Source organism: Mastigoproctus giganteus, chromosome 8 (genome assembly GCF_048544385.1).
Source record: "Mastigoproctus giganteus isolate SK-2022 chromosome 8, ASM4854438v1, whole genome shotgun sequence".
Classification (NCBI taxonomy): Eukaryota; Metazoa; Arthropoda; class Arachnida; order Uropygi; family Thelyphonidae; genus Mastigoproctus; species Mastigoproctus giganteus.
The window spans coordinates 30263786-30324733 of NC_143582.1; the positions used below are offsets into that span (position 1 = coordinate 30263786).

General features: G+C 36.8%; 1 protein-coding gene across 1 annotated transcript; it reads left to right on the top strand.

Moving 5' to 3' along the window:
* The first annotated feature begins 18556 nt into the window (after positions 1-18556).
* On the top strand, positions 18557-53869 carry LOC150081403 (cathepsin B-like). Its single transcript, XM_090379278.1, has 9 exons — positions 18557-18604; positions 20103-20245; positions 29688-29891; positions 29977-30092; positions 35204-35433; positions 42010-42126; positions 43634-43762; positions 52179-52281; positions 53814-53869. The coding sequence occupies exons 2-8, from the start codon at positions 20117-20119 to the stop codon at positions 52253-52255; spliced, it is 1002 nt and encodes a 333-aa protein (XP_090235404.1). The 5' UTR covers positions 18557-18604; positions 20103-20116; the 3' UTR covers positions 52256-52281; positions 53814-53869.
* The last annotated feature ends 7079 nt before the right edge of the window (positions 53870-60948 follow it).

A 60948-nucleotide genomic window follows, 5' to 3' on the forward strand; every position in this document is an offset into this window, starting at 1 on the left:
ACATTTTGTTCCTTTTGTATGGATGAAATATGCAGAATTGTGTAATTATACCTTAAGAATATAGTCCAGTTTTAAATTTATAAACATTACTCATAATGTCAATTAAAGCTAATTTTTGAAACAATGTTAAAAATCAAAATGAATGTTGAGTCCACCACTTTCTTATACTGCAGGCCTGGCCAACCCAAATCATTCTCCGGGCCCTTAACAAACTACAAATTTTCCAAGGGCTGCACATAAAATAAAACAATATTTAAAAAAAAAAAATCAAATGCCATAAAAATTTATTTTATTCGTCCATTTTTATTATACAGGGTGGCGACTGAAGGGTTTGAAAAAATCATAACTTGTTCATTTTCAATCTTTTTTTATTTTATTTTTTTACAGGTTATAGAGGATCCCTTAGAGATTAAAATGGCTACGTATGATGTCTGGTAACGAGTAAAACTCATTTGAGTTTTTCTATTCCAGTGAAAGGTCAATTGGCGCCTCCATAGCCAGGTGGGAAGGAGCAACAGTGCATAGCACGCGCTTCTTGATTACACCGGGGTTCGAGCCCATCACCAAATATGGAGGATGCGGAAAGGTCAGGGAATGACCACCGCATATCCCGGAGCAATATGTCCTTAGTTGCTAATGCTACTAAAAACCAAATAACAAATGAAAGATCAATTATTGAAACTCAGAGAAAATACCGGCAACATTTTAAAGTAAGAGTATTTCCTAGCGATAACATGATTCGGAACCTAATCGCTCGGTTTGAAAGAACTGGATCAGTCGGTGATCTTCCTGGAAGAGGTCCTGTGTGCACTGATGCAGCGGTGGAAGCTGTATGACAGAGTGTCCTTGAGGACCCATCTGCCTCTACTCGTCGCTCTGCTCAACTATGCATCGCCAGAACATTGCTTCAGAAGATTCTGAAACTGGATTTAAAAATGTTTCCATACAAGATCCAAATGGTCCAAGCTTTACTACCCCAAGATACTCAGTAGCGCCTGCAGTAAGCCATTCGATTTCAACACCTAGCCATAGATAACTTTTTGAACAACTTGATAATGAGTGATGTGGCCCATTTTCATTTAACATCAATAAACAAAACTGCAGATTTCGGGGTACTGAGAATCCCAGGGAATTACATCAGCATCAATTACATCCCCAAAAATGCACTGTTTGGTGCGTGTTATGGCTGAAAGAGTTATCGGCCCCTATTTCTTTAAAAATAAGGATGGTCAGCCAGAAAGAATCAACGGGGCCCTGTATAGGACAATGCTTGAAAATTTTTTACGCCCAGCAGTCGAAGATAATGGTTCCAACATGATGGAGCTACTGTGCGCACTGCCAGGGCAACGATGGACCTCCGAGAAATTTTCAGTGAATAAATAATTTCAAAAAATGCTGAATTTGTTTGGCCTCCGTGTTCGCCTGATCTGATTACTCTGGACTTCTTTTTGTGGGGCTACTTGATAGAACGGGTTTACATAAATAAACCTCGAACAATTCAAGAACTTTAAGAACATTCGAGCTGAAATCCGACATTTACGACCTGAAACTTTGTGTATACGGTCATGTAAAATGCTGTGAAAAGAGCCTGTATTTGTGAGCAGAAAAATGGTGGTCATTTGAGGGATGTTGTTTTTCACACACAATTCTAAAAAAAATCCATTAATTATATTTCCAAATAAAAAATTTAAAAAACGTATTTGTAAAAGTTATTTTTGTTTTATATCTTTCAGTGGCCACCCTTTATATCTACATCGATGAGATATTTGCTTTTCTTTGCGATCACTCGCATTTTTTTAAAATCTACTTCAATATCAATATTGGTAGTTGCACATCTTAATTGATTTATTGAAGCTTGAGATTTATTTTAATAAATTTCATTTTTGAAAAGAAAGTTTCACAAACGTGGATTCGAAGGTGTTCAATTTTTTGTGCAAAAAATCTTAATTTGGGATACTTTTTCTGTCACATACGTGTTGTAAAAGTTGGTTTTTGATGTGGTATGAATATGTTTTAATTCATTGTTGCCCTGTAAATCAATTCTATCTGCAGGGTTTCCAGTTCGAAGAAGGGAATGAGTGATGGGATTAGAAAAGTACAGCTGGTCTAGTATTATACACCGATGAGCCAAAACATGACCACCTACCGAATATAATGTTGGTCCTTCACATGCAGCCAAAACAGTTCGTACCTGGCAAAATATGGATGCTGCAAGATTTCTAAATGTGTCTTATGGTATCTGGTACCAACATGTAACCGGCAGGCCCTTTAGCTTCTGTAAGGTCCATGGTTGAGATGCCGCAGATCGGCGTTGCTGTTCCAACACAAACCACATGCTCAATAGGATTGATGTCTGGGGAATTTGGAGGCCAGGGCAATACCTGGAAATCTTTCTCGTGTTCCGTGAACCAGTCTTGAACAATCTAGGTGGTGTGGCATGGCGCATTATCCTGCTGAAAGGCGACACCGCCAGAGGTGGAAGACTTGCCATGAAAAGGTATACCTGGTCAGTAATGATGTTTAGGTAGGTAATAGACATCAGAGTGCCCGGCCCAGGATGTCCCAGCAGAACATTGCCCAAAGCATGACACTGCCACCACCGGCTTGTTTTCGGCCCATGGTGCATCCAGGCACCTTCACTTCCCCGGGTAAACGACACATAGATACCCAGCTGTCCACATGGTGCAACAGGAAGCATGATTCATCGACCAGACGACCTTCCAATCACTCAAGTTCCAGTTTTGATGCCCGTGTGCCCATTTTAGGCGCTGTCGTCGGTAGACTGGTTAGCATGGGCACTCAGAGCAGCCCGGCTACGCAGCCCCATTTTCACCATGGTTCAATGTACTGTGTGTTGTGACACATTACTCCCATCACCAGCATTCCGATTACTGGCAAGTTTCACCAGTCACCCTTCTGTTGCCACATACCATCTGGGAGAGCCTTCGCTCATCTTGAGCATTGATGAGTCATGGTCCAACACCTTGCTGGCAGTTCGTGGATTTCCCCTCCTCAGACCACTTTCAGTAGGTACTAACCACGGCTGACTGTGAGCATCCCACGAACCGTGCCGTTTCAGATATGTTCTGACCCAATTGTCTGGCTATTACAATTTGGCCTTTGTCAAACTCGCGTAAGTCTGCTGCCTTTCCTTTCCTATCTGAAGAACAAGAGTAACAATGATTAATGGAGCTCAGTATCGGGTGTTTTTTATACCATGTCCCGACCCGTGCACGCGCTGTAGTTCACCTGCAGTTGCTTCAATTTGCATAACGACTCATTGGTCATAATGTTTTGGCTCATCGGTGTATTTATTGTGGCTAGTGCAGCTGGTAGTGATGTAGTCAGTAGTATAAAACTCATCTGTCAGGCTGTGGGTTGGCCAGGCCTGTTATACTGTGAGGGTGCTGCTACCGAGAACTGGAACTATGGTGGGACAAGTGGGGTGTCAGCCCCAGGTGCAGCATTTTAAGGTTCCATTCGACCAGTTATATTTAAAATTGCTTCATTTTTTATTTAATTAGTCAGACCTGTGTTTAACAAACTTTATAGTGAATTTTTTAAATTCCTTTTGGTTTAAAAGTTTCTGTAGAAAAAATTTCCATATAACGAGTGGATTAAAAGAGACAAGTTTGTATGCTTTGTTTCCATCTCTGGCCTTTAGGCAATTTAAGCAATTAGAAAGCGTAAGTTAATGGTTAAAGGAATTGCCATTCCAAAATGTATGCAACCACCTATAAAAATATTATTAGAAGAAATACTGCATTATCTTTGTATGTGCTACTTATGATTCCAGAAATTTTTGAGTGAAAATAATTATAAATTCGGGATTTTTCAAATTTCGAAAGTAACAGAGAAACTCCAATTACAAACTTCTAAAAAGTATGGCCCGTTTTGTGACATCACACCTCAGATATTTTTTGTTTGTCTTCCAGATATTTCAAACATGATTTTTCAAATATTCAACAGATATTTGAAAAATCGTGTTTTATCAGTTCTGCAGGATATAAAACTGTAACCCTTTTACAACTCCAATTCGTCCATGAGTATTGTAATAGAATCATATCCAAATATAGAAATAGCACTATGGATTTTTCTTACCTTGCCTGTAACAGTCGCTTCTTGTGAAAGGTCCTTCAAAGCGAGAAAAATTCAATTAAAATAATACACCTTTATTGCATATTTTTATTTTACGTTATAATGTTAAAAGTACTGTAAATCGCAATATTTTGTTTCTATGATTTTATACTAGGGACTCACATCTGGTGAGTATGGGCTTGGCAAACCCAGGGTCCTGAGCTGGATATCATCATTCTTCTCTTTCTTGGTGATTCTTTTCTACTTCTCTCTCTCTCTCTCTCTCTCTCTCTCTCTCTCTCTCTCTCTCTGGGTAACTCGGGAATTTTTTTTGGCTGGTGCAGCATAAGCCTCAGGCTTCCTTGCAACACATGGCTAATAATAACAATAATAATAAACTATCTGTTTTTTTTTTTTTTTTTTAATTTATTTGTAGTTAATATATAATTAAACTCTGTAGATATAAACGAATATTTGTGAGTTTCTTTTTCTTTGATACAGTGTATTTTTGTTTTGTTATATTCATTATATTATTTAAATTATTTATTAATAAATATATGCAAATCGTAGACCGTTGCAATAATAATTTTTATAAATTCATAAAGATTATGGAGGCGTAGCAAGGGGGGTGCAGAGGAGGAATTTCCCCCGAGCTTCAGGGGCACAAACAGAAGGAATTATCTCTCACAATCAGGGGCACCAGGAAGACAAGTTGCCCCAGTCGTAGGCGCCTCCGTGGGCAGGAGCAGCAGTGCGTAGCACCACGCTTCTTGATTAGACTGGGGTTCGAGCCCGTGACCACCAAATACGGAGAATGCGGAAAGGTCAGGGAATGACCACCGCATATCCCCGGAGCAATATGGCCTTAGTTGCTAATGCTCTTAAAAACCAAATAACAACAGCTCCGGCCGTCGATGACCCTAGCTACGCTACTGAAAGATTGACTACCTTGTTATAATGGGGGCGTACTTATAACACTTTTGCCTCAGGCGCAGGATTGCTTAGTTCCGACTCTGCCGCTACCTTCCATGCTATATGGAAAAGTCCTTTGTCCAAATTCTGTCAAGATTGAGACAGGAAGATTTTTATGGGCTTCTTAATCACCATTACCAAGTTAATTGATATTGAATTGCATGGTTTCTTCCTAACCCTATCAGAAGCTCAGGTTTTCCATTGAGTGAAGAAGCAAAGTGATCTTAAAACACGTCATTTACAGGTAGAATGCAATTATTTCTCACATCCTTTTGCATATAAATACAGAAACAAAAAAGACAGCCTTTCCTTTTACTCTTAATTTTCTTCAATACCTCCTACAGATTCTGAGAACTATGCTCCTTTAATAACTATCAAACTGGTTTTACAAAGGCCTGTGATCCCTGAGCACCAGATAAATATGCACCACTAGAGAGGCAGCATGCCAACATGTAATGGATGAGCAATGTACAGACTATGAAGTTAATTGTTCAATTAGCCATCAAAATTGCATGTGGAGATTATCATGTTAAAAATAGTTTCAAATAGAAACTGCTATTTTTATTATTTTTGCTTGTAGTGAGGTTTGTTACACATGTACCTATCGGAAATCCAGCAATGCAAAAGAACTGTTGCCGACCGGGCTAGCCGGGTGGGTAAAGTGCCTGCCTGGCAACCCAAAGGTCGCGGGTTCGATTCCCGCCTCGGGCTTGGATCAAATTACTGCAAAAACCTTGGGAGGTGCATTATGGCCACAGAGCCTATGTGCCAACAACTACCAAAAAAAAAAAAAAAAAAAAGAACTGTTCAAAGTAGGCACATTGCCTAAATGAGTGATTGAAATTTTGACACAGCATAAGGTCAAATCGACCGAAAAATATATACAATTACAGACACAATATGTGACGTCTCATGGCCATAGCCGCGTTGCAATTCAAGCACAAACTGCAAGTAAAAAATCGTTTGTGATTACTAGTAAATTTGTGCGTTTGGAAAATGCACTAACTCTTGAACCGAGTATCCGATAAAATGATTTATGCTGCCCAAAGAAACCGAATTTTGAAATTATTTTTGTTTTATTTATTTTTATTTTATTATCGTTATTTTTTTTTTACTTAAGTTCGAAATGTGGATGATTGGAATTCTGCCAACTACATAGCGGAAGAACAACCATACCGCACGCTGGGGGAGATGAAGGGAGATCTCAGCAAAACCTCGCATTGTGTGCTTCGTAGAAAGCATTTAATTGTAATTGCATTCGCAAAGAGTTGTGTAAATCTTTAAAAATAAAATAAATCAATGAGGTGTTGCCTTAATTTGTCCCATTTGTTAAAAAAGAAAGAAAAAAGGTTCCAACGGGATGAATTAAGCAAACGTTTGCGTCAGAAATGAGTAAATATCTAATCTCTGGTTTACTAAAGAATTTATGGGGTTCCAAAAACTGCAGCTCACATTTCTAGCCCAATTCAAAATGCATTGAGTAATTATTTTTTTTAGAAGAGAGAGAGATTACATTAGCATTAGCATTAGTAGAGGCATTTGATGCAAGAAAGCAAGCTTATGCAGCATCAGCCCAAAAAAAAAAAAAAAAAAAAACCACTTCCACTTCACCCCTCTGTTCGTTCAAAATACCTGTCCAGCTGAATTACGATTTATATTTTTTAATGAACTCATAAAATAAAAGAAAACCGAGAAAATATCTTGTTATCATGTTAAAATATACAATATTAATTTCAGCAAAGAAAAAAAAAAAAAAAAATTCCTGTACAGTACTTCATAATCAGCTTCCAATCTATTGTCCCCATACTTCTGCCTATCTCCTCCAGTCTTCAACCTCTAAATGTTCCACGCATTTTTTTTTTTTTTTTATGTCCTAGCCACTGAAATCTCCAGAAACTAGGTGTCAGGGCCTGCCACATTGCTAAATATAAATCTACTGGGTACCCTGCCCTGCCTCCACGGGGCAAGTGTGGGCAACGGGGATCCCACTAGGGGCCCAACGGCTAAATGGTCAGAGGTACAACATACCATGACATTACACAACAGGACACTGCCCAATATACTTTTTGTAAATCTCTGGCTTTCAAAGACATCTGTGCTACACCTACAATCCCCATCTCCGTGCATACAACACGGAGATGGGGATAACCCCTAGTGCCATTAGACATCAAATACTTTACACTTTACTTTTATAACCTCAAGACATTTTTTAAGGTTAAAACTCATTAATAAGGAAAAATATGGGTTTAATCTCTCTCCCTCTTAAGCGAGCTCCATTTAAATGTTTTTAGGCACTTTTGCTAATACATGGGCACCTGTTAACTTCAACTTGTCCATTCGTTCACGTGTAACAACTATACGCCAATTTTATATTTGGCAGTGGTGTACTATAAATTCTGACACCCTCCCCATAGACTGTCGAATGGAGTCGTGTGACCTTTATCAAATGATTCAGAGTATCCTCCGATCCTTGGACCTCCCTGGCAGTGGTGGAACTGGTGGTATATAGATTCGCAACTGGTATTTGTCCCTTGTAGAAACAATTATGGATTCATTCCAAAACCAACCAAATGGAAAGCGAAAATTTTTAGGCACGTAAGCATATATGCATAATGCATCTATTGTCTTCACCATGTCCGTTCGCAAGTAACAACTCGACTCCCAGAAGACAGATTTTCATGAATTTCATATTTAGGCATTTTAAAAGGGTTTGTTGAGCCATCCCATTAAAATCGGACCAGTAGGAATCCAACAATCATTATTTCTTCATCCGTTCGTCTGCTTGTAAAGACACCCAAGGAATGGATTTTTATGAAATTTTATAATTGGGCCTTTTAGAAATATTTGTCGATCTATTCCATATTTCATTAAAATTGAATCAATAGAAATCCAGAAATTAAATTAATTAATTAATTTTTTTTTTTTTTTTTTTCATACATATCACACAAGGTACACGGTTGTTAAAATTAAAGTATCCCTATGTAGAGGGCTCTGGAGCGAGTTCTAAGGCTCGTATTGAAGAGAAATTTGGACAACAGGTACAATAAAGAATGCGCTCGCCATTTATTGGGAAAAAAAATTAGTTACAAAATTTGTCACTATATGGCGCTGTGGCAATACAAATCACTTGAACACCGCTACAATTGTTCAATGTGACCTCCATTTTGGGCAATCATTCGAACAACAGCATTTTCTACAGCAGAACGTAACATGTCAACTGGAATAGCCAGCACATGATGTCTAATGCTGTCCTTCAGATCTGCCAGAGTTTGACATCCTTCCTGATACACCTGGTTCTTAAAAAAACTCCACGACCAGAAGTCGCATGGGGTGTGGTCCGGTGATTGGGGTGGCCAAGATCCTGGAAACAACGGCTGATGACCCGTTTGTCTGTAAAGTGTTGCCTTAGCAATCTTTGGACACAACGGTGGATGTGGGGTGGCGCACCATCTTGCATGAATATGGTATCCTGAAGGCACTCACGACGTTGCAGCTCTGGTATTGCGAAATTTGCCAACATTTCATAATATCGCTGTCCGGTGACGGAACAGGTGCGGGGTCCAGTCGGTGTTACCTGTTCAAAAAAATATGGCCCAATCATGAATGTAGGCGTAAATCCATGTGGACCACACTGTCACTTTTGGAGAATGCTTAGATAACTCGAGGGTTTTCTGTTGCCCAAATTCGACAACTGTGCGTTATTCACTTGTCCATTTAAGCAGAAGTGGGCTTCATCACTCCAAAGGATGTTTCATTGGCGCCAGAAACAAGTGCGTACATGAAACGAATAGTATCTGCATCACAATGCTTTAGCTGCTGTAGCATGTGCATCTTGTATGGAAAGTACCGCAACACCTGACCCATTACTAGCTTTACAGTGGAATACGGCATGTCGACTTCACGAGAAACAGCTGGCACACTTGCGCTACCACATGGAGATTGACTTGATAAATCCACGACAGCCATAGCCACATCTTCAAGACGAGAGAAGGCCACTCGTTTTCGACCTCTATCTGGCTGAACACCAAGATGTCCTATCGCTTCAAATTTCGCAATCGTTATGCGGACAGCGCAAACAGTCATAGGCCTTTTGCGCTTCTGACGCCGGAATTCTCCGATAGCTGCATTGTTGTTGTTCTGATAGCACAGCTTCACTAATAGCGCCATGTCCTGCAACGTTGTTGGCATTGCTGCTGTAGTGCAGGTAAACATCTACTGTATGATTTTGAAGAGACTGTTTTGCTTTTATACAGTACAGTAGAGCTGAGTAGTAGCGCTGTGGCAATAACTTACGATCATGTAGTTACTGTATGCAAATAACTTACGTTATTTGCATACAGTAACTTTTTTTTTTTTTTTTTTTTTTTTTTCAATAAATGGCGAGCGCATTCTTTATTGTACGTGTTATCCAAATTTCTCTTCAGTACGAGCCTTAGAACTCGCTCCAGAGCCCTCTACATAGGGATACTTTAATTTTAACAACCGTATACTTTATATTGTAGCCGGATATTTTTGTTGCTGTGCGTTGGTTGGAGGAATAAATAAGCAATATAGCGAGTGCTCAGAAAGGAAATTCTCGGTTCGCACATAAAAAATCGTTGCTTTTATATTATAAATCATAATATAAATTTTAGTTATTAATAGTAACTGAAATTAAATGCGCTGCATACATTAACTAACTTGTTTAAGCAAATAAGTTTTAAAAAGCAGGAGGGAATTAAAGGAATGTGCTGGAGTATACTGGAAGGGGGGTCGCATGAGCCCCTTTTTGAACTTTTGGGGATTATCCGAGCCCTTTGATATTTGATAAAATAACCGTACGTTTATGCCTAGAGAAAGATAACAGACTGATATTTACATAAAATCACAGAATATTTACATCAGTGCATCATGAATAGGAATCTTTATTGTATATATGAATTGTACAAATACATTGAGTAGTCACTTTATTAAGCATAAAGAAAGGGGATAAAATGAGGACGCTAAACAAAAATAGTTACATAATACTGTATTTTGTTTATATACAAGAGAACGTCTTGTCAAAAACTACTCAGCTAGATAAAGTAAAAAATTATAACACCTCCTACTGCCTCACATACGCTGCAATGGCCAAAAGTACATTTTGTACTTAAAATTATAGATAAGGAAAATTTAGGTTTTGTATACGCAAAGCATTAACTCTGTTTTGGTTAATCATTGCAGCTTGTTTGCTTTTAGAGTGTCTGCATCAGAAATTGAAGATAAAAACTTATATTTATTTGAAAATCAGTGAGCTTATTTTAGCCTTTTATACATCACATTATCTACTGATTGTTTAGGCCTACTTTTTTGGGCTAATTTCTTTTATCTTTCTTTTTTTACTTTGGACTATCATGCGCAGATGGATGTTTTTCTTTTTGTTTTGTAATAATTTCGAAAACCACAATATAGCGGCTATCAGGTGACTTTGGGATCATCTGACAGTTTGCCGAGTTCTTTGACAAGTTAGTTATCGCTTGGTTAGAGGAATAAAATATTGCTTCACGATTATCAAATAGGAAAATACAAAGGTAACTTTTTATCAATTGGGAGGATAATGATATGCCTTTAGGATTCCATGTTGCCGGCCGTGTCACTTGTGTGTGGATGTGATATAAATTTTATAATTATATTAAGTACGAGGATAAATCAAAAAAGTTAAACCAGTTTGTATTAAAACAAGCACCTCATATCAGAACACCCTCTCAAGATCAGCATACCTAGTGTGTTGTTAGGCAACTCTAAACGTGTGTCACTAGTTGTCTGCACTCAGTCTACTTTTTATACAGTCGAAGTGTAATCGTGTCGTCTTCACTTCCGGTAGTACCATTAGTGAACAACATGCTGTGATCAGATTTTATGTCAAAAGCGGTTAAACACTCCTAGATTCAGAGAAAAGAGTATTATAATAAGGTGAAAAGCAAAAGTCGGCTCAAGATCACTAACCCCATAGTAAGAGTGTTGAGTGGGTAGGCCTAGTGAATAATTGTAAACCGTTATTGTTTTTCTCTTATAGTCAAAAGAAGTCTGCGCGAATAGCACAGTGGTAACGCCACCGCTCTCCCCACACCGGGTGGAAAAGGCCTGGGTTCGAATCCCATCGATGACGCGGGGAACTTTAATGGGCTTTTTTTCACTCCGTGGCTGAGTTAGTCGGTCTCAGGCATAGATAGCGAGTTCCCCCCCCCCAGAAACTAGGATTTTTTCGTACAGCAAAACAGGCAAATCGACCAGAGATCACACGCAATTTACGCACCTAATACACATGGGTACATGCAATAACTTACTGGGTGACCCTAATACAAATGTATAATAGTTTGGGTTGTGGCATAGGCGTGAGGACAGGGCAGTTAATACAAGAATTAATTGCATTTACGAAAAATAATTACCTATTTCTCAACCACCAGAACCACATTCTGGTGTCATCACAGAACCACATATATAAATTTGCCAGTCTAAACAAAATATCCACGCATGGACCCTAGACAAAATATCCATACCGGCCATCTAAAGAGCTAATCTGAGGTGTTGGGGAGGCTTTTTCAAATAATTATAACCGAAATGGTTTCAAATAACAATAATAATACTCGAAATGAAAATAGTATGCGACAATTTCCAATGACGCTCGAAATATTAATATTGGCTATTTTTATTTTTAAAAAATTACGAAATGGCTGTCGCATTTGCTATGTTCTGAAGCATATGCTCAAACATGACGAATTTAAAAGCATTGTAATTAATAGAATAGAACCTGGAACAGAAGTATCGCTGGCCCACCAAATTACGGGCGCTATGCAATTCTGTAACTTGTCAACGCATAAATACAGTCCACCGCACAGCGGGCAGAATCCGCATGGTAACTTCTCCAATTTTTTCATTTCTGTAATTACCATTAATCAACGTTTAGAGCTCTTCAGCCGACCGGGCTAGCCGAGTGGGTAAAGTACCTGCCCGGCAACCCAAAGGTCGCGGGTTCGATTCCCGCCTCGGGCTTGGATCAAAGTACTGCAAAAACCTTGGGAGGTACAATATGGCCACAGAAGCCGATGCGCCAACAACTACCAAATCAAAAAAAAAAAAAAAAAAAAAGAGCTCTTCAAATAAAAGGGTAGAAGGCGCAGGCGTGTACGAAACAACGGTGCTCAACACAGAAAGGGTTTTCCTAGATTTTTTAAATTTTGAGTGCAAGACGATTGACGTGGGAAATTAACAGTTAGTTAGATTACATTGAATTAAAATAGCAATTTAATTTCCAATTTTTCAAGGAAACAATTAATTTATTGTCTCTTTAACATTCAACCCCGCATCCTCCACTCTTTGTTCTGACTACATTTCTAAAACCATTTTCAGATAAGCATTAGCATTAATAGAGGCACATGATGTAAGAAATCAGATTTATACAGCATCAGCCAAAAAAAAAAAAAAAAAAAAAAGACACCTCCCATTTCACTGATCCATTCCTTCCAAATGGACATGTGTTTTTGTAAAGGGCGACACCTAGAACATCTGTTCAACTCCGCCTCGTATCTCTGTGAAGAACAGTACCAAAAATGAGAAGGGCCAGAAATGAGTAGTGTATGTTTGCGTGTATTATGTGTGTGTTCTGTTGTTGTGTCTGGCCGCTTGGCTACCGAGAAGCAATCATCTGGAGAGATGATTCTGGATACTCGTCCACACCACGGGAAGGAGGGCCAGTCCCAGTAATGCACGCACTGTCTCAAAAGAGACTCTGACCCACATGATGTTGCCAGCAGGTAGGTCAGGATCCTCTGGGGGCCCATTCCAGAGTGGCAGACAAAAAAAAAAAAAAAAACCACCCGTGGTGTAGGGTGGTTTTTTTATGGGGAAAAAAATAAATAAATAAAAAAAAACCTGTGGTGCAGGTTATGGGAAAAATAGTAATAATAAATAAATTAATTAATTAATTAAAATAAATAAATAAAAAATAAAAAATTAAAATAAAATAAAACAAATAAATAAAATAAAATAAATTTTGAGAAAAAAAAAAACCCCAGGTCTCTTTCCCTCTTCACTACCCTGAGTGTAACACTACCAAGTTGATACATTTTCTGGGGTTACTGCTACCCGTACGCAGTACTTTGCATTTGTCAATGTTAAATTTCAGTTTCCACTTCTCAGCCCATCTACCCAACTTTTCCAGATCCTGTCGTAGCAGCAGCATACTGTCATTACTGTTATTAACAAGTTTCCCAACCTTTGTATCATCTAAGAACTTTGTCATTAAGCTTGATATACCATCATCAATATCATTGATAAATATACAAAACAACAATGGGCCCAACACCGAACCCTGTGGGATTCCACTAATAACATTAGTCCACGTAGAGCAATGTCCATTGATTACTACTCTCTGTCTTCTCCCACTTAACTATCCTCTTATCCATTGTATCAACTTGCCTTTAATGCCATACTGCTTCAATTTGTACAGTAGTCTTCCATGTGCAATAGTTTTAAAAGATTTCCTGAAATCCAAATATATGATTTCAAATTTATTTTTTGTGACCACATCATAGTATCCAATCAAATTGGTCACACACGACCTCCCCTTGACAAACCCATGCTGTGTCTGCTATCCTGTCTAGATGATTCTGCAATGCTTCTTTAACCAGTGATTCCATTATTTTCCATGGAACAGAAGTCAAACTAACAGGTCTGTAATTACTCGTGTCCCCTTTAAATATTGTCGATATTGTTGCTCTCGTGGAGTATATTAGCACACCGGACATTAGCATTAGCATTAGCATTAGTAGAGGCATTTGATGCAAGAAAGCAATCTTATGCAGCATCAGCCAAAAAAAAAAAAAAAACCCACTTCCACTTCACCCCTCTGTTCGTTCAAAATACCTGTCCAGCTGAGCATTAAACTTATTTAGGCTATCAACCTCCACCACAAGGGATGGAAGTCTGTTCCACCAACCAACCAACCACCCGCTGGCTAAAGGCAAATTTCCGCACGTCTATCCTACATCTGTCTTTCCTCAATTTAAATTTATGCCCTCTCAGGTGATTTTTCTGAGCTAGAGGAAGAATCCCATCAGCATTGAGCATGCTTAAACCATTCAAGGCTTTATACACCTCTATCAGATCACCTCGCTGGTGCCTAGTCTCCAGACACTGTAATTTGCAAAACTTAAGCCTTTCTTCGTAAGAGCACCCCTTTGTTCCATTCACTAATCTTGTTGCCCTTCTCTGTACTCGTTCCAGCAGCTCTACATCCTTCTTGAAATGAGGCCTCCAGACCTGTATACAGTACTCTAGGTGTGGCCTGACCATTATACAATGGAATAATCACCTCCTTATCCTTGCTGGAAAAATTCCTGTATATCATTGACAATACACCATGAGCTACGCTTGCAGCCCGTCTGCACTACTCAGAGAACTTCATATCTGCCTGCACAACCACCCCCAAGTTCTTTTCATTCTCTACCACTGTCAGTGTAGTACCAGAGAGTTGATACGTTGCTCTGGGGTTGCTGTTTCCCATGTGTAGTACTTTACATTTGTCAATGTTAAACTTCATTTGCCACCTCTCAGCCCATCTGCTCAACCCTTCCAGATCCTGTTGCAGCAGCATAGTGTCAGTAGTGTCCTTGACAACCCTGCCAACCTTTGTATCGTCTGCAAACTTGGACATTAAGCTTGATATACCATCATCAATATCATTTATAAATACAGAAAACAATAATGGACCCAACACTGAGCCCTGAGGGACTCCACTAATAACATTAGTCCACGATGAGCAGTGTCCATTGATTACCACTCTCTGTCTTCTCCCCCTCAACCACCCCTTTATCCATAGCAGCAATTTGCCTCCAATGTCACACTGCTCGAATTTGTGTAGCAGTCTTCCATGTGCAACAGTATCAAAAGCCTTTCTAAGATCCAAGTATATAATATCAAAGCTATTCCCTGCATCCAGTTCTTTTGTGACTGCATCATAGTATCCAATCAAGTTTAGCATTAGCATTAGCATTAGTAGAGGCATTTGATGCAAGAAAGCAAGCTTATGCAGCATCAGCCAAAAAAAAAAAAAAAAAAAAACCCACTTCCACTTCACCCCTCTGTTCGTTCAAAATACCTGTCCAGCTGAGCCTTAAACTTATTTAGGCTATCAACCTCCACCACAAGGGATGGCAGTCTGTTCCACCAACCAACCACCCGCTGGCTAAAGGCAAATTTCCACACGTCTATCCTACATCTGTCTTTCCTCAATTTGAATTTATGCCCTCTCAGGTGATTTTTCTGAGCTAGAGGAAGAATCCCATCAGCATTGAGCATGCTTAAACCATTCAAGGCTTTATACAATTCTATCAGATCACCTCGCTGGTGCCTAGTCTCCAGACACTGTAATTTGCAAAACTTAAGCCTTTCCTCGTAAGAGCACCCCTTTGTTCCATTCACTAATCTTGTTGCCCTTCTCTGTACTCGTTCCAGCAGCTCTACATCCTTCTTGAAATGAGGCCTCCAGACCTGTATACAGTACTCTAGGTGTGGCCTGACCATTGCCTTATACAATGGAATAATCACCTCCTTATCCCTGCTGGAAAAATTCCTGTATATCATTGACAATACTCCATGAGCTACTCTTGCAGCCCGTCTGCACTGCTCAGAGAACTTCATATCTGCCTGCACAATCACCCCCAAGTCCCTTTCATTCTCTACCACTGTCAGTGTAGTACCACAGAGTTGATACGTTGCCCTGGGGTTGCTGTTTCCCATGTGTAGTACTTTACATTTGTCAATGTTAAACTTCATTTGCCACCTCTCAGCCCATCTGCTCAACCTTTCCAGATCCTGTTGCAGCAGCATAGTGTCAGTAGTGTCCTTGACAACCCTGCCAACCTTTGTATCATCTGCAAACTTGGACATTAAGCTTGATATACCATCATCAATATCATTTATAAATACAGAAAACAATAATGGACCCAACACTGAGCCCTGAGGGACTCCACTAATAACATTAGTCCACGATGAGCAGTGTCCATTGATTACCACTCTCTGTCTTCTCCCACTCAACCACCCCTTTATCCATAGCAGCAATTTGCCTCCAATGTCACACTGCTCCAATTTGTGTAGCAGTCTTCCATGTGCAACAGTATCAAAAGCCTTTCTAAGATCCAAGTATATAATATCAAAGTTATTCCCTGCATCCAGTTCTTTTGTGACTGCATCATAGTATCCAATAAAGTTGGTCAGGCAAGACTTCCCCTTAACAAAACCATGCTGTGTCTGAGCTATAACTGAAGTCTTGTCTAAATGATCCTGCAGTGCTTCTTTAACCAGTGCCTCCATTAATTTTCCTGGAACAGAAGTTAAGCTCACAGGTCTATAATTACTTGTGTCAGCCTTTGATCCTCCTTTGTGAATTGGGGTCACATTTGCACATTCCAGTCTATGGGTACCTCCCCTGAGTCCAAGGAAGCTCTCATAATTATGGCTAAGGGTTTGCTTACTTCCTTTGCTGCCTCCTTTAATATAACTGGATAGATCCCATCCACCCCGGGTGCCTTTCTTGTGTTTATCTTCAACAGTTTCTCCTCCACTTTACTCCCAGTTATTTCAAGAATCTGTAGCTTACTGCTAGAGTTGAATACACCTCTGGCATTCCCCTTGCTGAATAACTCCTCATGTGTGAATGTCGATGCAAAATATTCATTTAGTTTGTTAGCTACCTGAGCAGGATCATCAACAGTTGACCCATCAATATCAAGTGGACCAATCTGATTCATCCCCTTCCTTCTAGAGTTTACATAAGTAAAGAACTCTTTGCTGTTTTTCTTTGCATCCCTTGCCAAGGATTTCTCGTAATCTGCCTTCGCCTTCCTAACCTCCTTTGTAACTTGGTTGCATATCAACTTGTATCTATCATAGGCTTCTGTGTCATGTGTTAATTTGTAAGTATCCCATGCATTTTTCTTCTCTGCCATATGCCTCATTAGTTCATCTGACATCCATTTTGGCCTAAACCTTGAACAATATTTCTTAGTTGGTATGTAAAGCCTTGGTATGTAAAGTTGGTCAGACAAGACTTCCCCTTAACAAAACCATGCTGTGTCTGAGCTATAACTGAAGTCTTGTCTAAATGATCCTGCAGTGCTTCTTTAACCAGTGCCTCCATTAATTTTCCTGGAACAGAAGTTAAGCTCACAGGTCTATAATTACTTGTGTCAGCCTTTGATCCTCCTTTGTGAATTGGGGTCACATTTGCACATTTCCAGTCTATGGGTATCTCCCCTGAGTCCAAGGAAGCTCTCATAATTATGGCTAAGGGTTTGCTTACTTCCTTTGCTGCCTCCTTTAATATAACTGGATAGATCCCATCCACCCCGGGTGCCTTTCTTGTGTTCGGACATAATCACCGTCTTTCCCACACGGGCTGGAAAAGACCTGAGTTCAAATCATCAATGACACGAGGAAAATTTTTATGGGCTTTTTTGACAACGTGGCTGAGTTAGTCAATCTCAGGGGAGGGGTAGCTGGCTTTTTCTCCCGGAAACTTGAGTTTTCGTCCAGCAAACAGCAAATCGAACACAGAACACAACAATTTACAGACATATTATATACAGTGCAATATAGCCTAAGTTTCTGATGCACCTAAAACCCAATAACAACTAACCAGCCTTTTGATTCTGTTATCAAAATATTTGTGTTACTTACTCTTGAGGTGTAATTTGTAGATACTAAAAAAAAGTGCTGGTGTTCGTTTTTGGCAGTATTCACAGTTCATCATTTCTACAAAACAAAAAAAAGTGCTATAAGAACCACTGACTTACAAAATGAACATAATCTAATAAAATTGCCCTCGTGGGTAGCAAAGTTGGTAGAATTGTCGTCCTCCCCACATCAGGTGGGAAAAACCTGAGTTCGAGTTCCGTCAATAAAGTGAGGAATTTTAATGGGCCTTTTTCACAACCTGGCGGAGTTAGTCGATCACTGTGATGGTAGCGTTGTTGTCTCCCGGAAACTCGGGATTTTCACATGCTTAACGATATGAGAGAGAAAGTCATTTCTGTTTTATTTTATTATATGGTAAAATTAACAACATAAAAATAAAACAAAACTGAAATAGGCCTGTGTGTGCGATAAACATAAATGGCCAAACACCCACACATGTTCTTTTCTTTTAAATTTCCTTTAGCTATCAACCATAGACAATAATTTGAGTGGTTAATTTTCGTTTTATATATCTAAACCCAGCAATTAACCAGCATATGCTCTTTTAAATTTTCTGTAGCTATGAATCAGAGACAATAATTTGAGTGGTTTTTGGCAAATTACATATCTGATAAGCCTTGCAATAGCAGCTATAGATGAACAATAGATTATATTAAATCATCTATTGTTACTTTCAGAACTGTTGCCATTAGCTTGAAAGTGTCTAACCACATCTTATCTTCCATGATAAACGTTATCAAATATAAAGGGCAAAGCACAATGATAATTTGTCCTTAAAAGAAATATTGGAAAAAGCAACTGGACAGTCTTGTTTTCTGCTGTTCATTATACCCGTGTCCAGGTAAGATAGTTTTGACATTGTTTTGCAAACTCTGAAGTAAACTTGAATTCTAACTTTATATACTTAATATTCTATATCCGGGAAGAGATTTTGTCACTGGCAGGGCGGGTGACTTTGTTTCCTTAACCCCTCTAAATTCAACACTATTTTAAATTATGTACACTGCCTTGAGTGAAAAATATATCTACTACAATCAGAATATGAACTTTTAACTACTCAAGCAGCCTACATGCAAAAATAAGTTTGGAGAATTTTCTCTAACATAGAATCATCATAGAAAAATTTGGGCACTTTTTTGATATGAATATATATCAGTAAACTTCAGGAACATTAGCTTCAAGATACTAAATGAGCAAATATTCTTCTTTACTTCTTTTCGATAGCTTTTCTGTGTTTTGGAATTTCTAAGAGAAATCGATGAAAATATATAAGGTTCGATTTGCCTAAGCTCTTAAGAATGTGAAGATGATTCAGCACTGCCTTCCAGGAGATTTGATTATACTTTTTCCTTCTTTATTAATATTTTCCGGAACTCATAAACTGGATAAAAATGAATCCTTCTTTGACAAACAGATCATGTCTCCGAGTGTAGATTTTAACACAGAATACTCACTTACAGGGAAATTAAGGAAATGTTTAAATTTTAGTATTTGGGGTTTAAAAAAAAATATATATATATATATTATTTTAGGGTTTCCCGTAATTGAATACATTAACCCGTATTTGTGTCTGTAAATTGCGTGGGTTCTATGGTCGATTTGCCTGTTTGCTGGACGAAAATACCCCAGTTTCTGGGAAGAAAAACCTTGCTATCTACACCTGAGACCGACTAACTCAGCCACAAAGTGAAAAAAGCCCATTAAACCCATCCTCGCGTCATCGACGGGATTCGAACTCTGGTCTTTTCCACCCGGTGTGGAGAGGACGGTGACGATACCACTGTGCTACTCGCGCAGACTGGTATTTGGGATTGATTATCTGGTCGGTATTGCAAAGTGATTGTGTTTGCAGAGAGAGTTTAATATCACAGACTTGTATATATCTATGTGTCTTAAGCACCAAAGCAACTAAGATTGTGAGGCATCAGTATATATTGTGTCTGTAAATTGCATGTGTAGTCTGATGTAGTTTGTTTTGGTCTCCAAAAAACCGGAGTTATTTGGAGAAAATACCATGTAACCCTCTTCGGAGACTGACTGAATCAGCAATATTGTGAAAAAATCACATAAAAATTCCTCACGTCACTAATTGGGTTTTGAACCCAGGCCCTTTTCAGCCAATGTGGGGAGGACAGTGATCACATCCACTGTGCTACCCTCGAGGGCTCTATAAGAATGACCACTATCAAAATTCATGTTTATTGGTGATGTTCAATGAAATAACTAAATTAATTAATTATATATATATATATATTATTTAAATTTTATAATTTTATTATAGAGTGAAAAAATTTGTTTTAGCAAAACTTTTAAATCTCTATTTTAATCGTTTATTATAGACTCCATAGCCATCATGAAATTGCTCGTTCTGCTTGTAGCCCTTTGTGGAATGGCATCTGCCAGGTTTATAATATCCGACGAAATTCCTCCTCTCTCTCAAAAGATGGTTGATTATATCAACTTTTTGAATACAACATGGAAGGTATATTTCATTTCAAATATGTATATAGTTTTACATCTTATTTCACACACAAATATATATGATTATATTTAAATGTGGTAACATATTTCTCCCACTGTGCGTCTATTTTTTTTTATTTTATATATTATTTTTTAAATTTAATTTCTTTTGCTTTGGTTTAGCGCTTTTCATTCTGCCTACCTCCTCTTTTACTTTACATACGTTATAATTCTGGCTATATGTGGTTTTCTGTGCTTACGCAACCTCTGATGCTTGCGATATTTCTTTATTGCTTTATTTCTCTAGCCCTTTTCTTCTTCACACTCTACTAATTTTATTATTTGTGAATATATATACACTGGTCGACAAAATTTAAAAATACAAAATGTTTTTCATGAATGTTTTATGGTGAATAGTGTTGCCGAAAGCGAATATTTGATATAATAGACATCCTCGCATGCAAATTCCGATAATCCAATAGAAATCGATCTACCACCTTACAGAGCAGCACATTATGCAAATTATTGATGACCATAAAAACAGGGATTGCGACCACATCACTTCATTCCCCATTTTTTTGGCTTGCAGTGGGATTACGACATCTCCAGTACTCAGGATGGCAAGTCATCATCGTTTAGATGATTCTTTGAGATGGCTGGCAGTTGGACGATTTGAAGCAATTCAGTTACAGGCGGAGTGGTACTTTGGCTTAATGTGCCACGCAGTGTCGTCTCGGCACTATGAAAGCAGTTACAGGAGACAGGAACCATTACAAGAAGGGCTGGCCAAGTTCCTCTGAGGGCTACCTCATCCAGAACTAACCACTACTGGCTCTAACAGCAAGACGGAACCCACGATGTCCTGTCATCAACTGTCTCTTGAGGTTGCTGCAGCCACAGGTGAAAACATTTCCAACCGTACTATGTTAAGAAGGCTCAATTCAAGTGGACTTTACTCAAGGAAGCCAATGGTTTGTATCTCATTAACCTAAAACTCACCGCAGAGCTCGTCGAAACTGGTAGTAGTAGTAGTAGTAGTAGTAGTAGTGGCACATGATGCAAGAAAGCAAGTGTAGGAGCTTATGCAGCATCAGCCAAAAAAAAAAAAAAAAAAAATCATCACGCCATTCCCTCCAAATGCCTGTCCAGTTCCTCCTTAAATTTATTTAACCTATCAACTTCCACAACGACAGATGGAAGTTTGTTCCAGCAATTAACCACCCGCTGGCTAAAGGCAAATTTCCGCACATCTATTCTACATCTGTCCTTTCTTAATTTGAACTTATGTCCCCGTAGGTTCGTAATCTGAACAAGTGGAAGGATCCCATCAGAATTCAGCGTGCTCAACCCATTCAAGGCCTTATAGACCTCAATCAGATCACCGCGCAGGTGCCTAGTCTCCAGCCACTGCAATTTGCAGAACTTAAGCCTCTCTTGGTAAGAGAATCCCTTCATTCCCCTCACCAATCGTGTTGCTCTTCTCTGTACACGCTCAAGCAAATCTACATCCTTCCTAAAATGAGGCCTCCAGACCTGTACGCAGTACTCAAGGCGTGGCCTGACCATTGCCTTATACAGAGGGACAATCACCTCCTTTTCCCTGCTAGCAAAATTCCTATATATCATTGACAAAACCCCATGACCTGCCCTAGCAGCCTGTCTGCATTGCTCAGAAAACTTCATATCTGACTGCACAATTACTCCCAGGCCTTTTTCATTTTCTACCACCTTAAGTGTAGTACCACACAGTTGGTACGTTTCTCTGGGGTTACTTCTACCCATATGCAGTACTTTGCATTTGTCAAGGTTGAACTTCAGTTGCCACTTCTTAGCCCATCTGCCCAAATTATCTAGACCCTGTTGCAGTAGCACACTGCCATTACTGTCATTAACAACCCTGCCAACCTTTGTGTCATCTGCAAACTTCGACATTAAGCCTGATATACCTTCATCAATATCATTGATAAATACACAAAACAACAGTGGACCCAACACCGAACCCTGTGGGACTCCACTAATAACATTAGTCCATGAAGAGCAGCACCCATTGATTACCACCCTCTGTCTTCTCCCACTTAACCATCCTTTTATCCATTGTAGCAACTTACCCTTAATACCATTCTGCTCCAATTTGTACAGTAGTCTTCCATGCGCAACAGTGTCAAAAGCTTTCCTGAAATCCAAGTATATGATATCAAAATTATTTTTCGCATCCAGTTCCTTTGTGACCACATCATAATAACCAATCAAATTTGTCAGACAAGACTTTCCCTTAACAAACCCATGCTGTGTTTGAATTATTGCTGCAGTCTTGTCTAGATGATCCTGCAATGCATCTTTAACCAGTGACTCCATTATTTTACCCGGTGCCTTGAACATATCACTTGGTTGGTCATTCTGCACGTTACGGCTCTGTGGTTCCAAACTTCCTATATATCATTGAGCCCTGAAAACACTCATGTTATATTAATGAGTGTTATCAAAGCTCAGAGTTAACGGGCGTGCATAGGAACGCGACGTTCTCGTTCGTCGCATTAATCGGTGATGTCGTGTACATACTTTATTATTGAAGATATTTTAATAATTAGCGTCCCGTTTTGTAAAATTTCTCATTTTAATCCCCAAGAAAGAAAGAAAGGTGGAATGAAATAATAGTTTGAGTTTTAGATTCGATATCGTTTTTCTGGTTTTGTTTGTCGGTTCGATCCAGTGGTTTATGAGCTCCCAGAAGAAGTACTCGTAAGTATTCAATCATGAAGAATTTATATAGATGACGTCTTGGAAAATTGCTGTGAGAAACTCCACTGCAAGCATTTCTATTCAAAAAGAAATGCTTGCAGTAAACGAAGGAAGGAAAAATATATAAATAATAATAATAATAATAGTTTCTCCATGAATACCATGATTTTCCTGTCTTAGTTGTCGTAAATATTCTATTTAAGACAACAAACAAAACAATAAATAACAGTACTTATATTCCATGTATCATCTCAGGCTTTCTGAACAAGCGTTCTCCTTCGCATAGATCTCCGCCTTCCTCGAGCGTCAGCTATCCGGCTTTCCAAGTTAATATAAAATAATGAAATGCAAGTGAAATAATGTTGACGACAGGTTTGTACACTGTCTCTAAATAAGGCTCATTCTGAGTGTGTTTATTCTAAAGTTCGTCCTCTTCTAATTTGTTTTGGAATTCATAAAAAAAAAAAAAAGTAAAGTGCAGCCATTATCAACCCACTGCAGGGTGGAAGCCTCCTCAACAATTCATGCTGAGGGAAATGGACCATAATCTGCCACGCTGGTCCAGTGCGGGTTGGCAGATTGACCGTATTCAGCAGTCAGGGGCTTGAACCCCGGTCTACTCAAGGAGCATGTAGTATGCACTCCCGCTCATGACCACTCGGCTATGGAGCCTTTCTAAGTACACGGTCAAACTGAGTGGTCCATTAGGCACCTCAGATCACAACTTGGTGATTGTCTCTTCTCCAATGGAGCCTTTATCTCGTGGCTGTTCCCAGCCTCGTATCGTTTGACATAACAAGAATGAAAAATGGGATGACCTGCGAGATTTCTTTTCCTTGGTCAGATTACTGTCCTGAGTTGATGGCAGTCTCGGGTGAACTGTGAGCTCCTGCACTTGTAATAAGCACTTGTCCAATATGTGGGATGGGTAGCCACAATTGATCAAGTCTGTCCTCACTCTGGAAATCTCGTTGCGCCTAGCTTCATCTGTGCTGGAGTAGCTCCAAGCCCTGGAGAATTTTTTTTTTTTTAGGAGCATTAGCAACTAAGGCCATATTGCTCCGGGATATGCGGTGGTCATTCCCTGACCTTTCCTCATCCTCCATATTTGGTGGTGACGGGCTCGAACCCCGGTCTAATCAAGAAGCGTGTGCTACGCACTGCTGCTGCTGCTGCCCACCTGGCTACGGAGGCGCCCCCTGGAGAATAGAAGGCGGGCAGTGCTGTTGAGATGGCTAGGGGCATGGCCGGATCTGTAGTTTGTGAACTGTCCGCACTACATTGGCTTATGGTACACTGAGGTTTCTAGATGTGGGCCCACGCGTTTTACAAGGACATCCAAGAATGGGAGAGATCCATCTACTTCTAACTAGAGTGATATGGATGAACGTTGACAAGGAATTGAGATATTCTAGCAATGTTGGTTCAGAGCCACGTGGGATGACGGTGAAGATGTCATCGATGTATCTGCACCATGTTGTAATAGGTACTGGTGGGTTCAGGAATATCTGCTCTTCCAATTCTTCCATGGCGATTTGGTCACAACGGAATTAACAGGGGCACCCATGGCAGTGCCATGTACCTGCTGGTATAAGGAATCCTCATAGGTAACGATGCTGCCTGACAAGCACAGGTTGGTTGAGGGCGGTACAAATGTCGTCAGTGGACGGTAATGTTTTGTTTGGTAAGTTTGGGTCATTTTCTAGAAGCTTCTTGGTGCAGTTTATGGCCTGGGATTGATGTGAACAGGGACACCACATCGAATGACGCCATAACCTCGTTGTCAGAAATTGAAAGCTCTTTAATAAGGTGAATGAACTCACTGCTGTTAGTGACAGTGTGGGTGGTATTTCCTACAAGAGGTATAAGAAGTTGTGCAATATATTTGGACAGTTCATATGTTCCTGCCCTTTGTGTTTTGTAGACTAACAATTTCCATACTTTCCCTTTTTGGCACTGGATTATTCAAGCAAAAGAAGTGTGGTTTTTCCTTTCATTTTCGAATGATGAAAAAAGACAATGTTATGTTCACCACTAATTCGGGACGGATTCAAGCGATTAATGATGTCCGTAATCTTTAGTATACAGTACCGTATACTGTTCGATGAATGACAATGAAGATGAAACAGATGAAAGCAGTGAAGAATTCGATGCTTCATTTGAGCCCATAGAACTTTTACATAAATTCGTAACATCATCTGAACAGAATTAAAACTTTCTGGAACCATTCTTTCCTCGTAAAGAAGCGAACCAAGTTGAATGGCTGTTATTATATATTTTTTTAATAAATAACTATTTCACGATGATTTATTAATGCTAAATTATCATGAACTTATTACAATTTTAAACTTTGTCAACCCAGAGGATGCAGTGAAATTCAACACAAAATCCCCCTTGAGAAAACGAAACGAACGTTAAAGTACACTGCAACTTTATAATAATAATGACAATTATAATATATTAATGACACAAATAATTATTAACAATTGGCACATAAATAATTATTAACTATGATTAATTACAGACAAATAACTATTACTTAATAACGTACAATAAGAAATTATTAACCTCTTATATTTATCATATTTATCATATCAAAATTTCTGCTCTCGTTGATAATAATATTAATAATTAAGCATGATTGTTTTCATAATAATTAAGCAAAAATACTAACTCGTTAGATAAAATGTGTTTATTAAATTCGTTTAAGCATTGTAGGGGCGTCCATAGAGTGTGGGGATGTCTATCGCGGAAGAATGCATTTTATGGAATGGAAAGAGAAGGCAACCGATTCGCCTTCCCCCTAATTCGGTACAGATTCATGGATTAACGTAATCTTTAGTTTACAATTGCGTATACTGTTCGATAAATGACATTGATGATGAAACAGATGAAGAATCTGAAGTAAGAACGAATAGGCTTCAGAAAAGGTACAAACGGAGCTTTGCAGACCTGCCCATAATTTGTTGTCGCAAAGGTTCATGGGATGCACTACATTGTAAAGATTAACTAAGCGTTTCTTTATTTGATCTCTGTGGCAAAGTTAAAGCAGCACGCTATGAACCCTCAGGAAAGACTGACTGCAACATTTCTGCATGGTTTGGAAAGGGAAGGGTGTAAGAGTGTGATTGACTGGTGTATGAGTGTGGGTGTGATATCCTCCCGGTATAAGTGCCCTACTTGTGGAAATATGATGCGACTGAATGAACGAAAGAATGCTACGGATGGTTTTGAATGGCATTGCAGAGTGCGAGGGCAAGCTTCAATTGTGCATTATGTGAAAAGATCTTTGAGAAAGGGGTCGTGGTTCTCGGGGAGCAGGTTAGGAATAATTGACGTGCTTCTTCTGACCCATTATTGGGTTCAGAAGATGTCTTGTGAATTTGTGATGCACGAGTTGGGTGTGAGTTCCGCGACTATGACGGAATGGAGGGGCTTTTGCCGGGAGGTGTGTGTCGATACGTGTATGAGAGACAGTTGTGTGCTTGGTGGTGAGGGTGCAGTGGTTGAGATTCATGAAAGTAAATTCGGTAAAAGAAAGAATAATAGAGGTAAGAGTGTGAATGGGAGCTGGATGTTTGGTGGAGTTGAGCGAGGGTCTACACGGTGTTTTTTCAAGGTCGTTGAAAATAGGAGTAAAGAAGAACTTCTAGACATCATTAAGACTTTCATTTGTCCTGGTACAACTATAGTATCAGACTGCTGGAAGTCTTATGATTGCCTAGAAGATGAGGATTTTCGGCATATCGCCGAGAACCACTCACTTCATTTCAGCGATCCTGAAACAGGCGAGAACACCAACAGAAATGAAGGTTCGTGGAGTGCTCTTAGAAGAGGGGTGCCACGCCGGCATGTGAGAAATCATTTCGATTCATATTTAGGGGAATTCATATGGCGGAGAACTCACGCAGACTGCGATGATTTGACGTTAGAATTCCTGAAAGCAGTCATTAGCACTTACAAACCAGCGGAAAGTGATTAACAGCTACATCAGGTTAGTGTTTTCTTTGTATTTTCTGATTACAGAAGTGTTTGTTTGTTTTTTTCAGCATGCTTTTAGTTTGGACTTTAAAAAAAAAAGAAAAAAAAAAAAAAAAAAAAGTCCAACCATTACTGAAAATTGGTTATTAACAAATCCAGATAGATGAAAATATGGGTGGGTGGGTGGTGGAACCGACTTCCATCACTTGTTGTTGAAGTTGATAGCCTAAACAAATTTAAGGCTCAACTGGACAGGTATTTCGAACGAACGGAGGGGTGAAATGGGAATGGTGTGTTTTTTTTTTTTTTTTTTGGCTGATGCTGAATAAGCTTGCTTTCTTGCATCATATGCCTCTACTAATGCTAATAACACTCATTTAATGAGCTTCTTCAGCATTCATAAACAGATTATGGATAAAGCCTTCTTCCTCATCCAGAAAAGTCATGACAACAAAAATTTGAGCAATTAATGTAACTGCAATCTTTCAGTGTGTGTACTGGCCCAGATTTGTGTGGATGAAAATTTAAGTTTTTACACAAAATGCATTATAAACTCCTGTCCAAAGTATAATAAAACTGTATGATACGACAATGTGCAAAATGCCATGAACTTTGTTCGAGGATGGTTCCAGTGGCAGCAATGTTTTCTGGAATATGTACACATATTTATTTAATGTAGAACCAGCTTCCTGAAAGTTCTTAAACCATGTCTCAATAGTGTGAACTGATAGTACTGGATTATTGTGATTGATATTGAAATGGCAGTGAAATAAGTGTTGCGCAGACACAACACAACTGTCATTTTTATAATGCGAGTTAATGAGTGAATGTATTTGCGCACAAGTCCACTGCTCCATGATTTCTAAATGCTATGATATGCCCAGTGGTGTATAGGGAAATCTGGCTTTTACAACTTCCCATTTCATTGCGGCAGTTTTTTATATATATTTGAAACATAAAAATAAGGCAGCTTTTGTTTTTCTTTGTCTTAACATCATTTAATTTTTGCAAAAATAATGTTTGTTTTGTCAGAAAAAGTTATAGCATCAGAAGGCATGTTGGTAACAAAAACAGAGATCAGATTTTTTTGTATTTGAATACAATTAATGATACAGGTTGGAAGTCAAAATTGTGTTGCAGGAATGCAAAAGTTCCCATGTTCATCAGAGCAGTCTTTTCCATTAGGCACTTCAGGGCCTGTGCCTAGGCTCTATGAATTTTTTAGGTTCTGTGAAAAAACAGGGACCCAAAAAAATACAATTTAAATAGAATTCGACAATTTTATTCGAACAATGAAATTCTGCAGGCTAATTTTTAAACACCTATTTCTAAGATAAATTCTTTTTTCAGATTTTCCTTTTAGCAAAATCATTAACATCATCAGAATTTGTATTGTGAAAAAGTTAGTGCTGTATTATATAAGTGTTGCAGACATAGCTTCAAAATCAAATTTATAGAAATGGGACATGGGGTAGAAATGCTGTCAAATTTCTTTAAACCAACAAATTAATATGCCCCTGCATTAGATTTAATGCAAGAGCATTTTAATAAGATTGATATAATGTAGTGTGGCATCGGCATGAAAAGTACTTAGGGCCTATATCATCAGGGCCATCCTTTGGTGCTCGTCACTTTAATAGATATTTAGATTATTTTTGTTGTTATTTTTATTTTATTTTATTATTATTTTTTTTTTATGTGCAAATACAACCAGCATGAATTCTTAGTGATTAACAATGGGCATGCATTTTTATAAGCTGTACTTCTATTCAATTTCTAGAGAACATATTTGCAGTGATCAGTCTTCCAACTCTGCATAATGTGACTTTGCTACATCGAAAAAAAATTATTTTCTCTTTCACTTGACTTCTCCCCTCTCTAAGCAGATGATATTTCTGTACAAATCACAGATCTATCCTACCATGGAATATTGTTCCCATTTTTGGAAGTATCCCAAAATTTGTCCAAAACTCCTTGACTCAAAGAGAGAGAGAAAGAGCAAGTTAATGATCCTTTCTCACAAACTCGCTCCATTTTACAAAGCAGAGTCAAACTGGGTGCATTGCTCCATCATACAAAGTTGAGTAAGTTTTTGAGAGAGAGAGATTTCACTACATTCTTTGTCTACATTTTCCATGGATGCTGTTCTTTTGAAATGTTATGTAATTCCACTTTTTGGTAGAATTGCATATCATTTCTTCCAAACCAAGTGAATGTTTTGCATTGTCCAGCCAGCTTTTATCCATGGTTCAACTCCAAAGTCACCAAACTTAACTTTTGCTTTCATTTATTCATTCCTTTTCTTGGAGCAATCTTCCTCTCTATTTCCTTAAAATTGCAACCCATAGAAATTCAACTCCAATGTCATAAATTTCTTCTTCTGTAACTTTAGTCTTTTCACAGTAATTCAATTATTGCTAGGTACTGTGGGTTTGTGTTCAATGTAAAATGAACTGAACAGTAAACATATACATTTTTCCATTTTTGCTGGAGTTACCTGATTCCATTCTTATACATTGTAATATTTGATGTTAAGGATAAAATCCTTTTCACAAGTGTACCCTGTTGGAACTGAAATTTTTGTTTTGTTTTTTTGTAGTTCTGAAATACTTTTTGTCATTGAATATTGTTTTAGTTTATTAAAACTAATGATATTCTAAAACTATTCACTAATTGAAGTTTGAAAATTAAATTAAATTTTATCAATAACATCAAAAATTATATGGGTCTATTTATTTTTCTAGGCCCACAGAAACTTTGATGGAGTATCACTGAAGTTTGTAACCAGACTGTTGGGTGTTCATCCAGATAGCCATAAATACAGACTTCCAGAAATTCATCATAATGTCCCAGTTAATCTGCCAGATACATTTGATGCCCGTGAACAGTGGCCAAACTGCCCAACTATTAAAGAAATAAGAGACCAGGGTTCATGTGGATCCTGTTGGGTAAGACAATATACTGATAAGTGCATTTTGATTTTATTCATAGTTTTTTTATGTACTTATTTCTAATGTTTCAATGACTTTATAGGCCTTTGGAGCTGTAGAGGCAATGTCTGATCGTTACTGCATTGCTTCGGGTGGAAAAGTGAATGTCCATGTATCTTCAGAAGACTTGCTCACATGTTGCTCGTCTTGTGGCATGGGGTATGAAAATATAATTTGCTTCTTTTTTAATACAGTGGCTTTAGTTTTATTTAAGTTCTGTTTATGATATATGCTGATGATGTGTGTTGAGTAGCATTGCTAACTTTGCATTTGGCTATGGAAATCCTTGAGCCATATCTGTGGCTCTAGGGGTTCCATGATCAAGTGTAAAATAATTGCCATGCCAGCAATAGTTTAGTGTTCAGAAAATCTTTAAATAAATAAAAAATATTTGCTATCATTACAGGAACAAGAATTTTAGGTATAACTATAAATTTTAAAATTAGTTCTTCAAAGCATAAAAAAAAAAATATTCTTTTAATGCACTATCTCTAGAAATGTGCATGATTATGAATATAAAAAGATGACGTACAGTTACAACCAAAGTGTAAATGCTGTATAGACTATGCCATATGTTTTGTGTTCACACACAAAATCTTAAACCCTATACTTTTATTGAGTGTTCGGCAAGGCCTCGGGTGGTACATTTCTCACACCCTCCTAGCGCTTGCCACAGACAGCCACTGAGAGTGCTGCTGTAACTAGGGTAACCAGATTTTCAGGGATGGAAACTAGGACAAAACAAACTCTTAAATAAAAAAATAATAATAATAAAAAGACCGCTAGAAAAGCCAGGACAGTGTAATATTTTATACCTTTATGCTACATATGAGGGTGGAATGAAAAGTAATGCCTCTTATTGCATAACTTTGGAAGGAATAGAGATAAAAAGAAAAAATGCACTTGTAGATAAAGTTTTCTTTAATTTGATGTATCAGTTTTTTACATATATCCCACCTAACTCAATACATTTCATGCAGTGAAAACTGTAGCAAGCACAGAAGTGCTTGCTACAGTTTTTGTATTTGTATGCTTACTACAAAATGCTTACAACTTCTGTAAGCATTTCTAATAAGCTTCCTTTGGAATTAGTAATAGTTTTTGTGCCACATTCTGAATAATTTCCTCACTTGCAAATCTATTGACCTTTCAAAGGGGCTTTAAGCTTGTGGGAGACCACAGCAATGGATGGTTTCACAATAAATTTTTAATAGAAAGTAAGTGCTAAGTGTGTAGGTCATAATGCAAGCACAAATTCCTTGAAACCTGCTTTTCTGGTCATTTTCTCCAAACAGCATTGCCCAATCACCATAGAACTTTTTTGTAGTATTGCTTGTTCAATATTTGACCATGTGGGACAAGTTTGTAATGAACAATGTCTTTTCAGTCAAAAAATGTAATAAGCATAATCTTCATGTATGATTGAGATTGGTTTGCTAAAATTTTTGGATCTTGGCTTTAACAATCTTTTATTGTTAAAAAAAAAAATGCCTTTTTTCCTGGTCATAGCCAATCGCCCACATTTTGTCGCCAGTGATGAAGAAAGAAACAGTGTGGATCAGCAGCATGTTGACAACAATTTTTAACTTGGAAGAACTCAGTACACTTTGATTATCAGTGAAGCGGGGCGAAGTACAAATTGGCTTGAAATGCCAATTTGTACATTCACCTTGTGTTAAATTTTACTGATACATTCCATAAGAAATACCAATTTCATTACCAACTTCATAGATAGTTAAAAAATCAATCTCTCCTGATCAAATCATGAGCATGCAAGTGATTGAATCATTGGTTGCTGAAGTTGAAGGGGAGATAGAGCAAGGTTCATCTTTGATGGACAAGAAGCTCTCTTTAAACTTTTCAAACCGCTGAAAAGTCTTCAAATCACATAGCATCTTCTCTAAATGCTGTTTTTAACATTTCGTGAGTTTGTTTCACTTTTACTGAATTTGAAACAAAATTTTATGCAAATTTGTTGCCTAGTAAAATCATTCATTTAAAATTGCAGAAAAACACATAAAATACCTTCTATTTAACACACACTAATTCACACCGCTTACAGATAAATGAGTGATTTGTGTATTACTGTGTTTAGCTGAATATCAAGCAGGTCGTGATAAGTTGCAACTCACTACAATGTCACAATTTTAATACAGTGTCAGTCTCTGAATTAAACTATTTGATTGCAGCTCATTGACATGCACAAATTTTCTTTCAGCTAGAGTAATTCATTGTTGTAAAAAAACTTTCATCTGGTGTAGTGGAAATAGGTAGTTTGAATAAATTTGAAGAAAGATTAGACAAATTACTGGGAGGAATGGAAAATGAAGTGGGTAAAATTTTTGTATGACACCACATAAGCTTGCTTTCTTGCCTCATTTCATTTCACGACTACTGATACTATATATAATAAAATTTTCTTATGTCCACTGAAAAATCTTTTTTAAAATGCTTGGAACTGCTATTACATATGAATCATTTACCATTGAAAATGTTTAATTTTTCACAGCATGGCCTTGTAACCCAGTAAAGTGGTAGCTAATAAAATTGACTTTTTTGTATTTAAACAAAAAAAATTAGTACCTTCATATTAAACTGTTTAAAGGCGGATCCTTGAAAGTTGTTTTTCTGTATGTTCCACAACGTTTATTGAAATCATACAGTAACTGGAAACTGCCTTTCATTGCTACTAACAAGCCCTCTCAGAGGTCCTAAGAAGCCTGTCAGCTTCTAGCTTTTGAAGTCCGTAGCATAATAAAAAAAAATTATGCTTGAAAACAAAATAGTTTTCAAAAAGTGAATGTTTTTACTTAACAAATAGTTTTCTAGTTAGGAGGAAAAATGCATTTGAAAAACTGTATGAAGTCCCTTTGGAGCTTGAGGCCTAGCTGAAATGGTCTCCTCCCCTCTGATTGGCTAATGTTGGGCTTATTACAGAAGTATAATAACTAATAATATAATATTTTTATACATGGTATTCTGTAATAGGATGTCCATAGCTCAAGTATGTGTTGTTGAAGTCATGGATAGAAGAGTCCTTGTAAATGTATATTCCGAAATCAACCATTTCCGAGTTATTGGTTAATTAAATTCCTGACAGCATTTTCTTTGTGCTGTCAGGAACTACCTATCATTGCCACAAAAGTGCATCATGTAGTTAAAGTAGTAGATGACTGCTAGTTCCTCTCAGCTGATAGATACAGTTCTGTTTTGTTTCTGTAAGAGTATCAAGCAACGATAACAGAGTACAATGGCTACATTTTCTAATGAAGAATACGCCAAATATCACTATGTTTATGGATTTTGTGATAGCAACATGAAAGCAGCAGTTGTGGAATATCAACAGTAGATTCCTGATTACAGTGCTAGATAGACAAAGGTTCAGCACCATTCATTGGTTTATCAGAGAAACTGGTACTGTTCAAAAAGCAAATCATGAAACACCACAGTGATTCACTGCCAAATTGGAGGAAGAGCTACTGGAAATGATAGAATGCAGTCCAACAACTACCATCTGAAGAGTTTTCAATTAAGTTTGTGCTCCTTGGACAACAGTGTGGAGAATGCACAACTTTGGTATGTCCAGCTCTGAAACCGGATAATTGCTTTGCATGTGAAAAGTTATCACTGGCTCCTGAGCAACCAAAAACTCCGCATAAAAAATTTTATTCACAAATGAATTTTTGTTTAACAGAGACGGAATAACAAATATGAAGTACATATGTTTGGACTTGTAAAAATTCACACAACCACAGAAGTGCATTTCCAGACCGATTTCTTGATGAATGTGTGGTATTTTATCAGAAACTTACTCATCATGCTATTTGTATTTGAAGACTGCTTGACAGCCAAATGCTCCTGTAGGCTTTAACAGGAAGAGCTACTGTTAGACAGTGTTCCTTTATAAACCAGACAGGGAAAGTGGCTATATTTCCATGCCATTGTATAGGACATAGTGCACATGATATTGAGGGTCAAGCAGCACTGGTGATTGTCCACAACTCTGCAATCAGTTCTCTTGTGTTGAGATACAGTTCCATATAAATTCCAGAAAGCACGAGTGATGTATTGTTAGTGTCGTCTATTGCTGGGTTCTATTGTTCTTCTGGCCTCTTTGCCTAAGCTCATGGAGCACTATAGAACCCTAGTTACCATCCATGGCACCGGGAGCCGGGCCAGGGAGTCTAAAATCATTACACATGATTTTGCATTCCTCATGATGAACTTAGCGTGCACACCATTCCCAGTCAATGTATTAGGAATTGAATGTAGCAATGACCGATATAGTGTGGTCAGCTTTGCTAGTGGCTATGTAGTACTGAAATGGTGGTCAAGATATTCTATGTTAATGGCGCCAGCTCTAATGCAGAATTCCTAATATTTCCCTGCATTAAAAATAAAATTTGTACGTTGGAGTCCAAGTCTTGCACTTTCCAATGGTAAACTCACCGAATTGTAGAACCTCATTAATCCAGTAGTCCAGACTTCAAGGCATGAAGCAATGTAAACACTGAATAAGCACATAAATTCTAAGCTGCACCATCCATTATTAGTGGTGTTGTCAAAGTTTTGGCAGGTACTACTTCCTACAATAAATAAATAAATAAAAAAGTGCCATCCATTATATAGGACAAAGGGACATAGTTGCTTGGTTTGCAAGATCACCTGCCGACCAGGCTAGCTGGGTGGGTAAAGTGCTTGCCTGGCAACCCAAAGGTCGCGGGTTCGAATCCCGCCTCAGGCTTGGATCAAAGTACTGCAAAAACCTTGGGAGGTGCATTATGGCCACAGAAGCTGATGCGCTAACAACTACCAAAAAAAAAAGAAAAAAAAAAGCAAGATCACCTGATGTTATGCTTTTGGACTTTTTTCAATAATGAATGAAGCTGTTGAAATCAGAAGCATGATAAGAGCTATTACTTCAATTGCAAGAGGGACCCTAACTGTGCATCAGTAATCAGCATGGTAATTTTGAGTTGCACTGTAAAGCACACAACTATCAGTAAAAGAGAATGTAATTGCAAAGAAATAAAAAAGCCATTTTAATTAGTTATGTAATAATCTCATTTGTTAACTGGACCAACCTTACATTTTGATGTGCCCATAACTCTGAAATGGTTTAATTTAAAAATATTTTAACTTTTCTGCTTACAATTATTCCAAGAACCATGTACTTGAGACATGCTATTGTGGGACATTGCATATTATTCTAAGATATGAAACAACATTGAAAAAGTCAGATGCTTTTCACATAGGTAATATATTTTCAGTTGTGATGGTGGTTTTCCGGGATCAGCTTGGGAATATTGGATTGACAGTGGTCTGGTCACTGGTGGACAGTATGGTAGCAAACAAGGCTGTCAGCCCTACCAGATTGCCAAATGTGAACATCACGTTAAAGGCCCTCTTCCTCCATGCACTGAAGGTGGATCTACTCCTCCCTGTGTATCCATGTGTGAAAAAGGCTACAACACAAGTTACAGGAATGATAAGCACTTTGGTATGAATAAGGTTTTTTTTTTTTTTTTTTTTTTTCATTCATGCTATATTTGAGCTTTGATTGATACTAATATAATGTAATGACTGTCGTAATTTTTTACATAAATTAAAAAGATTATCCAGATAATGGCTAACATTAAGAGCCCTCAAAAACCACCACAAAACATAGTACAGTGCTTTGTGATGGATTGCAATATATGTCAGCCGTTATTATCCAGTAAAGAAAAAGCCCATAAAGCAGTGTTGATAGATCTCTTCCTCTATTATTATATTAATTTTTATAATTTCATTTAATTATCTTAAAAACACGGTAAGTGTTATTTTTTGTAACTATATTACTTTTTTTTCTTAGAGTTAATATTCTGACCTTGGCATATTTATCATATAAAAAAATGTATAATATGTAGATACTGGTATTCCTAACACTTAAATTGTGAATATTTTACGTAAGTTATATTTGAGGTGTATCTTTGATTTTTACTGGAGTTTGTGAGACAAAATGCACTATAATTGCAAAGCCAGGTGCAAACTAATTGCAAGAATATTTGCTGATGCTATCGAGGCAGTGTTAGGTGGGTCGGAAAACTGCTAGCTTGGGGGGGATACAAGGACTAATAGATTAACAGTAGCCACTGGCAGAGGTGAAAGCGATTCTTGCACTGCTTCTATTGGAATGAGCAGCAGCCTGGAAAACAAGATGCAGGATATTTCAGAGACTGCTGGGAGTCATTGCGGTACAAGTAAACACATGGGTTGTGTTAGGGTAGCTAAGAAAAGGAACAGGTGCATGTATACTTGCGTGTACATCAATGCTAGGAGTTTAGTAAATAAATTTGATGAATTTGAGGTATTGCTCAAAACATCAAAGGCAAATATTGTTGGGATATCAGAGATGTGGTGTCACACAGATATAAGGAATGCAGAACTGGAATTTGGGGAGTACAATGTGTATAGGAAGGGAGGAGGAGTTATGCTATTAGTTAAGAAACACATAAAATGCAAGGAAGTGAAGCCAGTCGACATCACTGGACAGTGCAGTGTCGAGTCAGTTTGGTGTGACATAAGCATTGGGAGATCAAAATTGAGAGTAGGAGTGTGTTATAGCCCTAATGACTCTGATGAGTATAATAAGAAACTGTACAGGGAAATAGAGTGGGCCAGTAAATCAGAGAGTCTTATAATGGGGGATTTTAATTTCCCAGATATTGACTGGAATTTGTGGGTTGGTCACTCACACACTAGCAAGGCTTTTGTGGATTTATTGGATGATTGTTTTCTACATCAGCATGTTCGGGAGGCAACTAGAGGGAGTAATATTCTTGATCTGATTATCAATAGTGATTCTTCATGCATTAAGAATCTGCAGTAAAGGAACCACTAGGTGGCAGTGATCACAGTGTGCTTATGCAGGATTTACACAAAGAGGTAAATACCATCAGGGGTAAAGGGAAGGGTTTTTGCTTTCCTAAAGGTGACTACGGTGGTCTGAGACAGTACTTAAATTCTATACGGTGGAACCCACTGATGATGTTACGAACAGCAAATTCAAAAGGGGGAAGCATTCAAAGAATTAATCTTGGAAGCTACTAGGCATTACATACCAACTAAGAAATATTGTTCATGGTTTAGGCCAAAATGGATGTCAGATGAACTAATGAGACATATGGCAGAGAAGAAAAATGCATGGGATACATATAAATTAACATGTGACACAGAAGCCTATGATAGATATAAGCTGGTCTGTAACCAAGTTACAAAGGAGGTTAGGCAGGCGAAGGCAGATTACGAGAAATCTTTGGCAAAGGATGCAAATAAAAACAGCAAAGAGGTCTTTACTTGTAAACTCTAGAAGAAAGGGGATGAATCAGATTGGTCCACTTGATATCGATGGTTCAACTGTTGATGATCCTGCTCAGGTAGCCAACAAATTAATGAATATTTTGCATCGACATTCACACATGAGGAGTTATTCATCAAGGGGAAAGCCAGAGGTGTATTCTGGCAATAAGCTAGATAATCTTGTAATAACTGAGAATAAAGTGGAGGAGAAATTGTTGAAGATAAACACAAGAAAGGCACCTGGGCTGGATGGGATCTATCCAGTTATATTAAAGGAGGCAGCAAAGGAAGTAAGCAAACCCTTAGCCATAATTATGAGCGCTTCTTTGGACTCAGGGGATTTGCACATCTCAGGGGAGATGTGCAAATGTGACCCCGATTCTCAAAGGCTGATACAAGTAATTTTAATTTCTGTTCAGGAAAATTATGGAGTCATTGGTAAAAGAAGCACTGCGGGATCATCTAGACAAGACTTCAGTTATAGCTTGGACACAGCATGGTTTTGTTAAGGGAAAGTCTTGCCTGACCAATCTGATTGGATACTATAATGCAGTCACAAAAAATTGGATGCATGGAATAACTTTGATATTATATATTTTGATCTTAGAAAGGCTTTTGATACTGTTGCACATGGAAGACTGCTGCACAAATTTGAGCAGTGTGGCATTGGAGGCAAATTGCTGCTAGGGATAAAGGGATGGTTGAGGGGGAGAAGACGGAGAGTGGTAATCAATGGACACTGCTCATCGTGGACTAATGTTATTAGTGGAGTCCCTCAGGGTTCAGTGTTGGGTCCATTATTGTTTTTTGTATTTATTAATGATATTCATGATGGTATATCAAGCTTAATGTCCAATTTTGCAGACGATACCAAGCTTGGCAGGGTTTTTAAGGACACTACTGACACTATGCTGCTGCAACAGGATCTGGAAAGGTTGAGTAGATGGGCTGAGAGGTGGCAAATGAAGTTTAACATTGACAAATGTAAAGTACTACATATGGGAAACAGCAACCCCAGAGCAACGTATCGACTCTGTCATACTTCGCTGACAGTGGTAGAGAATGAAAAGGATCTAGGGGTAATTGTGCAGGCAGATGGGCTGCAAGAGTAGCTCATGGTTTCTTGTCAATGATATACAGGAATTCTTCTAGCAGGGATAAGAAGGTGATTATTCCCTATTATAAGGCAATGGTCAGGCTACACCTTGAGTACTGTATACAGGTCTGGAGGCCTCATTTCAAGAAGAATGTAGAGCTACTGGAACGAGTACAGAGAAGGGCAACAAGATTAGTGAATGGAACAAAGGGTTGCTCTTACGAAGAAAGGCTTAAGTTTTGCAAATTAGTGTCTGGAGACTAGGCACCGGCGAGATGATCTGATAGAGGTGTATAAAGCCTTGAATGGTTTGAGCATGCTCAATGCCGATGAGATTCTTTCTCTTGCTCAGAATAATCACCTGAGAGGGCATAAATTCAGATTGAGAAAAGACACAGATATAGGATAGATATGCGGAAATTTGCCTTTAGCTAGCGGGTAGTTGGTTGGTGGAACAGAATTCCATCCCTTGTTGTGGAAGTTGATAGCCTAAATAAATTTAAGGCTCAGCTGGACAGGTATTTCGAACGAATGGAGGGGCGAAATGGAAGGGGTTTTTTTTTTGCTGATGCTGCATAAGCTTGCTTTCTTGCATCATATGCCTCTACTAATGCTAATTACATGGTTCAGTGATGAGTATGTTAGTATATATTTTGTTGGAGACAACTATATTATGAGAATCAGTATTTGTGCATTTGAAGGTCTAGTAAAAAATGGAATTTATTCAAAATGTATTGTCATTTAAAAATCTAGAAACAAGATTAGATGCAGTTATAATCAATGAAAAAATGATTTGTAGACAGGGTTCTCATGTTTTATATGCAAGCCTAAAAACTTAATTAATCGATCAGATGGAACACCAAAGATGTTCACTACTGATATCCAAACATCTGCTCAGCATTTGACAAAAACTAGAATATTGCAGTGTTTCAAAGAGAAGGTGCATAAAGCTACTGTTATTGTGGGCCAAATAATATCACTTGCTCAAGGACCATCATGATTATTAGGTCTGAAAAACATTGAAAAGATTCATTATCTGTAAGGTTAATGTACATTCAAGAACACATTGTGGTAGCAGTATGATGAAAGAAATTAGAATGCAACGAAAGAGAAAAATAAGAAAGTTTTATATAAAAAATAACGTTGGACCAGGGCCAAAGTCATGGTAATACACTAACTGATTAGCAACAAAATTTTATTTGATAAAAAGCTTCAATGGCTGCAACCCTACTTAAACTTTTTTCTGCAGGCAGGTCACTTCTTTGTTTATCAACATTCCAGAGGTAATTTTCTTAGTTAACACTTTCACTGCTAGCTTTTCCAACCACCTTTTTGACCTGGGATTAAGTCAATCTGGTTTGGAGAGGGCAGAGACTTTTTTGTGCTTTCTTCTTGCTGTGATTGAATTAGCCTCTGGCGGAGGCTAATTCAATCATAATTCAAGGTTGCATGTTTGTCAAGCAACCTTGACAAACATGTTTGGTTTTTCTTTTGTCAAATTGGAAGAAAAAGTTCTAAAAGTAGTGCAGTTCCCCCTCCAAGTGAATTAAAAATCCAGTGCCATATATTTGCATAATGGATCAGTGAACATGTTAACCATCTTTCCAGAAGTCATTTTCTTAGTTATTGAACTTTCCAGAGATTATTTTATGTTTTCTGTGTGTCAGCAATATGTTGCACACTTTGTTGAACAACCTTCTTTATATTGAACCACTCTTCTTGACAGTTTTCCAACTGTACATAATACAAATTGTAAAGAAAAATGTTACTGATTTCTACAGGTCATTTTGGAAAATTACTGTTCTTGATTTGACAGATAAAGGCTTATGGGTGTATAAGCATTAGACTAACACTGATGATATTCTCCATGACCTCGACTATGTCATCATATCCACTGTGTGCCAACGAAAATGAAGAATTTCACTTTTTCCAGATTATTCCAGTTGTTTTATTGCTCATTGAGCTGTTGTTTCTTGCCTTAGTCTTGTCCATTTTTATTAACTTCCTTTGAGAGTGAGTAAAAATAATAAGTCAGATGTTTTACACATAGGTAATATATTAGTTTCTTTCATTTTAGTTGGTTAGTAGTCAGTTAAAGTCTTAATCTTGTTATTAGCTCTTATTCACAATTAAGTTAGGTATCTGTTAAGTGATTATTTTAGAAACTCTTATTTCATTTTAATTGCAGCTTTGTCTTTTGTCAACAGTTATCCCTTAAAAACAAGTTATGTAGCAGTACTTTGTAAAAAAATAAAGTTATCATGCAGCAAGTGTATATTTTGCTATAAAGTGCTTGAAAAAAAAAAAAAAAAAAACCCTAACAGGTCACATAAAGTTCAGATGTTGCACCTCAGAATAAATTAGCTTCGGCATTTGAAAGATGAATCTCTACTATCAGAGAGATAAAATTAGAAAACATAACTCAAATCCAGTTTACTGAAGTGGCACCTTCACTTCCAGACCTTCACCTTATATAGTAATGGAAAATTTCCCACATTACTTTGTTGAGGTCTTAAAAAAAGCATCAAAGGTTTATAGGTATACAGCAGAGTTTCAAGGAAATTGCATCATGTGGAGAAAACTGAAGAATATAGTAGCCTGGCTTACTTCAATTGTAGGAGATAAGAACTTCATAAAACTTGCAGCAGTTATAAGTCAGCATTTAAAAATGCCTAGTCTCTTTTCAACACTAGAGTATTCTGATAATGATGTTTTCAGAAGTTCATGTAACTTCTATTATTGTTTTACTTTCAACTTTATTTTTCTTGATTTTTTTTTTATTATTATTATTATTATTGCTATTTGCTTACAACATGTTAAAATAAAATAAACTTTGTTTATATGCCATGGTGTATCCTCTGCAGTAACCAAGATAGCCGAGTTGCCAGTGTTTAATTACAGAGTGATGTCCACTGCATTTTTGAATCCCCATGATGCCACAAAGTATAGTAAAAACTCCTCTGACCTGTGTGGCCATCTTGGAGTAGAAATAAAAAGTTTATTTTATTTATTAATTGTAATAATAACAACAAAATCAATCAAGGTAAAATTAAAAGTAAAACAACAGCAAAAAAAGAATTTGCATCGTTATTTAAAAATATGATGTTTTGACAATGTATCAGTGATATTGATGTTTGACTTTTGGTATGTTAAAGTGATGTTGGCATCAGTGTTTTCCCATCTCTATTCTATGATAGGACAGGTGTGGGATAGGTAATAAGGAAACCCAACTGGAACCAACTTTTCCAGTTGATTCCAGTCATACTTAGCACCTATTTCTCTTTCAGTTCAAATTGTAGCCATAGTATCATACTAGTAGTGTATATAGTAGGGGCCCTAAATTCAAATTAGGGGTTGAGGTTTAGATTAGATTGTAGAAAATTTTTTCTTTTAGCCAGCGAGTCATTGATTGTTGGAACAAGTTGCCCTTGCAGGTAGTTGAGGCTGACAGTTGAATAAATTCAAAGGTCAACTGGATGGTTACCCTTGTATGAGGAGGGAAGCATATAATTTATATTTTATCTACTTGTGTTTTTTTTTTTTTTTTGCCAAAGGCCATGGCTTCCTTGCACTATATGATGTATACTATTACTATCAGTTTCATAAATTTGTATAACACTGGTTTTAAATTTTGTTTATTAGGAAAGACCTCATACTCTGTTTCCAGCGATGTTCAACAGATACAGGCAGAAATTTTTAAAAATGGACCTGTTGAAGGAGCCTTTTCAGTTTACGCTGATTTTGTCAGCTACAAATCAGGTAGGTGCAATAATTATTCTATCTTGCATATTTGCATTTTAAAGATTTTTAATGTACAGTAATACCCCGACTTACGCGAACTCGGAGTTACGCGGTTCTTAATTTTTTCGTTTGGCAACACTGCCGCCCACTATCTTCAAGGTCGTTTTTCATATGTTATCGATATACGGTGCGACGGCGGAGAATGAGAGCGAAAGATGAACAAAATTCAACTTTGCTGCTTTTATGTTTTTTATATCAGTGAAGGGGAAACACATTTCACCATAATAACGTAAAAACCAACACAATTCCAGCTATCGGTATAATCGCAAATGCAATTAGATCGAGTTTACTACCAGTTTATAACAGATTTCACTAGCAGAAACGCAACTGGATTTTTATTGTTTTATGGTAGTAACCCCTAGAAATGTGAGGTGTTAATAGTGTATCTCTGCCTTTATGGTGTTGTTTATTCAGTTGCTACATGCACGCAGCTTTGTTTATGCGTATCAAGCGTGCCTCCTCGTTTTGTAATTGTGCTTTATTCCCTAAAAATGAGTAAAATACTTTTAATTAAAAAGGTGTGAAAAGGAAGCGTCCTGGTGAAGACACTGCAGATTCAGAGAGAAAAAGAAAAGCAATTATCGATAAACAGAGGCGGACTGGGTCAAAAATTCTTACCCGGGAAAATTTATAGTGGCCTCATACTATGGTTTATGGCCAAAATCACACCGGCCCACCGGGGTTTCCCCGGTAAGGCTTATGGCCAGTCCGCCTCTGTCGATAGAGAAAAAATATGAAATTGTGAAACGCTTTGAGCGAAATGAAAGACCATGTGATATTGCACGTGCTACAGGCCTAAATGAAGCAACGGCGAAAAGCACATGACAATTGCAAACTTGACAGGTTGAAAATTGAAAAGGGCTTAAAAATTTTAGAAAACAGACTCCAACGAAGAACGCGTTATAGCTACAAAGCAAGGAATAAAAAAATTATTAGTTTGCTACGAAGAAATTCTGCGTGAAAAAAAGAAGGCGCTGTGTCGTCAGACGAATTTGTTAGATTTTATGAAGCCATCGACATCGAAATAACTTTTTAACGTAAGTCATTTGTTTTTTTAATACATATTTTGTATTAATATGTATAAAGAACTGCAATTTTATTAATATTTTTCTTCTAAACTAGTGTTTTTGTTAGTCCTTGGTCCCAATTAAGTAAAATTTACATGTATTTATATGCAAAGTTGTACCCCGACTTACGCGAATTCGACTTACGCGATTTTCGTCGGACCCACCTATCGCGTAACTTCGGGGTATTACTGTACACAGACACATGCACCATGAAATATAAGAATCAAGTATAAAAATTGCTGTAAAAAAAATACTGTTTAACTAAGTCACCTATATTGTATGCTCTTTTCCATTATAGTTTAATATGCAATTACACATTTCCATTCTTATGTTTTTGATTATCTGAAATGTATTTATCATTTTTGATGCATAGATTAATTTTGACAATTTTTTTCTAGGAGTTTACCAGCGCCACAGTGATAACTTCCTTGGTGGACATGCAATTCGTATCCTTGGATGGGGAACTGAAAATAAAGTTCCTTACTGGCTGGTAGCTAATTCCTGGAATGAAGGCTGGGGTGACAAAGGTAAGTAATTTGCCAATTCTTTGTGTTAAGAGTCTGTATCAGTTGATCTCTGCTGTATAACTTAAGGTTTACCAAAACTTTAAATTTTCTCTTGGGGTTACTAACAGGTTTCTCTCTCTCTCTCTCTCTCTCTCTCTCTCTCTCTCTCTCTCTCTCTCTCTCTCTCTCTCTCTCTCTCTCTCTCTCTCTCTCTCTCTCTCTCTCTCTCTCACACACACACACACACACACACAGGTAGTATTTTCCCAGTTTACAAGTTACTTTCTTAAAAACCATTATAAGAAGCAGGTAGACAATTTCTACAGAACCCCGTGTTACAAGGGAGGCAAGTTCTTGCACTAGTCCAGCTTTTTTTTTTTTTTTTTGAAAAATTTCTTTACATAAAAATATATAAATAAAAATTCAGAATTACCTGCTTTTAACAGCATACAAAAATACTAAATTTTTTATTCTTTTAATTATGAATATTTCCAGAAATGAAAAATCACTGTTACTTAAATGTCATCATAAAATTTGTGCTGTTAAAAATTAAATTTCAATAAAAACAGTGTTGTTATATACACATGCAAACTACTGAATGTTAATTTCACTTTTAATATGCTAATTATTCTTTGTCTCCATTGCATTAATTGTGAAATGACTCAAACCTAAGTTTCAGCTTCTGGCTACAATAGATTTTCATATTTTAGCTGTTTTATAATGTGAGTTTTCTTCTCAAAAGCAATTATTTACAGTTTTTTTGTCTATTTTATATTTTGTGTTACTCATTACGTAAATAAATGCTTACATGTGTACAGTCAGTCCTCTTATAGCACGATAGTTGTGTTCCTAGAAACCCTCGTGGAATGCAAAATCGTGCAATATAAACAACAGGCCCTATGGGAAAAATAGGGTTAGGTGCCAACCACCCAAGATTGAACACACATTTGTAACCAAAATATTACTTACGTATTTTATTACGACTGCTACGTAATAAAATATTGCTAATGCTTTTGCTTCTATCATAAGCAAAATTGTTTTTTGTTTGATTTTCTATACAAACAGATGACAGCCGTTCCATCTCTTCCAATTCTTTGTGTCTTGATATAATGGATTTTAATTACACTTTGAGTTGTTCCTGCTATGAAAATTTTTTATTTTCTCTGCATTCTTTCTAATTCTTGGCGTTGCCTCATTTAGGCCTGTAGCACGTGCAATATCACATGGTCTTTCATTTTGCTCAAAGCATTTCACAATTTCATATTTTTTCTCTATCGACAGAGGCGGACTGGCCATAAGCCTTACCGGGGAAACCCTGGTGGGCAGGAGGCCACTGTGGTTTTGGCCATAAACGCTAGTATGGGACCACTACAAATTTTCCCGGCTAAGAATTTTTGACCCAATCCACATCTGTTTATCAATATTGCTTTTCTTTTTCTCTCTCAATCTGTAGTGTCTTCACCAGGATGCTTCCTTTTCACCTTTTTAAGTATTTTACTCATCTTTAGGGAATGAAGCACAATTACAAAATGAGGAGGCACGCTTGATACACATAAACAAAGCTGTGCGTGTGTAGCAATTGAATAAACAACACCGTAAAGGCAGAGATACACTATTAACACCTCACATTTTACTAAAGCACGTTTCTGAGGTTACTACCATAAAACAATAAAAACAATTTCCATTTGCTTTTCTGCTAGTGGAATCTGTTATAAACTGTTAGTAAACTCGATCTAATGGCATTTGCAATAATACCGTTAGCTGGAATTGTGTGGGTTTTTACCTTATTATGGTGAAGTGTGTTTCCCCTTCACTGATATAAAAAAATATAAATACATTTTCAGAATCTTCTCTTCATTCCTATCGTGTTGCGTTCAGTTAGGGTGATTCCACGTTCGACTGCCATGCCTTGTAAACACAAAGGCGAATCGTGCATAAGTGAATTCGGTTGATGTTATATACGATATCGTTCCCCTATTTATGAATCGTGTATGATCGAATTCGTGTAGTGTGAACACGTGTTATATGAGCACTGACTGTACAGTTTTTGTAGTTTCTATATAATGCTATAGAAACCATACAGTGGTATAGAAATTATTATAAAAACTAATATAGAAAATACTTTCATACAGAATATTGAAATAAACAACAAAAAAATATTAAATTAAGATGCAAATATATATGTAACAATAAATACTAATAGTAGAAAATAATTTTAAATGTAAAAAATCCATCTTAAATTTACAAGCAAACGAGTATACTAATGTGCTGTATACTGGCAAGTATGATACTAACCAATCACCAAGTTCATACTTGGTATGAAGCTATGTATCTGTTTGGGTTTGTGTTGATGGACTTTGCCTATACATCAAAGAAAATTGCATATACAGCAAAATATTTCTGGTTTTATTGTTGGTGCTGTAAATATTATTAAATAAGTCAGTAAACAAATTCGGGTGGTATTTATTAAGCCTAGAAGACTCAGATGTTTCTCTCTTTTTTTTTTTTTTTTTTATCATAAAACTAGTTGAAATACATGAAACTTTCATAGTGAAATTATTACTTTTGATTACTGTCTTTATATCCAGAGAAATTTGCTAGACTTTACCAAACAAAAAGAACGGCATTTTTTTTTCCTTACCATTTTAGTCAATTTACAAAGCAAAATACAATTTAGATTCAGTGACATGTAGACCATAGTCAAGACCTTGTCAAGACTTTTAAGCACCTGGATTCAAGAAAATGCTACCTCCCCTCCCCAAAAGGACACCTCCGTAGCCAGGTGGGCAGGAGCAGCACTGCGTAGCACGTGCTTCTTGATTAGACCGGGGTTCAAGCCCATGACCACCAAATACAGAGGATGCGGAAAGGTCAGGGAATGACCGCCGCATATCCTCAGAGCAATATGGCCTTAGTTGCTAATGCTCCTAAAAACCAAATAACAACAACAACATCCGCAAAAGTGGTAGCAAATTGAATACAAATTAACCTGTTTTTCACCCCTCTTCCAAACATAAATATGTATTTATTTTACTAGCTCTCAGAGGTGGCAAAATAAATAAGCACTTATTTGTGTTTGTAAGAGGGGCAAAAAAAAAATAGGGAATTTTCACCTGGCTAAGGTGAAGAAAGCCAACATGAGAACCATGACAAACTTTGGGAAACTTGCTGGACAAACTGGTTTGACACTATCACAGTTTCTCCCTCATTCTCAGTAAACAGATGGTGTGTGTTATCAGTAGCGGCAGGTTTTTTTTTTTGTAGTTGGCGCATCAGCTTCTGTGGCCATAATGCACCTCCCAAGGTTTTTGCAGTACAGTCGGTCCTCGTATAACACGTGTTTACATTACACGAATTCAATCATACACGATTTATAAATAGGGGAACATTATCTTACATAACACGAACCGAATTCGCTTATGCACGATTCGCCTTTATGTTTACAAGAAATGGCAGTCGAACGCGGAACCACCCCAACCAAACGCAACACGATGGGAATGAAGAAGATTCTGAAAATGTATTTATGTGTTTTATATCAGTGAAGGGGAAACACATTTCATCATAATAACATAAAAACCAACACAATTCCAGCTATCGATATAATTGCAAATGCAATTAGATGGAGTTTACTACCAGTTTATAACAGATTCCACTAGCAGAAACAAAACTGGAAATTGTTTTTATTGTTTTATGGTAGTAACCCCCAGAAATGTGCTTTAGTAAAATGTGGGGTGTTAATAGTGTATCTCGGCCTTTACGGTGTTGTTTATTCAGTTGCTGTACACGCGCAGCTTTGTTTATGTGTATTTAAGCATGCCTCCTCGTTTTGTAATTGCGCTTTATTCCCTAAAAATTAGTAAAATACTTAAAAGGTGTGAAAAGGAAGTGTCCTGGCAAAGACACTGCAGATTCAGAGAGAGAAAAAAAAAAAAAAGCAATACTGTATCGATAAATAGAGGCGGACTGGATCAAAAATTCTTACCCGGGAAAATTTATAGTGGCCTCATACTACGGTTTATGGCCAAAATCACACCGGCCTCCGGCCCGCCGGGATTTCCCAGGTAAGGCTTGTGGCCAGTCCGCCTCTGTCGATAGAGAAAAAATATGAAATTGTGAAACGCTTTGAGCGAATTGAAAGACCATGTGATATTGCACGTGCTACAGACCTAAATGAGGCAACGCCGGAGAATTACAAAGAATGCGGAGAAAATAAAAACAACTTTCATAGCAGGAACCACTCAAAGTCTAATTAAAATCCCATTAGATTAAGACACAAGAATTGGAAGAGATGGAACGGCTGTCATCTGTTTGGATAGAAAATCAAACAAAAAACAAGTTGCTTACGATAGAAGATTTTATTACGACTATTTTATTTAATATAACAAATTTTTTACGAATAAAATACGTATTTTATTTCGTAAAAAATACTTTTAGTAATTAAATAAAATACTAATATATATAATAATATAATATAAATTTATTTTTTATTATTTTGATGATATATTATAATAAAAATATATATTATATTTTTATTACGTATTTTAATCATAATAAAATACGTATTTTATAACGATTAAAATTACCCGATTATTTATTGTGTTTGGTTCCAAATGTGTGTTCAATCTTGGGTGGTCGGCACCTAACCCCACTTTTCCCATAGGGCCTGTTGTTTATATTGCACGATTTTGCATTGCACGAGGGTTTCTAGGAACACAACTATTGTGCTATACGAGGACAGACTGTACTTTGATCCAAGCCCAAGGTGGGATTCGAACCCGTGACCTTTGGGTTGCCAGGCAGGCACTTTACCCACCCGGCTAGCCCGGTCTGCAGTAACGGCAGTATGAGTCGAGAATGATATATTGATTGACATGTAGGTGTGACAGATTATGTAATGATTAGTTTTTCTCATTATTAAAAGCAGATTATTGGAGTTCATGAGTGTTTTTGCCATTAAAAATCCATATTACTAATTTCTTTGTATGTTTTTTAAGGTTAGGTTTCCTAACCTTAAAGGATAGGTTAGGAAAAGAGGAACAGGTTTCTTTATTTTTCGTTATGACCTTAAATGTTAGGTTAGGAAATAATAGGAAAAGAGAGATTCTTTATATATATATATATATATATATATACACGCACACACACACACACACACACACGTATCATAATGTTAATGAATCACTTAATGATATGTTGTCGTCTGTCATGCCTACATATCAATCAATATATTGTTCTTGACTTCTACTGCCAATACCAATAACAGCACAGTCTGTTTAACGAGAATGCAGGGAGAAACTGCAGTAGCAGCAAACCAGTTTGTCCGGTAAGTTTTTTGTGGTTCTCGTGCTGGCTTTCTTTAAATTTGCCACATGCCATACGACCTAATTACACTAAATGTGATACAAAGGTGAAATTTAAAGACCCTTGCCAGATCCTACTATCTTAAACATAGAAAAGTTATCACGTGCACACAATATAATTCTTAATGGAATTATGATTACAACTCTCAGAAAATGATATCACCGCTATGTTTAGCTAATATCTGCTAGCACCACCAAAGCACATCTGTAACACTAAGTTATCAAAACTTATATCTAAATATAACCGTACAGCAGAAAATGTTCAGGATACTGTTCCTTCACATAATGTTTCTCCAAAAATGATAGATGATAAAAGCCAACAAGGATTTTCTGAAACATCAACTTTGTATGAAATTTATTGTAAATAAGGTCACAAGCACTTAATGAACTAACTTTGATCTATTAATGTGGTATAAGTTGATTATTATTTAATTAATCTATAGATAATCACTACATATTTTCATTGCAAAATTACATCTTCAGATGTTTGTTTCCATTAGTCAAAGGCAGTATAACAGTAAAAATGTTATAGTAAATGTACTAATTTTTAGTATTTTAACAACAGTTTTTTAATTTTTTGTGTAATAACTGTGTATATGTAACTCTGCAAGAGAGAGTAAAAGTACTACATTTAAAAACTAACCAATGCAGTATTCAGTGTTTCTGTACTAATTTTAATTTGAAAATGAAATGCACAAGGCATAATTCTTATGGGTTTTGGTAATTAACTATACAGTATCGGTGTAAATACACCGTAGTTAAGCCATAAATTTGAACCACGTAATTAGCGTAGAAGGCATTGTTTTAATTTATTTGAAGTAGTGCAATACCACTATCTCGTTGTGAAGGCAACCACAATATGAGATGCGTAGAAGGCATCGTTTTAATTGTATCTCATATTGTGGTTGCCTTCACAACGAGATAGTGGTATTGCACTACTTCAAATAAATTAAAACAATGCCTTCTACGCTAATTACGTGGTTCAAATTTATGGGTTAACTATGGTGTATTTACACTGATACTATATAACTAATTTTAATGCACAATCAATTAGGGATAACTGATAATGGAGGTACTCTTCTTCTACTGTCATTTTTTAGTCTGTGTGTAGTCTGTTAACACACACACTCACAAATTAGAGGTGAGACTATGCATGTATTATTTCCATATATGCTCTACTTTTCAGTACTTTTATGAAAATTCTAAAAGGATGGGTCATTAGCAATAAGCTTAATATAAGTTCAGTAACTGGACACAGTCAAAATATCCCCGGGTAGATTTACTTCCATGCCTTAACCGCAAAACTTTTAGTGAACAGGCTTGTCTGCTAAATTGTTCTATTAGTGACATGGTGTATAGGTAAATCAGAACAGAAGAATACTGAGAAAATAAGCACTTCAACCTGTGTAGAGTACACTCTACACAGGTTGAAATCTGTCTTTAATTTCTTGATGGACTACATATTATTCTCAGACATTTCATGGTTTCTGTGCATTTTTCAGTGACTGAATTGCTGTCCTTATTACGCTGTCAACTGTGTAAAACAGACTGTAATAAAGACAGCAGTTAAGTCACTGAAGAAGTGATACTTGGAATTACTATGAAATGTCTGAGAATAATCCATAGTCCTTAAGAAATTAAAGACAGAATATTATTCTCCAGGAATTTGGCTACATTCCTGTTATTCAATGAATTGTTTTCCATAGCAATGCTGCTTTTCACAGCAAAGGGGACAGGGACCATTTGCATGGAATAAAGTAAACTTACACATAGGATTTTCTTAATTATTTTAACATTGAAACATTAAATTTTGCTACTATGAAAACTTAATTTCCTTTTGATTTTTGTTAGAGAAGGCTGTTTTTATGTGCTCTTTGCACATCATCTTAGTTGAAAGTTATTATTTTAGAAAAAGATTAGAAGATGAAGAAAATTACACTGTAAATATCAAAAAGGTGTGTTTTTTAATTCTCTTCAGGAACTTAACTACTACAAGTATAACAATGAACAGATAGTTTTATTGTTAAAGCAGTCATGCTGTTAACAAATAAGAAAATTTATTCAGAAATCAATTTTCACACATGGCAGTTTTATAAGGGAATTATGTAAAAAATCAGCATGTTTTGACAATTTTGATTATGAAATTTAAAAAAAAAAAAAAAAAATACTACTACAATTATGATTATAATATTTTAATGTTACAGAGCAAAGCACTGCATTTGCCAGAAAATAAATTTAATCAGAGAAATAATAATAATTATTATTATTTTAATGGTCCTCAAGCATTACCCACATCTCTGTGGGTGTATTATGTGTACGAGCAGCTTTATTCGCATGTGGAATGGGCTGATAAACACATTTTAATGCATGAAGAAAGACCTCCCTCCTGCCTGGGATCGGCTAACTAGTCTTGATTCAGGAGGACTTTAGAAATTTCTCCAGTTCTCGACAAGTCTAGAGCCAAGACCTGTCCGAGCAAGTGATAAGCAACAAAACGACTATATATTCTTAGTGTAACAGAGGACAATAAGAAAAATAGTAAAAACTACCTGCGCATTTTGAAATGTATGTTTTTTTATACCCTATACACACTTGATTGTTTCAGAATTTCATGAGAGTCTGTACAGTAACTGATTATTTTGCTCCTTAGACATTAACTGGGACAATACCTTTAACACATTTTCATGATAGGACTTTACCCCAGACCTCTCCAAACACTTTTTTGTAGATGTCTGGGTTGAAGTCCTGTTGATTGGAGGAATTTCTAAGACCACTTTGATTATGAAATAAAAAAAAATTTGGTCCATGAATGCTTGTGCATATGCGCGCACGCACACACACTCTTATGTAAAAATAATACACAATGGCATAATATCTAAGTTGCTGATGCATCTAAATTTCAACAAAAACAACCATTAAAGCTACTTTACCTCTTTTTTTAGTGCATTGTTTGAAGTTACTTATAGATGATCACAAATTTTCATTTTTATTTTGGTTATATTGATTATTTCTCTCGTGTGTATCCAATGTGTCTAAACAGCTTTAAATATAAAACCTTTCATGCTCTTGTTTTTCAGGCTACTTCAAGATTCTTCGTGGTAGTGATGAATGTGGTATTGAAAGTGGAATTGTTGCTGGCTTGCCAAAGATCTAATTTTCTACCAGAAACTCCATTCAGTGGTTAGTCTATATAAAATTCTTACTCAAAACTAAGTATTTATTAATATTGTTATTAGTAATAATAATATTATTGTCATTAGTGAAATTCATCTCACTTTAAACGACTCATCCTGAACCTGTTTAGTTAAGTATTAAATTTATTTCATACCTTCATATCAAACAGAGCAACATATTCCATATCATAAATACTTCATTAAATTTGATGGTGGTAAGATTATTATTTTTTTAATCCTTTTTAATTAGCCAATGTATTACAGCATAGTGGTGTGCCACTACCAAGTTTCAGATGAACAGCAGAATTCTTTGATAAAAGGAGTCCAAATTTAGATGATTTTGGGCCAGCCCTACCACACAAATACCAAAATAATGTATTATTCTAAAACAAAGTGGTATAATTGAAAGCAGGTACTGGATGTGCAGCATCCAGTACCCACTTTGTGATATACCTGGCTTTTCATAAAAGGGGTAACTCTCTTCCAGTTTTATAAATGGCATAGTCTTATCATTGTATTGGCAGTCTTATTTCTGACAGTACGACTTTCTGCAGAAGTTATAGTCTCTCTCTCTCTCTCTCTCTCTCTCTCTCATAAGTTGAGTCCAAAATCTTCAATAAATTTAGTATACTGCAGACATATAAAAAGGTTGCACAACACTGCTCTAAATTACAACTTTTTTTTTTTTTTTTTCTAACAGGCATTCATGATTTTATGAGATTTCTGTAGGTTCTAGCAGTTTTATGAGTCTTTGCATTGGGAAGGATTACCTGTAGATACTGTTTTGTTAAGATAGATGCTTAGACATTATTTATGACAATAATCATCAGCAATGGTTAGAAGTAGAAAATAATAATGGATTCCCTTTTCTCTCAAAAATATAACCCTAGAAAGAAATTTTTAATCTGTCAATACTTCTCTCAGAAATATCAGGTGTAAAGTGATTCTCTCTCTCACACATCTGACTTCAAGTGTACTTGTTATTTCTCTAGTGTTCTAATGCCTCATGAAGCACTAATTATAATAATCCAGAAATACATCATACAAATTTTTACTCTGTTTTAAACTCCAAGTTTGGAATTCATAAATAACATGCATGTGCACGTTCATTTCCACTTTATGTTTTAGTAGATAAAATGAATTTGGAGCAACAGCTTCAGACATGAAGACCATAAAACAGTACTGCATATAAGTTTATAGTAGCAGTGAGTTACTTCTGTATTATACTTGCACTTTGAATAAGAAATGCTGTTCCCTAAGGAGAAATATAATGTTATTTATTTGAAATGCATGCTATTATCCAAACAGTTGTTTTGATGCATGTTGGTATAACATCCATTTTCAATGAAATTTTTTAAAAAACTCAAATCTTTATACTAGGGTAACTAAACAAAGAAAAAAAAATACTTATGAATTTAATATTATGGATTCTCAAGAGCTGTGTCAAATGATTTTAAAAATGTTTTTCTATATTTCGTTGTTGTATTGAGAGTTATATTTTCTTTTTCTGTAGTAATTAATTTTTATTCATATTTACAGGAAACCATAGATGTTGCAAAAAGAAGATTGCTATAAAATGATTGTTTTTATCATACATCATTATGAAGAATAATTTAAAAAAAAACTTGTTACACTATGTTGTACATAAGACACACATGCACGTTATAATAAAGAGACTTACTCATGAGAAAAAGAATAAGAAAAAATTTTTTTAATCAAAATATGTAGCTATTTTATTATCTGACTTCTGAACTTACAAGAAACTTTTCATAGCTACATATATGAACAGTCCTCGTCAAGCCCAGTGAAATGCCAATTAGCTTCAGAAATGGTGATTCAACTTTATAGAAGAGTTTCAAGCTTAGCAGTATAATGGTATTATAAAAGTGCCTATGCAGATGTAATTGAATTTTTATATCATACAAATGCTAGAAAAATATGTAAGGTAGAGAAAATAAATGACAGTTACCTCCTTGACTGTTCAGCAGCCAGATGAAATTTAAATCCCACAGTGGGTATGCTGGTGTAATTTCTTCACCAGTTATTTTTTTTTTCTGGGGGGAGAAAGAAGTAAGGTTCAAATTTTTATTTTTAATTCTCACACTACATGAACTAATATAAACAAATAATCAAAAAAAAAAAAAAAAAAGTTTCACTGACTATCTAATGGCCAAATGTCAGAGTAGTGATACAGGCAAAATCAAAACTCTATCAAATATTAACAGAAACCTAATTTAGAATTTTTTTACCACTATACATTTCTATTTAAAACATAATTAACCATTAATTGTGTTGTTTGGGGTTGATAGACCCCCCACTATCACTGTTAGGGCCCCTCCTATACAGTTACCGTAAGAAGGGAAGCTTTTAATTGAAATTTAGTAACCGTAATTACTGCTTTTTTTATTTATCATATTTAAATCTATAACTCCTTTTTAAAATGCTCTGTTAGTTTATACATATGGAAAACAGAAAAGTGCCTCTAACAATATGTAAACTACATCATTTTAGAAAACTGCATAGTAGTGGAAGAACAACCATACCATCAGCATGGGGGGGAGAGGTCTCAGTAAAAAGTTGCATTGTGTGATACAGTTATTATTTACAATGAAATGCAGTTATTTAAATCTTTACAGGCACTTTTGCTAATGCATAAGCCTGTTAGCTTCAACATGTCCATGTATCAATCCCTACTCCAAATTTATATTTGGCAGTGGTGAAACTGGCCTCTCCACACATCAGACTGCTGAACGGTCCCCACATGACCTTTACCAAATTTTAATCGGGTCCTCTGAGTCCTTGGGTCTCCCCTGCAGAAAATTAAGGATTCATATCCAAACCAGACAAACAGTAATCAAACATTTTTAGATGTGTTAGCATAATGTGCCTAATGCCTTCAGAACCGTGGCTTCTTTAATTAAATTTTTATTTTTTTTCACTAATCGTATATTTTTAATGAACTTTTATTTTAACTTTTTGTCAGTTGTAGCAATATTTATTTCTGGTATGCTTATTCCTGGCACTTGAGTCCTTTTTGCTAAGAAATCCAGCAATTATTTTATTTTATTTATTTTTTTGGTCCCAGTCCTTGTGTAAAAAAAACTGAACTCTCTGTGGATGGATTTCATGAAATTTTATATTTGGGCCTTGTAAAAAGATTTGTTAGGCTATTCTAAATTTCATTAAAATTGGTACAATAGAAATTTGGTACTTAGTTCTGTCTATCCCTCCAAATCTAATAACTCAACTCCCAGTGAATGGATAAAATTTCGTACTTGACCCTTTTAGAATGATTTGTCGACACTTCCCAAATATCATTAAAATCAGACCAACAGAACACCAAGATCCACTAATTATATCTTTAATACATATCACACAGGCTACTGTATGAGCATATTTTAGCCGAAGCACTGGATATCGTTTGTTACAGTGTGCTGGTTAGAGAAATGAATGAGCAATATGCTGGATGTGCAGAAATGAAATTTTCTCTGTTCACACATAAGACATTTTTTTTTTTTTTGCCATAAATCATGAATTATTACTAAATTTCAGTTATTAATATTAACTGAAATATAACATGCGGTGTGCATTAACCACCTTGTTTAATACATATATTGAGTTATCTGTTTGTATAAATATATTTAGCAAAAATCGGTTATTTAACTGATTTTTGCTAAATTTCATGCAGCACTTTAATGTAGAATTCCATTTATGATGCCACATTGAAATAGAGGTAAGTGCAAAGAAAAAAACTTTGAATGACCTGAAATGTAAAAAAAATAATTGTATGTGTGCTGAGCACACACACACACACACATAGTGGAAGTTGAGTGAAACTTCTTTAGACGGACATTCATCACTTAACTGAGAATCCTGTATTGACCGTATGAATGCCGCAGGTGGTGAATCTGCATGAGTGGGAGCCTCAGCGATATGAGATGTTCCGTTATCAAATCTAGTTTTGGCAAGTGCTGTGTCATTGGATGATATTTAAAACCATTTGACTTTGATAGAGCCGGAATCGCTTTGTTCTTGAGAGAGCCACGACAGTTGTTACAGGCCGACATTTGACTTACCTCTTCATTTTGAAATGCTGTTTGAAGAAGAGTGTGATTTGAAACTGCCACAATCTTCACATTGTTCTTTAACCAAAGCCAATCATACATGGAACAGACTGAACTGAAATCATTATCCAGGAATGTACGTTTGAACTGCATGGATGCTTCGATGTTTCTTAAAATCCTGTTGCTGCTTGGGCTGTGTATTACCTGTTGAACGATTTGATGGAGTATTTCTGGTAGTCTGTTTTGGCTTCTTTGCTTTTTGTTTATGGCTGGGCTTTGAGGCCTCTTCATCGTTTTCATGTGCAGCATCAACTTCCATAACTCCTTCCAAATTCGTTTCTGGGGAGATGTAAGCCTCTGAAGATGTGGATGGACCTTCTCCGGCTTTGTTCAACTCCATTGAACATAATTTTTTCCACTGTCAAAATAGTTTAGATCTCTCCTTTATACTCAGTGGAGGTTTCATTGCACGTATACGTAGTCTATACACCTTATAACGCACACTATTAGTCTTCAACATGTTGAATTATAAATTTTTTCCATTGAAATTTTTTATTAAATACAGTGGAGAATGACGCAATCAGTAGGAGTACCAATTGGGTCATGCATCACTTGTGCCCAGTACAGAGTGGTACAACAGTGGAGGGGGTATGAATCATTTTGTGTCACATTTTCTTGGTGATTTTTGTCAATCCACAGATGCATTGCACATATACATGCTCTATATGCCTTACAATGCTTATTACGGTGGACCCCTGCTTTACAATTGGTTCACTGTATGATCACTTTACAATGAACACTCCATAACAAAATACCATTCACCATACGATATGTAGTAAGCGTCGATCATTGTGATCATGTTTATGAATTGAATTTTAATTCTATTAACATTGATTCTACTAAGCAAAAAGAGGAGGAATATCATCCACAGGCTCTAAAAGTAAAGATATAAAGCATAGATTTACACTTTGTTACCTTGCCAATTAGCAAAATTAAATGATACGTCAGAATTGGAAGAATATTTTCCACGGGTTAAAAGAGAAAAAAAAAAAGGCAAAAAATCTACACAGGATATTCCCAGGTGGTTACCCTCCCAATTACTAACCAGGCCTAATACTGCTTAATTTCAGTGATCATAAGAGAACTGGGCCATTTATCCTAGTACCAGAGTGCCTGTAATGCAGTTACTTATGGCTACTGTTGCATTTTTGTTGTGTTTATTGTCAATCCACGAATGCAAGTTATTCCCATCTGAAAAATGCCTGGAGCATGCCTAAAGAAGTTTCACTTCAAAAATGGATGCACTACTTATTTAAGTTAATTGCTCATTCTGAAAATAACTGTTTTCTGTGGCAGTATAGCAGTTTTGGCTTTTTTTTTTTTTTTGTACTCATTTGAAAAGGTTCACTAGATGAAATCTTAAAAAGCCTTTTCAACAGGGCTATAGTAACTGACCACTGGTAGAGAGTATAGTAGGCTGTACTATACTCTTATAGTAGGCTGTACTCTCTAGTAGAGAGTTACCTCTAGTAGAGAGTACAGCCTACTATAAGATGCTAGTGCCCCATAAAATCAACACCACTACCACACTACTAAGGAATAAAGGGAAGCTTTGGCCCTAAGCTTCAAGAGGCCTCTTTTCAAAGTAAAATGAATTTATATAAATCTTCAAGTTCATACATGAAATTTAATTCAACTTATTAAAATTTTTTAAAAATCTAAAAAAATATATATACAATACATCAATACTTACAGTGATGTGAAAGCAAATAAGTTTTTAAAGGCAGTTGTGTGCTTAAGGGCAGTAGAAGTGAAAGGATTGCAGTAGTCCCTTTTTAAATTTTTGGGAATTATCCAAGCCCCTAGTTAAAAAAAAAAAAAAAAAAAAATATGTATATATATATATATATATACACACACAGTAAACTCTTGCTAATCCAGAGTAATTGGGGTGGAGAGGTCATCTGGATTAGTGAAGCAAAAGATAGCCCTAAAAGACAAAAATAACTTTGACTACAAATAAATGGAAAATTTAATGATATAGGTAGTGCTGATGAAAATAAATAAAACAAAATCGCTGTAGTACTTTTATTTAAAAACTATAAAAAGACAATAGTTTTTATGTTGTTAATTGTTTTTTGCCTTTCTATGCATTTATCAGGTAGCACTGGCATTGCACACCAATGCATCTTGATTGTTGCTGTGAATACCACTTAAATACAGCAACTTCTTTTGGCTTTTTTTAATGTCTCTAATAATATCAGCTCACCAGAAGAGTACAAGGCTTTTACTAAGTATGCACAGGAGATTAATTGCCATCCATAGAGAGCACTAGCATGGACCTTACTGATGCATGCCATGGAATTGACTATATGACTAAACTGATCGGAAATGGACGAACTATCTAGACAGTGACCTAACATAAATGACCAACAAAATAAATACTTCTAATGAGAGGCAGCTGAAAAATGTGAAAATGACAGACTTAACAACTCTAGACTTGAAACTGCACCTTAAAAATAACACTGGACAGTAAACCCTAGGGACCCATTGGGAACCGACATGTACTACTATCAAATTACTGACTTAAAACAATGATAGTGAAATCAAACTGTTAGCTGACAGATACTGACATGGACCTTTTAAATGCATGCCATGGAACTGACTATATGGCTATACTCTAAACTGACCTCACATAATTGTTCAACAAAATAATGCTTCCAATGAGAGATGGAATTGGAAACCCTGAACTTAAAATTGCATCCTGAGAATAACACCTACCGGATGGATCAATACCCTCAGGAACCACTGAGAATTGACATATACTACTACTACCAATTATTCACTTGAAACAATAAGAGTAAAATCAATTTTTTTTTTATTTTTTTTATATGAAAACCCCAAACACGAAGGTATCAAAACCTATAGTACTTAGTACCATGCATGGGTTGAAGGAGGGGGATGCCGGAAACTTTGCTCTAGAGACTAAACTTGGGTTTCACCACTTCAAGCCTCCAGTAAGCAAAGTGGTGGTATTTCACCGGTTGATGAAAGTCATCTACCACCTAGGAATGTACATTCAGTGTATTGTCTGCGCCTCCGTAGCCAGATGGGAAGGAGCAGCAGCAGTGCGTAGCACACGCTCCTTGATTAGACCAGGGTTCGAGCCCGTCACCACCAAATATGGAGCATGCAGAAAGGTCAGGGAATGACCACCCCACGAGAGCAATATGGCCTTAGTTGCTAATGCTCTTAAAAACCAAATAACAACAACAATCAGTGTATTGTGAATAGGAATCTTCATTGTTCAAGTAAATACACACACTGAGTGGCCAGTTTATTATAGGAAAAGGGGGGCTTAATAAAAATAGTTACATAATATTTATATACAATAGATATATCTTGTGAAATCTAGGTAAAGTAAAAAATAGCTTAATTTTAGCACAAAATTTTCTGTAAAAAATTGCTTCATACAAAGGGCTAGGAAAGTTTTGCAATACAGCTTTGTTTATTTAATTTTTTCAAAGTAATTTCCTCTACATTCAATACACCTCTCCATCCTCCGAAACCAATCTTTAAACCAGTTCTGCCAAGTTTCACTAGGGAGTAAAGCACACTCGTTGTCCCAAGCCCGTAGAAGGTCCTCATCACTGGAAAACCGCCTCCCTTTTAGCTTCATTTTCACATGCGGGAACAGTGCAAAGTCGCAGGGAGCAAGGTCTGGACTGTAGGGAGGGTGCTCCAGAAGTTTCAGTCCTGTCGTGGTCAAATATTCGGTGCAGGCTTTGCCGCGGTGAGCTGGAGCATTATCGTGATGGAGGTACCAGGTGTCCATTCTTGACTTTGGCCGCAGGTTCTTCATAGATCCAATGACTTTAGGCAGGCATTGTTCAGTATACCACTTAGCTGTGACTGTCTTCTGCGTGTCCAAAACGACACGTTCCACAATTCCACTCGATTTGAAAAATACAGCTATCATTTTCTTCTTTACAGATCGGGATTTTCTGACAATTACGAGTGTGTCGTCATCATCAAAGACCCAAACTTTGTTTTGAGCCTTGGTCGGCAGATCGTAATAGTACAGCCAAGTCTCGTCACCTGTCACGATGTTGTTCACATACCGAGATTGTCCCTTATCAAACTTTTTTAACATCTCCCGGCACCAAGTCACACGTCGTGTCATCTGCTCTTCAGTCAGTTGATGCGGCACCCAGAGAGAACAAAGTTTCTTCACGTGCAAATGATCTTGCAGAATCGAACGAATTGCTGGTGCATTTAGGCCCAAAGTATCCTCTATCTGTTGGTTGGTCACTCGCCTGTTTTCGTCAAGCATTTTCCTCACAGCAGTAACGTTTTCCTCCGTAACTGACGTTCGTGGCCTTCCCGGCCTCTCAGAATCCTCCAGAGTGAAATTTCCCCTTTGGAATTCTCTATACCACCTGAATATCGTTGTACGATGTGGACAATCATCATCTAGTGCAAGAGTCATTTCTTCTAAGCACTGGTCTATGGTTAAACCACGCACGAAATTATACCGCAAAACTGTCCTTATCTCATTTCGTGACCACGATGCCATCGCAAGCACTTTACACTCTCACTACTAATGAATA

Excerpts from the sequence above, each read along its gene's own strand:
- LOC150081403 (XM_090379278.1), top strand. The coding sequence starts at position 20,117 with ATGAAATTGCTCGTTCTGCTTGTAGCCCTTTGTGGAATGGCATCTGCC. Across the intron at positions 20,246-29,687 it reads TTTTGAATACAACATGGAAG|GCCCACAGAAACTTTGATGG; the intron begins GTATATTTCATT and ends TTATTTTTCTAG. Across the intron at positions 29,892-29,976 it reads GTTCATGTGGATCCTGTTGG|GCCTTTGGAGCTGTAGAGGC; the intron begins GTAAGACAATAT and ends ATGACTTTATAG.